The following is a 51,567-nucleotide window of genomic DNA, read 5'->3' as shown; positions in this document are numbered from 1 at the left end:
AGAGGAATAGTGCAGGGATGGGCTTCAGAGTCAGGCACATTCACAAGAACAGTGGGGCAGGTACTGGAGCTCGTTCGAGACGATGACATATATGAACAGTCTCTGAAACAGAGTCCCTGAAGAAGAAATGTGTTACAAAGCAGACAAAGTTATTGGCGCACATCTAGAAGAGCCTCCGACATATCTGCGGGAACAGGGAGGAACCACTGGAGGAGAGTGTAGACACTTAAACTGGACCGAGTCACACGGACAGCGCTGAAGTATCGCGGCCGAGACGCCGAGCAGAACCTTCACCGGGACAGAGTCAGACAGAGTCACTCGAACAGAGTCGAGTCACGTGAACGGCCGCGTCACTCGATCAGGGCCGAGGCAGACGCACAGGAGGCCATTCCAGCTTCGGGGACAGAGTTCAATCACCATGACGACATATCACATCTGTTTATAGGGACATGGAACATGGAACAGACATGGAACTTCGAGCACCACTCACCGCGGCTGAAATCTTCCATGTTATCTTAGATGTCGCGTCCCCCATATTCCTGAACTTTACTGTAGAGCTCACGCAAGTTGTGTAAAATGTGTTGTATAAACAAAAGAATCGACGCGGGTGTTTGGTGCGCCATGATTAAAGAGATCCCATGACATCCAGAAGAATTCTTGTATGTATGCCGTAGGAAGCTGTTAGACGCTAGCACCTTCTTGCCAGGTACGAGTAAGCGATTACTGCCAAGTGTTTCAAAATAATCTCACCTTCCCTTAGCTCATCTAAGTAAGTGCCAAATCCCCATGTTAGCAGGTTAAGTGAGTTCTCGCTCCGGAAGCAACGCTCCATGTCTGACCCGTCAGAGACGATCGGCTGACAACTGACTTAGGTGGAGGGGTGGGGGGGGGGCTGCCGACGAGGAATGGCCGTGCTCTGGCATTGCATGGCACACAAATCCTCTTCTACCAGTTGGCAGACAGTACGTGTCCGCACACTTTCCGTTGAGCTGCAATTCCTCGGTTGGGTCGTGGGATCAGGGTCTATACGGCGAAATATGCGTTATCTGGCTGAAGATGTCGTCGTCGTCCCTCAAATATTTGATCAAAAATTATGGAACATCGTCATATCCTATCTCCAAGCTAAAGCTAGAAAATGAGAGAAATTGGTAAGATTTAGAGGCTTACACCTATTCGAAAACGGTGCAGACCAGGTTAGCCAGGAAGGCCCTGGCCAACTCCAAGAAAGGGCAGTTCCAAGTCAGAAGAGAGACGAGCGCACTTCTCCTCGGGTCGGATAAGGAACATGACCGGGTAGGTGATTGTTGCGTGGCTTGAATTTTCGTAGAATTTTTGTTCATGTTTATCACACAGCGCATATGTGTTGTGAACTCTATGTGCTTATCACCAAAGCAGTGTCATGACTGATGGGTACACACCAAATGTGTGCTACCCATCGCTAATTGTTGTGAAATAGTCTGGCAGAGAAGTGCAGCAATTCGAACGACTCAATAAATTGTATATTTAGCAAAAAAGGTGAAAACATCGCACGAATAAACATTCATCACGTTTTAGCCCGCGGTTTGAACTCATTAATATAACAGTCGATTAGATAGGCCCCTCGTGGGCTGCGGATCTGGTGCAAGTCGGAAGACTGGGTGTGGTCGGATCTACGTGTGGAAGTGGTGTCTGAAATATTTTCGATACGGGAATTAAACCCTGATCCCTCGATCCCGGACTAGTGCTGACCTACTCAGCTGGTCAGGGTGGCTCCACCGACGTTACATGCTTATTCTCACAATTATTTCCGCTGAAATATGTTGATGAAATACACTGTCTCCGGCGAGCACACTTATATAAGCTTCTTGCCACCACGGAATTAATTCGGTTTTATGAAACGAGTAAATCAAAGGTACATCCATTGTACGTTGCAAAAATAACTATTGCATCCGTAGCCTACGCGTGGTGCAACGTAACCCCCATATCTACTGCAACAAGTTGCTCTATATAAAGGTGCCAACGATTGTCGGTGGCAAAGTCACATGACCAGAGTAACCACGCAGCACGCGTTTGGAATCGGCACGTTGTTCTTTAGCATCTGCACAGCTCGGCCAATCAGCAACGTGCGAGAGGGGGCGCCGCCCGAGGTCAGTGTGAAGCCGGCCACTGATTGGCTGGGGATGCGGAGCACGCCGGCGGTGGTGAGTGCCGGTAGGTTGACGGGCCGGCGAGGGCGGGGCGAAGGGGGCTGACGCCGGGCACGTGCTGCCCGTGGACACGGAGAGGGTCGGCCGGTCATTGACGAGCAGCAGTGCTGGAAAACGGTCAGACGAGGTCAGACGACGAATTTATCTTGACTACAGGCCATGGTCGTTCAATTTACGCACAAAATTCCACTGCATACCAGTATAGTTTGGCTTAGCAAAACTGGGGACGAAAAGACGAGACAACGAGAAGCTAGTTGCAAGAGAAACATTTTAAAAGATTAAAGTTACAAAGCTTTTCCGTAGAACTTATGCGAGCAGCAAAAGACATCACCACTGAGCCCACAAACGTGAGTCGTGAACTAAAAACATTTGGCGTGACCTGGACCCTTATCTTTTCTAACAGATCGAGATATTTTGGCTTCAAAGCATGGCCAAACCAAAGGGGATAGAGCAAACAGCTGTTCCTCCCCCCCACCCCCCCCCCCCCCCCCCCCCTCCTCCAACTCCTGGCACCATTGAACATTTGCACAACGGGTGTTCATGGAAGACTCCCTTCCCACCGTCAGGAATATAACACTTTTCACTTTTGATTTCTCAACATACGTGTTCGGTAATGTTTGCAGTACATAAATTAACCAAACTGTAGTTACAGCAAATGGCACGAGGCCTTAAAACACTCCATTTTATCACGCAAATTCAAGGAAAGGTCACACCGTAGCTTGGATTTCCGCCAAAGCGTTTATCACTGCGATACTTCTGAAAGGAAACTTTCGTTGGGAAACATTGTCGACCTGGATGCTGGATGCAACGTTGTGTTCACAAAACATATGTACCTATATATATATATATATATATATATATATATATATATATATATATATATAATGTGGTCGAGAAACCCACATGTTCACGTTTCGACCCATGCATTTTTCACGAAGTGCACCTTTTGCTGCCTGCGGCCTCTATCACAGGCGTTAATTTCTAATGACGTCACGCATATCCCATGTTAACTTACTTATTTAGGCAGAGTGAGTTATGACCACCATGCTTTAGGTATGCAAATGGCCTAACTGTCGGTGCTCTATAATTAGTTTTTGAAAATTTCGAAAAAAAACCAGATCGACGTGAAATCTCGGCGCACTGTCGCGGAAATCACGATGAAGACCTCACCTGAATGCCTCGTATGCGCCAAGATTGTCCATTTCAGAAATGAAACCTTGGGCTACAGAGTCAGGACTTCAGGACAAATCTAACGTTGTGCCGAAACGTTGGCCGCGCAATCTTGATTAATAATGAATTCAATTGAATTCATTATGATATGTTTCTGGTGCTGCAGTTTCACGCCCAGTCTCATTTATACCTCACAGTCCTCAGAGCGCATCATAGTATGCTTTTTGTTTTTAAATCCGCCCTTAAGGAGTCATTACCTAATAGGACAGAACACCCATGTAGAGCTTGGAAAATCTAACGAATATATTTTTGATGCTGGTGGCAAAAAATTTGGTCTTTTGAAGGAATGCTAGATACTTGCAATGGATACTAAATCACACCGTCCCCTCAAGCCCATAATACATAACAGGCAGTTCACAGCATGCGGAGCAGACATTGTGCAACGTTATGAAGCATATCAATGGACACAGCTGCAACAGTGAGAACGGTGCAACTTTAAGATGACAATAGGGATGACACAGCTAAAGCTGAGTATGTTAATAGGATAGACCTACTGAGATGCATGCCTGACCGGTGATGCCATCTTAAGCCTGAGGCGGTGAGTCATCATAGTCTGTGTTTCTATAAACAACATTGTCTCTATTTAGGAAATTCGTCAGTCGAGTCACAGTAACTTCCGGACCGGACTTGGCTTACACATGACAGTTGCTTTTTACAGCACGACTCGACGTTTTCATTCGTTGCGTTTGCACCTACTCCTTACCTAAAATCTACCTATCATTTTTGCTTTTGGAGGAGCGATAATGACGCAAAATAAGCAATGCACGTCATTTCATCTATGCACGCATGCCAATGACACATAACTGACACCTCACAGCATGCGAAGCAGGCAAACACAGTCGGAGCAGTGGGAACTGTACAGCGAGGTGTGGCCACCAACCTGCGGATGCTGGCGGCGATCAGCAGCGGCGAGACTCCTCTCGCCCGGCTCTCATCCCGGCCGTCTTACAGTGGAATACTGCTCCTTCATCGTCAGCGCAGAACCAGGCAAATATATATATATATATATATATATATATATATACATACCTCTACATGTATCCATGGACCCAAGGATGCCTACGAATATATCTGCATCACTTGTCCCAGAGGAGAGACCATCACTTGAATCACTCCAGTCTCAGCCACGCACTTTTTAAGAGGTGGTGGAGCGGCAAACAGAGGCTCGCGTTGGTGATGTATAATACAGTAGCAACCAGAAGCCTCATGGTATACGATAAACCGGGGCCAAAGCATAAGCCAAACAGATGCCCCGTTTTCTTCCCCTGTCCAATGTATACCATGAGACTTGATTGTTGTCCTTCAAATCTTTTGGAGATCCATCTTCGGAATTTGGTTCGTTCCATCTATTGTTTGGACCATTGTTGTGAGTTTGTAATATGACTAAAATGTCTGCGTGCTTTGAGTTCAGAGTACTTATGCTGGCAATAATAGAACTTAATTATGCCAGGATGTGCTGGTTAAGCGACGTAATTAAGCAAACATTGGTCTTATCATCAATGGTCATGTCACTGGCATATTGTCGATGCTGTAAATCACTGGCATATTGTCGATGCTGTTAATCACTGACATATTGACAACACTGAGTATTGGCCATATAACCAATGATTACTTGACAAACACCGTTTAACGAGTACTTCCTGGTGTATCGAAGGTCGATCTGCCAGGTATGTAACTCTGAACTCACAATGTCGAAAAACCACGAGCTCAAGGCCCTTCTGTTTTACATCGTCTATGAATTCCGTGGGATTAGGGAGGATCTAGCCATGGTCAGAGTAGGGCGTAACATTCTTCAGGCGGCCTGGCGCACCACAAAAACGGCGAACGCAGGCACAAGGACGAGAGCGGGGTCGGAGGCGGACGAGGACAGATACGAGGAAATGGACCCGGACTGCGGCAGGAGCGTGTGCAGAGGCATGCCGGGGAGGACGCAGTGACAAAGCCGTCGGGAGCTGGGAAGAAGTCGAAAGATCTTGTACAGGCCTCTATGCCAAGCAGCGCCCGAAATCTTTTGGAATGTGTTGGTAGAGCAATCTTGCACAACGGCGAAGAGGGGCAACCCAGCCTTGAATTTCATGAAAAAAACAAAAGGCTTTATCAGGCCTCTTAGATCAGTCTTAGATCAGCCTCAGAGATCAGTCTCAAGTCTGACTTAATCGTTCACAAGGGAACAGATCAGTTGTTTGAATGAAACATATTTGGACAGTGTGTGCGGGGCGTACTGACCCCATCACAGACTGCCAGTCCATCCCCACTGGCAGATCTTCCCCGGATTCTCCAGTCCCAACGGACCATGCTTGGAGCTTCCGCACGCTTTAAAGCGCACCACGCGCCACCACTCGCCCTGGTAACGGTGTGCGGAGAAGAGCCTCCCCGCTCCTGCGCTCATGGTGCGAGTCAGGAGAACCTGATCCTGGTCACTCCACGTGGTCAGTGGGCAAGCACGCATTGTGCCGGACCGTCGACATTGCGACGAAAACCAGGTGATACAGATCAAAACAGAAATGGACAGCTGTCCATCAGGCACAGGCGAACAGAACAAAACAGAAATGGACAGCGGTCCATTAAACACAGGTGAACAAAACACATCAGAAATGGACAGCTGTCCATCAGACACAGGTGAACAAAATAGAACAGGAATGGACATCTGTACATCAGGCATGGTGTTCATCGTTAACACAACGGCTGGGTCACGGTTGGTCAACTGTGACTACAGTGCGGGCCAAGGTCTGACGCGAAGGGGTGGAGGGTGGGGTGGTAGGCGTGCACCTGCCCACGGCGCGTGCTGTAGTGGCGGGCTGCACCTCCCCAGAGCGTGCGCTGTATGGGCAGGCCGCACCACCCCACGGCGCGTGCTGTACTGGCGGGCTGCACCTCCCCACGGCGTGTGCTGTAGTGGCGGGCTGCACCTCCCCACAGCGTGCGCTGTAGGGGCAGGCTGCACCTCCCCACGGCGTGTGCTGTAGTGGCGGGCTGCACCTCCCCACAGCGCGTGCTGTAGGGGCGGGCTGCACCACCCCACGGCGTGTGCTGTAGTGGCGGGCTGCACCTCCCCACAGCGTGCGCTGTAGGGGCAGGCTGTACCACCCCACGGCGTGTGCTGTAGTGGCGGGCTGCACCTCCCCACGGCGCGTGCTGTAGGGGCGGGCTGCACCTCCCCACAACGTGCGCTTGTATGGGCAGGCTGCACCTCCCCACGGCGTGTGCTGTAGGGGCAGGCTGCACCTCCCCACGGCGTGTGCTGTGGGAGCGAACGTGCACCACACAAAACGGTACGGTGCATTCAGCGCACCTTGAGCGCAGAATACACAACAGACATCGCAACAGACATCAAAATGTCAGCTATATTCAGAGCACGCAACAGACCCTGTGCCATGCAACACGGAGCGTGGTAAGCGATGCCAAGACCTGGCCATGGCACACGCAATCCTGCTGCAATGACATAGGAAGGTGATGCAGACTTGTGCAAACAGCAAGTTGGTTTCTTCCCAATGAATTGTGAGGGCGGCTCTTCAAAGTGTTCAGCTCCATTCTCTGCCGCGGATAGTGTGGCGACATGCAAAGGTAAGTGGGACGCAAAGCCGGACCTGATTTACAATGCCAAATGTACGCCTAGAGTCGCTTAAGTATGTGCCCGACAGGCATGATATCCCGCGATTTGCAAAATGGTGAATTGCTTTGAACAGTGCGGAGCTAAACTGGGCATTGCATGATAATTGCATAAGACTGAGCAGCTGGGTCACATAATCATACCCTGTAAACATTATGGAAGCACGCACCAAAACGCGCATAAGCCACCTCCTGGCACAACGCTGTCTGACGCGCCCAAGACTGGTGTAAACGCACCAACGGGTTCGTAACTCCATTACGTAAAGGTTATGATATGCTTGCGGGGGACGTATATTCTGCGATGTTACGTGACACCAGCCTCATTTGTTGGCGTGCGAGGAGATGGCAAGGCGATCCAATGCTGGTGGTCAAACTCTAAGGCTATATGCACGCCCCTTCCTCCCAAACCAGCAAGCTGGCCACATCATGGCCGCCTCGCCTTAGGTTCTCGCCCCGAAACATTCAGCCTGTGCACCTTTCGCCACTAGTGGCTCTGCCATGCTTCAGAGTGTAGGCAAACATTTTTACTCAGAGGAACTTTTTGAAAAAGATTCTCAAAAATCATGCACATTTAGACCATATTCTTTCAAGTATCTCGTGCATTCCTCTTGACTCATTGGGGGAAGCCTCCTAGGCCTTTCCCTCGACTTTGTTCCTGACTCTCTAGGCCTTTCCCTTGGCTTGGTCCCCGACCTCCTAGGCCTTTCCCTTGGCTTTGTCCCTGACTCCCCACGAAGCATCGAGAACCGTGTCCCGTATTTTCCGTGACACGACCAGTTTCAACAGGTTTGCAGTTTGGAGGTGTATGCTGTCATTCACAACGCGCGATGCCAACATAACTTCACCTGATCTGAACTGGGTTGTGGTCGGATACACAAAGCTCCCCAAAGATAAATGCGGGCAATTCGGTGGCAAGGTCACTGGATGGGGTACAAAGACTCTGATAATGATTGTACCTGTCAGTATGCGTGTGCGTATGCGTGTGCGTGTGCATATACGTGTACGCATGCGTGTGTGTGTGTGTTGTGTGTGTGTGTGTGTGTGTGTGTGTGTGTGTGTGTGTGTGTGTGTGTGCGTGTGTGTGTGTGTGTGTGCGTGTGTGTGTGTGTGTGTGTGTGTGTGTGTGTGTGTGTGTGTGTGTGTGTGTGTGTGTGTGTGTGTGTGTGTGTGTGTGTGTGTGTGTGTGTGTGTGTGTGTGTGTGTGTGTGTGTGTGTGTGTGTGGTGTGTGTGTGTGTGTGTGTGTGTGTGTGTGTGTGTGTGTGTGTGTGTGTGTGTGTGTGTGTGTGTGTGTGTGTGTGTGTGTGGTGTGTGTGTGTGTGTGTGTGTGTGTGTGTGTGTGTGTGTGTGTGTGTGTGTGTGTGTGTGTGTGTGTGTGTGTGTGTGTGTGTGTGTGTGTGTGTGTGTGTGTGTGTGTGTGTGTGTGTGTGTGTGTGTGTGTGTGTGTGTGTGTGTACGTAAGAGCAGGAGGTGTAAGAAGAGCTGGGCCCCGCGTTCCACGTCAGTCGTTGCCTGGATGCTGGGCGCTGACCTGCGCTGCCGAACGCTGTCCCGGTGACGGTCAGGGTGCCGGCGGCGCCCGTCTGGCTGAAGGTCAGCAGCAGGTTGCCCTGGCTGTTGTCCAGGTTAGCAGTGTTGCACGTGGCCACAGTCTGCAACACACACATAGACGTGGTTATCTCAGCGTGGTGTGACGCCGCTGATTTACGTAAGCTTGTGCTGGCAATGGATACAACTCCTGCAGACCAGTTGTCAAGCAAAAAGGGCCGTGTCCATGGTTTTACCATAAAGCATCCACTTGCAGGAGTCAGACCTATCGAATAAGCTCTTTTTATTGAGATGCGTGGAAAGCTGTGGCAGATTTGTTATGTCTATGACGTGCTCGTATTTCCCCTTTTTACTTTTTTCACCAGGTGCTAGCTTATTACGTGACCATAATTAAGAGAAACAGCTTGCCTGAACATGTTCCCCATTGGAAGCCAGGCCTGGTTCGGAGCAATTTCAATTATGGCAGTGCTCTCGTTGGCAGTGGTTTGCCAACGGACTAGCGCTGGAGCTGGAATAGTCTGGCTGCTTGGGAGTTGTGTAAGCTGAAAAGCTTTATTGGAAATAAATCATCTTTAGATCTTTTCAGAAAGAGCAAAATAAAGACACGTGAAGATCGAGTATCTTAAGCTTCTTTCAAATACGAAAGCTTTGATCAAACAGGAGATAACTGGTGCCTTGAACAGTGCACGGCGGTCAATACAACAGCCCAGCATTTCGACTCCCGCCAAACAGGTACCGATGTTGCTTGGTGCTTGATAGTACAAGGGGAGGGGGGGGGGGAGGGCATATCATCATCCCTACAAATATTATCTCATGATCTAACATGTCATATCCATGGCACCTCACTGAAAGAGGAAGTCTGAAATTGTGAATAATGCGACCACACTTAGCAAGTAATAGCACTGCTGGTGTTCGCGCATGTGTTTGATCCGATTACGAATGGGTGCTCCTGTCGAGTTATGATTTCTAGTTTCTAAGAGGTCAGTGCCACAGAGTGGGATGTCGTGCACACGGTGGAAACGCGAAAACCATCTGTTGTAGGGCGTAAAGTACTCTCTTTCCTTTGCATCTGTTGCAGCGAAACAATCACTGTCACACCCGACAACATAATGCACGCAGGCAACTGCTTCGGGTACCAGTGTGATATTTCCTCAAAGGAATATCTCGTGCAGAATGACTACATGGGTAGAGGTAGTATTTTCGGTTCACTGTACGCGGCGGCACATCGCGCCTTGGCAGAGGTGCGTGAGTCGGCGGGAAGATCCCCGCACGCTCAGCCGGCTCTCAATCCCGGCCCTCGGGGACGTCATCACCGGACGCACGGACGAGGGCAGTCCGAAGAGACGTCAGGAGCTCAGGTCAGGTCAGGTCTCATGGGGCCAGGCTGTCTAAACAGATATCAAGAGCCTAGGTGAGATCAGGTCACATGGGGTCGGACTGTGCAAGGATACATCAGGATCTCAGGTCAGGTCAGGTCAGGCCACATGGTGTCATGACCCGTCAGATAGGCCAGCAATGTCAGACGGGTTGAGACCAGGCCAGGCTACGTTCAGGCCAGATCAGATCAGGTTGGCCAAGATTAGATCGGATGAGATTTGGCAGGTTATGAGCATTATAGCGTTCAAACGATGCTTTTTTGAAAAATCAACGACCGCGCACCACCTGAAGCGCCTTGGAATGCCAAGTCCACGAGACACACTTATCAAGACTAAAAACTGCCAAGAGCTACCAAGATTTGAAATTTGAAGACCACCTTAAGACCTTGAAGTTTTTAAACCTAACATTTTTCTCGTGCCGCTGTCCACACACCAACACAATTTCAAAACTCATCAATCCAAAGGATGGTTCTTGTATCAGGTACCTTAATGTTCTTTCATGCGCCGACAGGGTCTGACAAGCTTTCGATGGGTAGTCTGTGCTCGGGAACTAACACATCCTTGCGTCTTCTGTTCGCTAATTTTAGTCACAGGTGACTACACCATTGTCATTGCGGTGTCATTTCCAAGTGGTTTTTGGGACAGGAAGAGAGGCGGAAATCATGCCAGAGTTTGCTGTGACTATTGTTATATTTTCATGCCGTACCAATATTATGCCGGCGCTCACTGGCTACTTATCGATAAATGACAGACTGAATATCGACTTCGGCATTCTGCGATTCGTTTGCTGGTTTCTGATCCAATGAAATGTGTCAATCACAACTAATTTGTCACTACCATTAGTGGCTTATCATCTCTCCCCTACTCCATTGCTTCGCGATGGTCCTAAATAGTCGAAGGAGCGCTCAGCCGGCTCACTCCGTAGTGGTGCTCATTAATTCAAGACTTGCGGATATTTGTTATGCCAGGCAATGATGCACATTATGGTAACAATAAGAAAGACAAACGAACAGAACCTGACAAGCTGCTGCACCGGGCTTCAACTTCGCAAGTCTCGTCATTATTCTCGACACAACCTCAGGTTGTTCGCCTCGACTAGCTCGAGCCCTCGCACCGTCCTTCGAGTCCACCGGAACACAGCCAGGAGATAGCACATCTCCAAAGACCGGAGACAATATGCAGGGGCGTGGTGCACCAGCCGACCGTCCGAAGTGCGTCATGACATCGACAAGGTCGTCGTCTTATCTTATGAAGTTCAAAACCACCAACCTCCACTTCAGCGGGGGAAGCTACCAAAAACGCGACTTACAGCTTGGTGGCATGCGCTACAAAGGTTTTGACAACGGACGGAGATCATAGTTACTGATAGATGCCTGAAGAATGGTGTCTGCATGTTGGTCCCTTCCTATACGGCTTAAAAAATGTTAGGTTTCAAATCAGTTTACTAGTTATGTCAGATGCCAATGATATCAGATAGCTACCAGATACCTGATCAAAATTTTATGCTCTTTCATTGTGAAAAGTGACCTTTTTCTCTATCAGTATATGTGCAAAGAGATGAATATATATATATATATATATATATATATATATATATATATAGTCATATATGTATACGTATATACATAGACAGATACATAACTAAGTATATAGGTGTGTGTGCACTTAATTCGTTCCTCCAGACTCCTCTCGTGAAGCATGGTGATGTTCGATACATATTCGCATCTGATTCGAGGCATTTCAACGAAAAGCTTAGCTTCTCCCACAAAAGGTCAGTTTAATTATTAACGACATGAAAAGTGAGCGACTGCTCTCTACAGACCATTTGTTGCGTAACATGTAAGCAGAACATGATAAAGGGGCGCGTTGTACAACATGTTGAGCAAAACTACGTGGTCTCTAGCTAGCCCAAGATTATTTCCATCTGATTATTAAATCAGCTAATCAACTGTCATTCGGTCTCATCTTTTCAGCATAGTTATACTTAGTGCTAAGTGTTAAAAAAGCCGCTCCTCATATGACGGAATAAGGGCAAAAAGCTCCTTTCTCCCCGCTCTGCGGTGAACAGTTCATTTCGCGCTTGCGTGTGTGTTTATTCGGCTGTTCTATTAACGACACATTTTCACGTGAAGCCATACTTATGCGAAGAAGGGAAATGCGAGACAAATAACGAATTGATGGTGTAGCTGAAAAAGAACCAATGATGCGCAGGATGCTACCGTTGTTTGATCTATCGATTTTATGTTACGCCTACGTATTGTTGTCGTAGTGCTTGGTGCACATTGGAAGTCAGCGAAATCAGAAGTTAACCAATTCATTGATCTCGCGATCAATATTTCAAGAACAATGCTTGCCTTTCCGTGCCGACTTTTAAGCCTTGAAGAAGCTGCAAAAGATCTCATTTGCCGTTTGTGTCCTATGAGCAAGGGCTTATCGGTATCCTTCACAGTCCGCTCATCACTTGTCCCGCTTGCGGATGATGTGAACGCCGCTCTCTGGTGGTGATTGACCTCACATTGGCGCCGGTCGAGCGGCCTCCTCCCTGCTACGTACCAGGGACGACACCGTGGTGGTGGTGGCGGCGGTAGTGGTGGTCGTTGTAGTGGTGGTGGTGCTCCTGCTGGCCTCAATAGCTCGCACCGTCATCTGGTAGTTGGAGAGCGTGATCAAGCCCAGGCTGAGCAGCACAAGCAGAGACAGACCCAGAGCCACAAGGTGGGGGTAGGCCATCTTAGCGGCGGGGCCACCACGAGGTCAGCAGCGGGTCACCACTCTCTCAGCACGTCGGTCTGAGTCCGCCTGGCTCCGTGGAAGGCTGTCAGCAGGTCACCTCAGGTCACTGGCGTAAGTTAGCTCAGGTCACTTGCGTAAGTTAGCTCAGTCAGGTCACTGGCGTAAGTTAGCTCAGGCCGCTGGCGTAAGTTAGCCCAGGTCACTGGCGTAAGTTAGCTCAGGTCGCTGACGTAAGTCAGCTCAGGTCACTGGCGTAAGTTAGCTCAGGTCACTGGCGTAAGTTAGCTCAGGTCACTGGCGTAAGTTAGCTCAGGTCACTGGCATAAGTTAGCTCAGGTCACTGGAGCAGGTCCCCCAGCTCAGCCACTAGGCCTCCGAGCAGCGCTGGTGGTGCCGGCCGCCGAGTCCGAGCCCTGTTGGGTGGCGTCACCCGACGCTCCGACCTGTCGGACCTCGCGCGAAGGCTCCCGCCCCTGGCGGTGTACGCAGCGGTCCCTCGTGGGGTGTCGGGTACCCCTGCGGCTGCCAACGGCGGCTGGGCGGCGGGCCTCTCTCTGGAACCGAGAGCCGGTGACACAGCGCGCTGGCCAGCTCCTGTCCAGAGAGAAGGCACTCGCGCTGACCTGCACAGACAGCGGACGCTGGAGGCCAGTGGGAGAGGCCTGCGCCACCCCGGTGCCAGCTCACAACTGCGGCCAGTGCACGCCTCCCTCGCAGCGCACAGGCGCGCGCGCCGCCCACGTCGCTCGCGCTTCGCATCGCAAAAAGCGCGGGAAGTGGGCAACGCAGGCGCGAATTCGGCTGACGCAGAAATCAGTTTTAATTTCCTCCTGTTGTTCTGTAAGCAAACAACCATTCTCCTTTCACAGCCCTTGGCCCAGATGCGTCTGCCTGAATAATTGTTTTCCTTTCCATGGACTTGCCTTCTTTCCTTTTTCTATCTTTATGCCTCCTCAGTTTTCTTCGGAAGCTTGTTTTTCGTCCAGAATAGGGCTCTCTTACATAATTTTACGACCCGTTATATGGATGTCTTGTTTCCAGAAAACATGCCTCACAGAATCAGACTGGTTGGGTTTTTGGCGCCTTTGCAGGTGGATGCAGTACGCCAGCCTTTGACATTTTTGCTCAACATATATCGTGCCTCCAGACATATATATCACGCATATATCCATGGCTAATGCTAGTGGTTTAACAAGGGAAAACAGCAGCGATACTGTCCAATGCGCAGTGAGAGTTTCGGTTCACCGCACTGCAGCACTTAAGTAACGGTCGTGCAGCAATCTCGCATGTCTCATAAAACATCCATTCTTTTATAGATGATATCATTGATTTCGAATAGTAAGTTCAATCTAAAGCTGCCGAAAAGAATATTTTGATGCCTTACATGCGCCAAACGCCAACTGCACCGAGATGAAGCCAAAACTATCTGATGACATTAAATCGTTATGGGGCCTCGTAACTGGCAACACAACTATGAAACGTGCAGCAGGAGATGATGAAATCATCTACGTGCGGGGCAAAACTAATTTTACGGATGTCCATTCATTTAAAACCGCTAGACGACGTGCCTGTCATGCGGTACATCCCCCGAGTTCTCCAAAGCTAACGTCTAAAAACTATACAGTTTTTGCTTTGCGCCCACCAAGAGCAGTTGTGTTTCCAGTTAATCATAAAATAAGCTGGCGCTTTTCCTTCCGGCCATTTTAGTCTGACGGTGTCGCAGACGGTATTCTCATGCCACGCAACGCCATGTCACGGCTGGGTTGCGCCAGTATTTTCTGGCTCTGGGCGCGCAGATCCGGGAAGTACCTGTAAATGTTAAGCGATGACATTAAACCTCACATTATGAGAGCCTTTCTTCTCTTTCTCACGCACTTTCTCCCATCTTTTCTTATTACCTTACCTTACCTTGTCACTGTACAGCAATGGGCTTTGCGTCACATATTTCGTCCACAGCTAGCTCCAGCTCTCTGCGGAACGCGAAGGGGTTCACCGAACAGAGAATGCTTCTATCGGTGTTTTTCATTAGCATTATGATGACTATCATTATCACAAAAGGGACCAGCGGTGGGTGGAGAGAAATGAGGTACCGGTTCCTCGGTGAAGGAAGAGATACTTGGAAGGCATGCAACCAGAGAAGAGAGGAGAATGTGCTCAGGTGGATTGAAGGCGAAGTGGGGTGTCTGGAGGGTGGATCGTGCAGCTGAAGGGAGGGAAGTGTGTGTAAGAGTGGCAAAATGCCGGGCAGGTTTGGCTTAAGGCCGGGCAAGTGTGGCAGAAGGTCAGACAAGTGTGGCCCTTTCCGGTCGGCCGTGAAAGCTTAAGATTGGATCTGTCAGGGCTCAAGACGATACCTCCCTGACGGTAGGACGTCCCTTTCCGGCCCCGACATGGCCCCTGCCACTACGCCTTCTCCGGTACTACCGTAAGCGAAGTATTTCCGCTTTTCCGAGAGCCCCATCTATGCCGCCTGAAATCATGAAAGGAGGTGATGTAGGTGTCACCCCAACGGAAAAGATGGGGGATACAGTTTACATTCATTGCTGTTCCCCACAGATTCGTCGCCACTACTTCCTCAGTCCACGCCACGCGCATGCCACCCCTCACGTGGATGGCTAAGTCGTTGGGCCAGCCCCGTTCAGTTGTGCGTTGGCCCGCATTGCGTTGCGTTGCGTTGGTGCGTTCACATGTGGCCCGAGCGTTGCTGTTCGGTCCAACCGACGAGCCACATGGGGCCACAGCAGGGCCGCAGCAATACGCTGACTGGGAGGATGATGTCTAATTTAGTTCACTTTACTCTCTCGTTGAAACATGAGATTCTATTCGTTGCGAACTTGCTGGTTTAGTTGGACTTGGGTTCTATGGGCCAAGAAAGAATGAAAAGAAAATTCGTCGTTATTTTTCCTGCGGCGAAAAAGTTGTGTATTGTGCTTGGTTTAAAACATCGTGAGCTGCCAGTACGCAGACGCAAAACGCCACTTCTACAAATTTAGTAGAAGAAATTAAACCTAGGCGAATTTGGCGTGCCGCTATCGCTAAGCGCGCCACGATTTTTCGCGTGAGAAAATCGTGAATGTGTTGTAACGTAACTGGAGGTTGGCCTGTTGTGTGTATGAGTGTGTGTGTGTCATTACGGAAAGGGGCGTTACCGACCCTGTCTCTGTGGCGTGAGGACGGTTTGTGGATTCAGAGTGTGATACAGTTTCTGGTCGGTTCTTACCATTTTCATGATCATGTTTTCAGGGGTAATATATTTCCACCCAAGCACGTTGCAACCTCATTAGTGCCGATGGGTTCTCAAAAGATTGAAGGCTGCAAATGCACTTTTAGATTGCTTGTTTGCATTCAACATCTATTGCCGGATGTTCCAGTCAGGGCTTACATCGGCTTATTTGCTCCATCCAATGTCTTACATCATGTGCCAGACTGCTTTACCCTGTTTGTGATGATTCCATTTACATTGTGAAATGTTTGCTGACAGCTACAAAAATGACACAGCAAGATAAATTAGTTTGAGTGTTGATTTCAATAGTCACTGAATAGCCTTATTTTTAAATGCTCAAAGCGGGTAGTTCTTGCAACATGGTACAGTCAAGAAGAGATGTCCGCATTCTGTTGCTTGGTGAACCTGGTGTTGGGAAGACATCCTTGATCTTGTCTCTAGTAAGTACTTTTGCTGGTTATCATGCTAGTATGGTTTGGTGTCCTTTGGTTTCATAACATTCTCAGCTGGTTGAAATCTGACTTCCCATGGGTTCCTCAAACCATTATGTGAAGAGTTGCAGAAAAGGTTTGGTTGGTTGTTTTGCCTGCTCAGTAGCATTATTATTGTTGCCAGTTTGCAGTGGTTATTTGTACATCTTGGTACAACTTATGTGGCTGGTGTAAGTAATTGATTTAAGGGAAATTTGGATTTAAAGAAACTTAGAAAAAGCCATTTGGTGCTGCCTGTAAAGTTGGCCTTTCGGCAAACACAGTTGATCGTATTTACTCTTCACTGAGACCAGGTAATGCATCTAAGTTGTGATAATGGTGTTAATGAAAAGGATTTCGCATTGCTATTGCATGCTTTCTATTTTGTCCAGGTGAGTGAAGAATTCCCAGAAGAAGTGCCAGCAAAATCTGAAGAAATTACTATACCTGCTGATGTCACTCCTGAGAAAGTGCCAACACATATTGTGGACTACTCCTGTAAGTTTGCTGGTGAATTTCTTGTTTTTCTGGATAGTATCATCACTTAACTTTGTTTGTTTGCTAAGCTGCGTTGTCATCATTTGTATATGTTGCAGTTTATTTCACCACCTTTACCGGTTTTAGGAATAAGTTTTGCAACACATAAGACCTTGGGAGAGTTGCATGGCCCTCCCGGTGTAGGTGTACTTTCCTACCCAATGTTGGAAAAAATCATTGCACACCATTTGTCATGTTTAAGGCGGCACATATCGTAAATAATCTCAAAACAGGTAGAATCATGCTCCTACCTTCAAATTTCAATAACTAAGATGGCGAGCTCCCGAGCGCCGCGCGCACAGCACCGCCTGGGCTCCCCAGCACCGTTTCTGCATTGCCGTTACGTAAATACAATATTTCTGCTTGCCAAGAACTATACAAAATGTACGGGACCAAGGTAAACCATTCGTCGTGTTTAAGGCAGATCATGTCGTAAACAATTTCAAAGCAGGTAGAATCATGCTCCTACCCTCGAATTTTAATAAATACGGTAGCGAGCTCCCGAGCGCCACACGTACTGCACCGCACCGCCTCGGCTCCCAAGCGCCGTTTCTGCGTTGTTGCGAACCAAACCTGACCTAACCTAACCTAACCTAACCTAACCTAACCTAACTGAGAATAGACCAGAACCTAAGCTAAGCTAAGCTAAGCTAAGCTAACCTGACCTGACCTGACCTGACCTGACCTGACCTGACCTGACCTGACCTGACCCAACCCACCAAACTGAATATAACATAACATAACTAACATAACATAGCATAACATAACCTAACCTAATGTAACCTAACCTAACCTAACCTAACCAACCTAACCTAACCTAACCTAACCAACCTAACCTAACCAAACCTAACCTAACCTAACCTAACCTAACCTAACCTAGCCTAACCTAACCTAACCTAACCTAACCTAACCTATCCCAATCTCCCCACCCTATATCCCCTGCAACCCAGCATCCCATTGGCATCCATGTTCCATGCCATATATATAGGTGCTGTATAGTGAGCTTTTATTTAGCCGCCCGTCCCGTAGGCGTCGAGGATCAAATTTCATGGATTCTTGTTACCTTGGCCCGGTACATTTTTATGGTTCTTGATGCTGCTTGATGCGCAGTAATGTGACCGCGCGCAGTAATAGCGCCGGTGTCGCGGCTGCTGTGCGTGTGCGGCACTCGGGAGCTCGCCATCGTAATTATAAAAAAAAAAATTGAAGGTAAGAGCATGAATCTACCTGTTTTGTGATTATTTACTATATGTCCTGCCTTAAACATGACAAATGGTGTACAATTATTTTTTCTAATGTTAGGTAGTAAAGTACACCCTGACCTTGTACACAACAAAGTAAATGCTGAAAATTTGACCTGACCACATTAATTTAGGCACTATGGGCCAAGTTGTTTTTGAAGTCATTTGTTGAGGCATTTGGCATTTGGCATCTTAGCATGCTAGAATAGTAAGTGCTAAAATCTTAAAAAGTGTTGATACATGAAGGTCTAGAACATGTCTTCTTAGCATGATGCATCACTAAATTTGATCATGAAAACTGACATTCTGATATTGGCACCCTCATATTGCAAAATTACTCTGCTCTTTAGCCATATGAAGGTATGGCTTTAGCACTGCAGGAGAAAATCATGGTGATATGTGGTATTGGATTACAGAAAAAACAATGCTCAGATGATATATGATATAGATCAGACAAAGTTTTGGCAGCAGTGACCCACCCCATGACCAGCTCTGACTGGTAGCATGTGCTGACTGTCCTGTGTGTGGCAGCACTGGAGCAGACAGAGGAGCAGCTGCTGGCGGAGCTGCTGCGGGCGCATGTCATCTGTGTCATCTACGCCGTCGACGATGAGGACACCCTTGACAAGGTGTGACAAGCACCACATGGTGCTGTTCGCGACCGGCAAATGAGGGCAGTTTTCCATGAGTGGAAAAGCTGAGCTGCCAGCCAACGGGTAGCCCACTGCATGGCTGTGCAACCGATGTGTTCAAGGGAGGTCGATGCTACCTGAGAGTTATGGTCATACCCGCAAGGGCCGGACAACCGTGTGCCGGTAGCTGGCGGACATTGCCGTGACGACCGCGTCCCAGGCAGCGGCGGGCTGGACCGCCGCTGGTGCGCCAGACGTCTGCCCGACCTGAGCTGACGTCCGCGTCCCAGGCAGCGGCGGACTGGACCGCCGCTGGTGCGCCAGACGTCTGCCCGACCTGAGCTGACGTCCGCGTCCCAGGCAGCGGCAGACTGGACCGCCGCTGGTGCGCCAGACGTCTGCCCGACCTGAGCTGACGTTGTCCTCAGGTGACAGACTTCTGGCTGCCGCTGGTGCGCCAGACATCTGCCCGACCTGAGCTGATGTTGTTGTCCTCAGGTGACAGACTACTGGCTGCCGCTGGTGCGCCAGACATCTGCCCGACCTGAGCTGATGTTGTTGTCCTCAGGTGACAGACTACTGGCTGCCGCTGGTGCGCCAGACACTCGGGGAGGGCCACTCCACGCCAGTGATCCTGGTCGGAAACAAGGTAGGTGCTGCTGCGCTGCGCACGCGTAATGTGCGTGCTGGCGTTGGCCTCCACAATGTGGCGTTTCGCCTGTCCACTGGGGTGTCTAAGAGCTTTTCGCTTTTGGTGAAATTGTCGGGTCCCTGAAGTGCGGAACATAATTATTTCCCTTTCAATTCGTTCCTTTCAGCATCTCCCAGCGTTTAATGCCAGGATTTCATATGGCAGAGCCCAGTATTGCAGCTTGACTTGAACTTGACAGTATTGCACTATGACTTGACAGCTTGAAAGTTTGAAAATTTAGACAAAAACCCTGCCGATGACCCGGTCTTGCGTACATGACCGTCACATGTGCCTCGCGTCACCTGCTTCTTGAAATGTAAGCATCTAAAGCTACGATTGCGCATGACAGATGGCTAAAGGCTGTAAGCGATGATGGCGCGAAATAAGAGGGGGGGGGGGGGGGAATGTTAAACATTTCTATTCGAATAGTGACATCTGTTTCCGTATGCTTGACGTGCTCTGACGTCATTTGTTGGAAGTGGTTGCGCTCATCTGGCTGTTAAGCTGTTGTTCACCGATAGAAAACTGAACATTTTGATGGAGTTGGTTTCTGGAATCCGAGTTCAAGTTAACCACTGCTTGTGATGTAAATATCCCACCATCCGATCGAGAAGTTTTCGATTCAACGGATAGTTTTTGTATCGAAAGTTTAAACCACTACAGTGCCTGCCACGGTCCGCCCGCCCTCTGACCCCGCTTGACCTAGTGTGGCCGCGAGCCACCCCAGCCAGGGGCAAACAGCGGGCGCCGAAGCGGCCCGAATCCGCCCACCCCGCCACCGGTAGGCTGGGAGGCCGGCGCTCTGGCCGATTCAGCTACGGGTACGGATCTGGGTGTGACTGCATCTTCGTCAAACTCCGGACGCAGTGGCGCTGACTGTAAACCACCTTCCAGAGTCGGACCGGCCACCTCCGTGTGCGCAGCGCGTCATCTCTGACCCCCTCCCTCCGCCCGTGCCGCAGGTGGACCTGGTGGAGTACAGCACGCTGGAGGCGGTCATCCCCATCATGAATGAGTTCGCGGAGATCGAGACCTGTGTGGAGGTGAGGCGCTGCCCTCTGTCGGCGACCCCTGACAGCTGGTGACGGCTGGGTTGCCCTCCATCGGTCACCCCTGACAGCTAGTAACAGCTGAGGTGCCCTCTGTCGGTGACCCTTGACAGCTGGTGACGACTGGGGTGCCCTCCATCGGTCATCCCTGATAGCTAGTGACAGCTTGGTTGCCATCTGTTGGTGACCCCTGACAGCTGGTGACGGCTGGACTGCCCTCTGTCGGTGACCCCTGACAGCTGGTGACGACTGAGCTGCCCTCTGTCGGTGAGCCCTGACAGCGTGTAATGGCTGGGATGCCCTCCATCGGTCACCCCTGACAGCTAGTGACAGCTGGGTTGCCCTCTGTCAGTGACCCCTGATATCTGGTGACGACTGGGGTGCCCTCTGTCGGTGACCCCTGACAGCTGGTGACGGCTAGACTGCCCTCTGTCGATGACCCCTGCCAGCTGGTGACGGCTGGACTGCCCTCTGTCGGTGACCCCTGACAGCTGGTGACGACTGGCGTGCCCTCTGTCGGTGACCCCTGACAGCTGGTGACAGCTGGACTGCCCTCTGTCGGTGACCCCTGACGGCTGGTGACGGCTGGACTGCCCTCTGTCGGTGACCCCTGACAGCTGGTGACGCTGGACTGCCCTCTGTTGGTGACCCCTGACAGCTGGTGTCGGCTGCGGTGGCTGAGCTACGCCGGGTGCCGGGCGCAGCTGCCGGTCGGGTTGTGTTGCCGGCTGACTGCTGAGAGGTAATATCTCAGAGGTCGTGAGTGCGGGAGTTGTTGCCGTGCTCACCGGGATGGAGCATCCATTTCATCATCCCGGATTGGCTTGACTAAAGGTACGAGTACGTCTTTCGAGTACCATTTGAGATGTCACCATTTCAAGTACGTCGGTTGTCACCGTCGTAGATTTCATGAGTGGACAAACGGATCTTTCTCGAAGGAACACGATTCGGTTGTGAACTTTCGCTGCAATTGAATCATACGGCACGCCACACATTCTCCCATACTTTCCGACCATTCACCACTTCCGACGCTAAGCAGTGGACACGCTGTGGACACGCAGTGGAAATTTTGTGTTCTGGAAGGACTGAAGGACAACTTCACGCTTGAAGTGAAGAGGACGAGAGTTTTCCTGATGATCCGCTGTGGCACCAGCGATGGGTCCGAAATGTGTTTCCACTGGCTGCTGACACCAACTGTCGGGATATAACGTCTGTCGTTCTGTGTTGCCGTACGGTGTTGTGCGCATGCGATGCCATCGGGTGGCCCCGCCTGCGTGTGTGGTGCGTGACGCGTCGCCACGCATGTGGTGATGCGTGGCGCGTCATGGAAACACGTAGTGGTAATTGTAAAGGGGTATAACTGCGCCTCACCCCTTCGGGAGGGTCGTGGACACCAGGCCCCCCTCCCAGTTGCCGGTCCGCGCTAACTTGAGGCCGGCTGGCTTTCAGTGCTCGGCGCGCACCCTGAAGAACATCTCTGAGATGTTCTACTACGCCCAGAAGGCCATTCTACACCCCACCGCGCCGCTGTTCAACACGGCGGAACGTAACGTGAGTCCGCGCCCCGCGGCGGCGTCACGGGACGTCACACTTCGGCGGGTGATGGCGAGGGGTCGGGCCCAGAGCGGCCTGGTGTAGTCAGCATGGTGTTTGGGCTGGTTTCGTGAGACGAAGATTTGAAATGGTACGGTATGAGCATCCGCACGGTCAATTACTCGGCATCACCGATGTGCCCCGCTGAAGAATGACGTATATAAATAGCCTGGGAAACTAACCGTTATGTGTTTCCTATGGTGGTGTTTCCTGACACCCCAGCGCGTGGGTTTAAAGTTTCCTTTTAGCATACTAGGCCCAGCAATCGTTATGCATATCGATTTCTTAATATTGGTGTTAACTCGCATCCTGAGGTGGGGTAGCTGCTCTGGAGCTTGCCTGTGCGGCTAATGCGAAGTTATCGATAGACCGGCAGTGCCGCCGGTCACCAGCTCCACACGGGCATCTGCCGGATGAGAGGGAAGAGACAGCCACGATATTCATACGAAAGCTGGGACTGGACGGGCTAACCCCGCCCCTCCAGAACGATGTTCCGTGCCCAGTCCCGGCCCGCGCCGCCCGCCGCGCGGGCCGGGTGCGCCCCTGTGTCCCTGTGCCGGTCTGTGTGGCACCCTCTGACCGCTGCTCCCTGGCCGGCAGCTGACGGAGGGCTGCAAGGCGGCCCTGGGACGCATCTTCAAGGTGAGCACCGCCGCGCCAGGCGCTGGGGCCGAATGGAGCCGGAGTCCGGGCGTGGTCGGTGGGTCGGTCCCAGCCGCTGGGACCGGCTGGGACCGGGGTCTCCGGACGCGGTCGGTCCTCCGCGCCAGACACGGGCTGGGGGACCGATTGGTACTGGGTTCCGGGCGCGGTCGGTCCGCCGCGCCAGACACGGGCTGGGGGACCGATTGGTACTGGGTTCCGGGCGTGGTCGGTCCGCCGCGCCAGACACTGGGGCTGGGGGACCGATTGGTACTGGGTTCCGGGCGTGGTCGGTCCGCTGCGCCAGACACTGGGGCTGGGGGACCGATTGGTACTGGGTTCCGGGCGTGGTCGGTCCTCCGCGCCAGACACGGGCTGGGGGACCGATTGGTACTGGGTTCCTGGCGTGGTCGGTCCGCCGCGCCAGACACTGGGGTGGGGGACCGATGGCCTGGGTCCGGCGTGGGTCGGGTTCCTCCTCGCCAGACAACGGGCTTGGGGGACCGACTTGGTACTGGGTTCCGGGCGTGGTCGGTCCTCCGCGCCAGACCACTGGCTGGGGGACCGATTGGTACTGGGTTCCGGGCGTGGTCGGTCCGCCGCGCCAGAACTGGGGCTGGGGGACCGATTGGTACTGGGTTCCGGGAGTGGTCGGTCCGCCGCGCCAGACACGGGCTGGGGGACCGATTGGTACTGGGTTCCGGGCGTGGTCGGTCCTCCGCGCCAGACACGGGCTGGGGGACCGATTGGTACTGGGTTCCGGGCGTGGTCGGTCCTCCGCGCCAGACACTGGGGCTGGGGGACCGATTGGTACTGGGTTCCGGGCGCGGTCGGTCCGCCCGCTCACGCGTGCGGTCGCATCGTCCGCCTGCTGGCGTGTTCAGAGAAATGACAAGGACTGAAGGTGCCACTCGCTGGAGTGGATGGCTCGTCGTTTCCCCAGTCTGGGTTCCCGTTGTTGCAGGTTTTCCACCGTGGCGCCTACCTAGTGTGAACGCTGGGAAACTGTCGCGTAACGGATGAGGCGACTGCGGTCAGTGTGCACAAAGGGCCTGCTCTCACATAGCCTGGCGATACTTTGTGCCGTCCCGACCCGCCCCGACCTGACCTGGCCTGACCCGATCTGACCTGACCTGACCTGACCTGACCACAGATCTGCGACATGGACAACGACGGCCTGCTGAGCGACGAGGAGCTGAACACGTTCCAGCGGCGCTGCTTCAACGCGCCGCTGCAGGCGCAGGGCCTGGAGGACGTCAAGGCAATCGTTGTCAGCAACGTGCGCGACGGCGTGGTGGACGACTCGCTCACGCTGGACGGTAGGTCAGGGAGAGGAGAGAGTGGGGAAGGAGAAGAGAAGGGATGAGAGTATGAGTGGTGAGGGTGGGGTAGGGTTGAGTGTGAGGGAAGGGTAGAATGGGGAGTTAAGCGCGGGGAGGGTGGGGGTGGGCAAACTTGGGCTTGAAAGGTGAGAGTGGAGGGGACATGACAGTTGGAAAGGGATGAAGCACGTCTCTACCATTTTTGGCGGTGGGCCCATACAGAGACATTTAGAATCTTGAAGTTCTTACAAAAAAAAAAAAACGGCGCCGTGACAAGCGGCGACGCATGGTTGGGTGAAGAGACTGAGTGGCAACACTAGCAGTCGATTGAATGGCAGAGACGGCGCAGGCGTGGGGGACTGGCTGGCAACGCTAGCGGTTAGTGGAATGGCTGAGGCGACGCAGGCGTGGGGGACTGACTGGCAACGCTAGCGGTTGGTGGAATGGCAGAGACGGCGCAGGCGTGGGGGACTGACTGGCAACGCTAGCGGTTGGTGGAGCGGCAGAGGCGGCGCGGGCGTGGGGGACTGACTGGCAACGCTAGCGGTTGGTGGAGCGGCAGAGGCGGCGCAGGCGTGGGGACTGACTGGCAACGCTAGCGGTTGGTGGAGCGGCAGAGGGCGGCGCAGGCGTGGGGGACTGACTGGCAACGCTAGCGGTTGGTGGGGCGGCAGAGGCGGCGCAGGCGTGGGGGACTGACTGGCAATGCTAGCGGTTGGTGGAGCGGCAGAGGCGGCGCAGGCGTGGGGGACTGACTGGCAACGCTAGCGGTTGGTGGAGCGGCAGAGGCGGGCGCAGGCGTGGGGGACTGACTGGCAACGCTAGCGGTTGGTGGAGCGGCAGAGACAGCACCTGCCAGCGCAGACGTCACTGACAGCGACGACGGCAGTACCGGCCAGGAGGCGACAGGAATGCCGTCAGTGGCTCCTGCAACCCTCGTTAGGGGCGCCAAATGACCGCTGCAGTCGGCGCGCCCAAAAGCCCCAATAAACAACCATCAACAGCCGTGTTATGCCTTGAGCCCAGAGCCGATGACACGTCTATGCCACGCTGGGCACGTGACCATGAAGGACCCGCTGCAGCTGCGTTATACAGCAGCAGTACACTGACGTGACTGTGGGCAGTTCGGCGTCTGGGTACGCCTCGCGTGACGGGGCGGCTGGCGGGGCGACGGCGGGGCTCGTCGGGCCGGGCGCGGCCGGCCGCCAGTTCCGGCTGGGCTGAGCGCGGGAACGCGGATGACAGCAGACAACAGACGACACTGCAGGGGAGCATCACCGGCAGCAGACGACAGACGGCACTGCAGGGGAGCATCACCGGCAGCAGACAACAGACGACACTGCAGGGGAGCATCACCGGCAGCAGACAACAGACGACACTGCAGGGGAGCATCACCGGCAGCAGACGACAGACGACATTGCAGGGGAGCATCACCGGCAGCAGACAACAGACGGCACTGCAGGGGAGCATCACCGGCAGCAGACGACAGACGACACTGCAGGGGAGCATCACCGGCAGCAGACAACAGACGACACTGCAGGGGAGCATCACCGGCAGCAGACGACAGACGACACTGCAGGGGAGCATCACCGGCAGCAGACAACAGACGACACTGCAGGGGAGCATCACCGGCAGCAGACAGCAGACGACACTGCAGGGGAGCATCACCGGCAGCAGACAACAGACGACATTGCAGGGGAGCATCACCGGCAGCAGACAACAGACGGCACTGCAGGGGAGCATCACCGGCAGCAGACGACAGACGACACTGCAGGGGAGCATCTCCGGCAGCAGACAACAGACGACACTGCAGGGGAGCATCACCGGCAGCAGACGACAGACGACACTGCAGGGGAGCATCACCGGCAGCAGACGACAGACGACACTGCAGGGGAGCATCACCGGCAGCAGACAACAGACGACATTGCAGGGGAGCATCACCGGCAGCAGACAACAGACGGCACTGCAGGGAGCATCCCCGGCAGCAGACGACAGACGACACTGCAGGGGAGCATCTCCGGCAGCAGACAACAGACGACACTGCAGGGGAGCATCACCGGCAGCAGACGACAGACGACACTGCAGGGGAGCATCACCGGCAGCAGACGACAGACGACACTGCAGGGGAGCATCACCGGCAGCAGACGACAGACGACACTGCAGGGGAGCATCACCGGCAGCAGACGACAGACGACACTGCAGGGGAGCATCACGGGCAGCAGACGACAGACGACAGCGCCCTAGACACCGGCGACAGCAGACGGTGCAGTTATTGATAGACTTCCGTGAAATGAACGCGCGGCAAGGTGAACGTACCCGGACAGATGCTACAAAGGGTGAGAGTAGGGAATTGACAGCAGTGAGGTTGAGAGGAATGAGGGTGTGGTAGACGGTGGTGGCGTATGAGAGGCAGGGGAAGGAAGCCAGGGTGCAGGAGTGGCCAGGACGGGGAGGAGATACGCGGCGCTGGAGGGAGGGGGTCGATCGTAGTAAAACCTCGTGGGGCGTAAATATCCCCAAAGTGGTGGGGAATTGTAGCTGGTTAACAGGTGCTAATTAAAATGTGTGGTGGGTTGTGCTTGGGTGAGTTTGGTTGATGGCTGTTCATGACGCGACGCTAGTGGATTCGTACGGTCTTTTTGTAAGGATGACGTTCATCATTTGTGTTTGTCGATGTGGCGGGGAGTGGCCGCTTGAAAGAAGACTACGGTCAGTAGCAGCAGAGGACAGTATGGGCGACCACTGATGAGATAGGAGGGAGCCCTTTGGGCGCTAGGTGGTCTGATTCTGCGGAACTGCGGAACGGAACTGCGGAGCGGCGCGCGGCGGCCTCCAGCGGCCGCCCCTCGGGTTCGTGCCGCTCACGTGCGCGCTCCGCCCGTCCGGCAGGGTTCCTCTTCCTGCACTGTCTGTTCATCCAGCGCGGCCGGCATGAGACCACCTGGACCGTGCTGAGGAAGTTCGGCTACGGTGACGATCTGACGCTCACCAAGGAGTACCTCTTCCCACCGTGAGTGGCAGACTGCCTGGAGGCGGCGGCCGACGCCTGTCCACCGTCCGCAGGTTACCCGGTACCGCGTGTTCGTGACGTCCCTTCTGCCCGGTCAGGCGGGAGCTCGGTGTCGTGCAGACCCGATGTTTCGCTCCGTTCAGCATACGCGACGAGTAGGGATGTCCGACCCTGAACGTGGGACGCCGGGACTATGTACCGAACGCGCCGCTCCGACAAGCCAGCATTCCGACATTCCGACACTTCCAACACGCCAACATTCCGACATACCGACATTTCGACATGCTAACGTTCCGACATGCTCGCACTCCGACATGTCAACATTCCGACATGCCAACTTTCCGACATTCTGACACTACTGGCATCCGTCGCCCACCTTTGCTGTTCCAGACACCAGACACAGACACCAGACACTCCACACACAGATCTTCGTCAGTTCCATACCCGTCCCATCCCCTTAAGACAGGCTGTTCTATCGTGGCGCTCCCCATCCATTAACCCTGACCTCCTCATCTGACGTGTCTGTCATCACCACTATCTCCGTTCCGTCGCTGCGCCATCTCCATCTACCAGCCGACATTGGTTCCCCATTGGCCTGAAGGGTCGCCTCATTGATGCCGGGTTCGGGGCGTCTCCCGCGTGCACTCGTGACAGATCACGCTACTCCTCGAGCTTCCTCGTCCCTCATGACCAGCTGAGTTCGTGTGGTCGAGCTTCACGGCCGTCCCCAATCGTGACCTCGTCATGCTGCGGGGCGTTTCGACCGGCCCCAGGGCTCGCCACCGGGCACGCGATGTAACGCGCCGGCGCTCTTCCAGCCTGCGGATCCCGCCGGGCTGCTCGACGGAGCTCACGCACAAGGGCTACCAGTTCCTGCAGGTCAGTCGTGCTGCAGGTCTCTCCAAGAGCTGCGTGTGCAGGGCGCCGGCCGACTGGTACGCTGTCCCGGAATTCAGTGCCGCCTCACCACCATTGGCGACTCCGGAGCCTGTCATGTGGCGCCGGCCGAGCGCGCGACACGGGAGTGCCGCGCCGCGCTGGCGGACCTGGGAGTGGTGTGCACGTGACGTCTGGCCGATGTCTAGTGTGATGCGCTGATGTGTCTGGGCCCATGTCGACCGCAGACGCTGTTTGAGAAGTACGACGTGGACAAGGACGGCTGCCTGGACCCGGAGGAGCTGATTCAGCTCTTCTCCACCTGCCCCTACATACCCTGGGGCAAGCAGGTACGACCGCCGCCACCCGGAGCCCCTACATACCCTGGGGCAAGCAGGTACGACCGCCGCCACCCGGAGCCCCTACATACCCTGGGGCAAGCAGGTACGACCGCCGCCACCCGGAGCCCCTACATACCCTGGGGGCAAGCAGGTACGACCGCCGCCACCCGGAGCCCCTACATACCCCGGGGGCAAGCAGGTACGACCGCCGCTGCCCGGAGCCCCTACATACCCCGGGGGCAAGCAGGTACGACCGCCGCTGCCCGGAGCCCCTACATACCCTGGAGCAGGGAGGTACGACCGCCGCTGCCCGGAGCCCCTACATACCCCGGGGACAAGCAGGTACGACCGACGTCGCCCGCACGGGCAGGGGCAGACGCGCGTCACGTGCAGAGGCGCACCGCAGCCTACAGAGCCGCCTGGCCTCGCGGCCTGACTCCGCAGCATAGAGTCCATTGGATCACACGGGCATTTCGGCACATTCGCCTAACCTGAGCATTTGACTGCCATGTGCCCTGCTCGGCGCTTGACGGATGTAGGCCCGCCCTGCACGTGCACGGCCTTGCGCTCGGTCCATCGGTGGCCGAGGTAAGCGCACATGCGTTCATTCCTCTCCTTACGGTCGTCTGTGACGCGTTGCTCTCCGTCGTCCCCGGCGGGGAGGGCGGCGACGCTAACCGGTCTGCGGTGGCGGGTGCGGCGGTCGCGCCCGAATGGTGGCGGTCCGGCGTGTGCCCCGTCCCCGGTGGCGGCGGCCCGGAGGTGCTCTCGACCTGCGCTGTGCCTCAGGATCCACGGCTTGTCGGCTGCGCCCCATTCCCACGCTTTTAGACCTGTTAGCAGTCTGCTGCTATCTGCACACGTTCTCACAACAGGTGCGGCAGCCGTCACTACAGTCGGCTGTGTTCTCCTCGCTGGCTGCCTGACGTCAGGCGGCACGACTGCGGCATGTGCTGCCATCTCTCGGCGCCGCTCGCAGGTCTGGCCGACCGCCGCCGCCGCCGCTGACCGCCGTCCGTCGCCGCCAGGTGTACAACACGGTGCCGACCGACCAGCGAGGCTACCTCACGCTGCAGGGGTACCTCTCGCAGTGGACGCTGTGGACGCTGCTGGGCGCCGGCCGCACGCTCGAGTTCCTCGGCCACCTCGGCTACAGCTACGTCATGGAGGACCTGCAGTCGGCCGCCATCCACGGTAGGGCCGAGCCGGCGCCGTCGCGCCCTGACCCAGCGGCCATCGCACTCTGGCCCGGGGTCACTGCGCCCTGACCTGGGACCGTCGCGCCCTGACCCAGCGGCCATCGCACTCTGGCCCGGGGTCACTGCGCCCTGACCTGAGGCCGCCGCGCTCTGACTCGGGGTCACTGCGCTCTGACTCGGGGTCACTGCGCTCTGACCCGGGACCGCCGCGCTCTGACCTGGGTTCACTGCGCTCTGACCCGGGTCCGTCGCGCTCCGACCCGTGGCCGCCACGTTCTGACTCGGGGTCGCCGTGTTCTGGCCTGGGGCCGCCGCGCTCTGACCCGGGACCGCCGTGCTCTGACTCGGGGTCGCCGCGCTCTGACCGTGGTCGCCGCGCTCTGACCCGGGGTCACTGTTTCAGTCTAAGAGTCGCCAACCTTAACGAAGGGTCACTCTGCTTTGATAGGAAGTTGCGTTACCGTGACCTGGGGTGCGGTGTCGATGTGGGACGATGTCACTGTGCAGTGACCTTGTTCACCACTCCCTGGTCAAGGGTCATCGCTCTGACTCAAGGTCACGGAGCTCTGACCTAGTATCAGGGTAGAAAATGTCGGGTATTCGAAATTGCACCATTGCTAGTGTTTTGCATTTTAACATACCTGAAGTGTAACGGGCTGGAGTAGCCTCGTGTAGTATCGTCTATCCTTGCACGTGGGTCGCGCACGCTCTGTTCAACATCGCACTTAGTCCCGTTGTTCTCCAGCCCCCCCCCCCCCCCCATTTTCGCCAACTTCACTCAGCCTCATAGGTGTCACTTTGCACCCGTGAGTCCTTGCGTGAAGTTCCCTTACAGTCGCTTCATGTCACTGCCAGCTGCGGGACGACGTGCTAGTTCCTAACGCGCTCACTAGATGTCACTGTGCGGCAGTGACCCGGGAGAAGCGGTTGGATCTGCAGAAGAAGCAGACCTCTCGCACGGCCTACCAGTGTCACGTGATTGGCCCCAAGGGTGCCGGCAAGACCACCTTCTGCCAGGGGCTGCTGAATCGGAACGTCGAGGTCGGCCGCGGGGGACGGGTTCGGTGGGGGAGGGGCCGGCGAGAGCTCCCTGTTAATGTCATCCAGAAACGCCTGTAGCATCATCTATCCCTATATAGGAGAAGTGTTGGTAAATGGTCTTTTGGCGCGCGGCCGCCCTAAATTTGGCGCATCACTATGGTAGTGTTGTGCATAAAAGCTGCCGAAAAGATTTAGGAGCTACTCACTGGCTGCTGATGTGTTTTGCGAACACATTACCGCGGCATTGGAAGCGTTCAGTTCTCAGTGTCGGACTGTGCACTGTTGTGCCCTCTCCACACGCGCCGTCAGGCGAGACCACCCCCGCCAACTAAGCGGTCACTGGCCGCCGCCAGACGGTGGAGACGCTGCTGGAGTCGGACCTCTCGAAGCAGACCGTCAGCCCGGTGCAGGTGTACGGCCAGGAGCGGTACCTGCTACTGCGCGACATCGACGTGCACACCATCACCGACACCCTGCTGCCGTCCGAGGCCCAGTGCGACGTCGTCTGCCTCGTCTACGACGCCTCCGACCCGCACAGCTTCGAGTACATCGGCGGCATCTACCTGGTGAGGGAGGGGCCTCGGGCTGGGTCCTGGGCGCGCGAGATGCTGCGTGTGGCGTTCGGCGGCGTGAGAGGTGGTTGGGCATGCGCTGTGCCGTGGCGAGCGGCGACGAGATACCGGCGGCGTCTGTCGTACCTCGTGGTAATTAGTTGCCATTTCATCAAACTGCACCGCTTCCTGTGCCAAGACGCCGGCGCCGTGTCTAGTGGTGGCACCACACACTCGACAATTGCGGCCGTCCGCAGAAGTACTTCGCCGAGACGCCGGTGCCGTGTCTAGTGATGGGCACCACTCACTCGCCACTCGCTGCTGTCCGCAGAAGTACTTCGCCGAGACGCCGGTGCCGTGTCTAGTGGTAGGCACCACTCACTCGACAATTGCTGCTGTCCGCAGTAATACTTTGTCGAGACGCCAACACCGTGCCTGTAGTGACGGGCACCACTCACTCGCCACTCGCTGCGGTCCGCAGAAGTACTTCGCCGAGACGCCGGTGCCGTGTCTAGTGGTGGGCAACAAGTCTGACCGCGGCGAGGTGCGCCAGCAGTACATCACCCAGCCGGGCGAGTTCTGCCGGCGCCACCGGCTGCCGCCGCCTCAGAGCGTCACGTGCACCGGCGCCGTGCGGCGGGACGTCTACCTCAAGCTGGCCACCATGGCCGCCTACCCGTGAGTAGGCGCGCCGACCTGCCCCCGCGCCGTCCCCAGCCGGCTGGTCAAACGCCGGCCTCTCGCTGTGCTCGCACACGGCAAAAGGCGCACTATGCACTGAAAAGACTAGGGGATGCGTTTTCGACACTGGTGTCGAAGCATTGCCCGCATGATTTGTGAGAATGTTGACTTACGGGTGGTGGCTGGTGGTTGCGGCATGCCTGTCGCTGCTGGTTTGCGTGGAGCACGAGCGGGAAGAGCAACAGTAATCTCGGGGGCGGTGTGGGGTCGCTAGAGCGGTGCTGGTTCAGCCGCCTCTCAGGGCCTGCGGGAGTGTGAGTGACATGAGGGGCAGCGTGGCGTCGCTAAAGCGGCGGTAGGGTGAGCCCCCCTCTGGATGACGAGGGTGTGTGATCTCTCCGGGTGAGAGCCTGTGGCGTGTGAACCACCCACACCTCTGTCCCGCAGCGTGCCTGTGGCCAAGTGTGGCGTGCGTCCCTGGCGCGGTACGGATGATTGCGTTGCGTGATGGCGGGTGGTGAAGCTCTGCCCAGCTGTAAGCGTGGCTCGGATGCCGCCGGCCTGGGGCCTGCCTCTCCTGCTGTCCCCTCGGCAGCCGTATGCGTGATGGCGGGTGGTGAAGCTCCGCCCTGCTGTGAGCGTGGCTCGGATGCCGCCGGCCTGGGGCCTGCCTCTCCTGCTGTCCCCTCGGCAGCCGTATGCGTGATGGCGGGTGGTGAAGCTCCGCCCTGCTGTGAGCGTGGCTCGGATGCCGCCGGCCTGGGGCCTGCCTCTCCTGCTGTCCCCTCGGCAGCCGTATGCGTGATGGCGGGTGGTGAAGCTCCGCCCCGCTGTGAGCGTGGCTCGGATGCCGCCGGCCTGGGGCCTGCCTCTCCTGCTGCCCCCTCGGCAGCTGTATGTGCCACCTGCCCTCAGCTGGGCGGCAGCTTCACTGGCTGGCCGCGTCGGCGCCAGTGTCGCGCGGGCTGCAGCTCTCGTCTGCTTTCGTCTGCTGTGGGGCGGGTGTCGTCCGCCCGTCCGGTCCGCCGCCGCGTCCGTCGCTGTATCTACCTCCTACGGAGAGGGGCGCGCGTGCCCGCGCGGGAGACCCAGTGACGTAACGCTCGGAGCATAGGCGGCGCAAGCGGAGATCGGTCGCCTCCTCTGCTGTGGTGGTCCAGGTCCTGCCGATCTGTTCCTGGACCCGGCCTTCTTTTCAATGACAATGATGACACTGTAGCCATGGTGACAGTAACGTATCTTACGTTCGCTGGAAAGTGCAAGAAAACATGCAAATAATTAATTGTAAGCATTGTTCACGGCACCCTGAAATTCAGTTCTTTTCATTGTCTGTGGTGTCATGATCGTAGAAAAAGGCGAAAAAGTCAACTTGTGGATCTAGTTATTGACTTCAAGAGCTACACCCCTTCCATGTCGCTGTCCGGCCGTGCCGGTGGTCCGTTGTCGCCTGCCTCGCCACCTCTGGCCGAAAGGCGGCGCCTCCGCCAGTCTGAGCCCAGGCATGAGCGTCACCTGGGGCCGGCCGGGGCGCCGTTTGTTGGGCCTGGCGCGTGGGGGTGGCGTGGGGTGCACTGCTTCGGCCGGGGCGCCGTGTCTTGGGTCTGGCGGGGGGGGGGGGGGGGGGGGGGGAAGGGGGGAGGGAGAGGCGTGCGCTGCTTCGGCCGGGGCGCCATTTGTTGGGCCTGGCGCGTGGGGGTGGTGTGGCCTGCACCGCTTCGGCCGGGGCGCCGTTTGTTGGGCCTGGCGCGTGGGTATGTGTGGCGTGTACTGCTTCGGCCGGGGCGCCGTTTGTTGGGCCTGGCGCGTGGGTATGTGTGGCGTGTACTGCTTCGGCCGGGGCGCCATTTGTTGGGCCTGGCGCGTGGGGGTGGTGTGGCCTGCACCGCTTCGGCCGGGGCGCCGTTTGTTGGGCCTGGCGCGTGGGTATGTGTGGCGTGTACTGCTTCGGCCGGGGCGCCGTGTGTTGGGTCTGGCGGGGGGGAGGGGGAGGCGTGTACTGCTTCGGCCGGGGCGCCATTTGTTGGGCCTGTCGCGTGGGCCTGTGTGGCGTATGCGGTGTCGCTGTGCCATCCGTCCAGCTCGGACCGCGGCAGTCAGACCGCGGCTGTCCCGGAGCCGGACCTGGCCTGGGGTGTTCCGCTGCAGAGCCTGGCGCTGGGTCACCCCCGCCGCCACCGCCGCCGCCGCTGCAGCCCAGCCTGACCCGCCTGCCCCCACAATGGTGCTGGTGTCCGCGCTGTGGTGCTGTACCGTCGCCTGAGCTGTGCGGCGGGGCGCGTCCGACCCTGCGCCGGGCCAGCCGAGCGTCCGGCGGCCGGGTACTAACCTCCTCTGGTCCTCTCCCTCGCCTCCTGGACACCGCAGTCGGTTCTTGCCCGCGTGGATGCTCTTCTCGCGGAGCGGAAGGTCAGTTGTCGGGCGTTCTGGCCACTTCTGCACTTACGTCATACTGTTCCGTTCGCATGTTTCTCTCTCTTCTTTCTCTGCTGCTTATTTTACCTGCCGTGGTCGCTCGTTGCCCTGTTCGGCAGTTGCTTGGCATCTTTTCTCCCGCTTATTATATGCCGCTTTACTTCACGTCTCTCGGTGTCCTGGCTCCCTCCTGTTTTTCCTTTTCCATTAATGCTTGCCTACATGCCCACCTGCATGTGGCGCAGCCCTTGGCACAATTGCGCTCTGCTGTTCGACCGTTGGATTCCTTTGCTCCTTGGATCCCCAGCCCGCCACCTACCGTCGGTTCTGTGATTCATATGTGACCGCTGTTTTTTCTTCTTTTCCTGGGCCAAATCAATGCCATCCGCCTGGCGGGACTATGCTGGATAACTGGTTTGTAACTCGTTTAGTCGGTGATACCAAATACGTACCTGTCGGTGGCAGCAGCACTTTGTCAGGCAGATTCCCGGTGCTCGCAGGAGCGCCCCTGTGTTCGGTGCTCACGGGCGTGCTCCTGTGCTCGGTGCTCACGGGAGCGCCCCCGTGTTCGGTGCTCACGGGAGCGCTCCTGCGTTCGGTGCTCACGGGAGCGCTCCTGTGTTCGGTGCTCACGGAAGCGCTCCTGTGTTCGGTGTTCACGGGGCGCTCCTGTGCTCGGTGCTCGCTGAAGCCCTCCTGTGCTCGGTGCTCGCGGGAGTGCTCCTGTGTTCGGTGCTCACGGGAGCGCTCCTGTTTTCGGTGTTCACGGGGGCGCTCCTGTGCTCGGTGCTCGCTGAAGCCCTCCTGTGCTCGGTGCTCGCGGGAGTGCTCCTGTGTTCGGTGCTCACGTGAGCGCTCCTGTGTTCGGTGTTCACGGGGGCGCTGCTGTGTTCGGTGTTCACGGGCGCGCTCCTGTGTTCGGCACTCACGGGCGCGTTCCTGTGCTCGGTGCTCACGGGAGCGCTCCTGTGTTCGGTGTTCACGGGGGCGCTCCTGTGTTCGGTGCTCGCGGGAGCGCTCCTGTGTTCGACTGGGACCGGACCCCTCGTTTCTCTGTATTGTTTCGCTCTGCTTGCAACGGCTGCGAATTAATTGAGTTGGCTGGTTCGCCTCTTCGCAATATTTATAGTGCCTGACTGCCTTTAAGGAATGATTGCTGTCTAGGTCCAATAAGATGGCTTATGGAATATTTCCGTGGTACTGCATGATTGACTTTCAGTAAAAAATTATAAGTATTCACTGGTACAGCCCAATCGAGGTCAACGATTGTGGCTTTAATCGTACCATGCGCCTTTCTTGGTAAGCATGTTCAATTCAATACAGTATCAGATGATACGTCATTTGCCAGGTAGTATTGGTATGTGATCACGTGACATGCACGTGTCTGGATGCGCGCAGTCCGGTGCAGGTGGCCAGTCATATGCACAGAAAGTCGCAGCATTGCTGCATTAAGTAACATATTGCGAGACATCGCCTTTGAATCAAACTTCCAATGAATATCATCTCGTATCTGATCTCGTACGGGAGTGGGTGTTGTGCTGTGGGGGCGGTATTTAGCTTCCATCATGCTCGTGACGTGGCACAAAGCCTTGAACCGATCTACCGCGCTGCCGCCGCCCGACGGCTGACCCCCGCCGCTCCCCTTGCAGGCACCTGCGCAGCCTGGGGCTGCTTCCTCGCGACAACGGCGGCTGGCTGAAGCTCGGCGTCGGATTGGCCGCCGTGGCGTGCGCCGGCTTCGTGTTGGTCCGCTACGCGCGCCACCTGCACCAATGACGGGCGGCTACTGCTAGTGGCGTCCGTGTAGCGTAGGGCGGCCGTGCGCGGCCGAGTCGAGCCCGTGAGGCGCCGAGTGTCTGGTGGTGTGTGAGCAGCCTGGCCTGGGCCGGCTGCGGGCCGGCCAGCCGGCACAGAGCCGCCGGGCGGGCGAGGGTCCCGGCCGGACCGGCGACGCGCAGACGGTCGGCCGCCGCAGGAGGGCCCGCTGGCGCGCAGCTGCCCCCTGCAGGGTGTAAGGGTCGCTTGGGGAGCGGGGAATGGCAGAATTGTCCGGCATGCAGCTAGGGGGACGTTGCGAGACCTCCGCCCTCTAGCTCGCGATGAACTGCCGCGAGAAGGTGCCCTGGTACGTCACTCCGAACAATTACAGTGAGGAGCACTACCGCAGAGTTGTGGTTGGAGCACGCAGGACGGAGACCGCAGAGAGCAGAGTCCCGCCATGACTCCGCCGTCACGCGGCAGAGTCCCGCCATGACTCCGCCGTCACGCGGCAGAGTCCCGCCATGACGAATCTCGAGAAAAAAACGCGGGAAGAAATGGCGGGGGTTGTATCACGCACGCGGCATGCTATCGCTTCGAGCTTGTTCCACGACTCCCGAGACCAGACCAGACCAGGCTAGACCAAACCAGACCAGACCAAACCGTGTTTAGGTATGCTGTGCGGTAATACAGACACGCACCCTCTCCTCTCCCCGCCGCGCGTGTCGTTGCGATGTCATAGTGACGTCACTTGTAGATCCGCGGGATGCGGCTGTCGCTCCGGTCGTGGCGGCGGCTCAGTGTGGTGTCGAGTGACGTCATCGGACGCGCTCCGTGCTGCCACCGCAGCCCGGTGCAGTGGCGTCGTGGTTCACGTTCCGTGACGTCTAGGTCCGCACCGCGCGGCCAGTGGCGTGCGGTTATGAGCGCCGCGTAGCTCCGGTCTCGCGCCACGCTGGGAGTGGGTCGGTGCGGGACGAACACGCCTCCTTTGTGGTAGCTGGCTGTCAGAGAGAGCTAGCCGGTCCATAGGAAGACCTGGGGAGGAGGCATGCGGAACGAACGCCCCTGCAGTTCGGAAGGAGGGGGGAGGGGGAGGGGGTCGCGGGCTTGTAGTTTGTGGCAAGGCGCGAGACAAGTGATCGAGACAGAATGTGTGTGGTCACGGCTTGAACTCAGACGGGGGGAGCTGGACGCGGGCGGCGGTCCGGCAGACACTACCGTAGCGACTTGTGCGCGTCACTGTGACCCTCCTTGACGTCACTGGGATCTGTTGCGCGGCAAGACTGGGCTGTTTTCCGGTACTGGATTATGTGTGTGGGGCTGCCGAAGTGCGGGACGTGGCGCAGGACTGACGGCCGTGATGTACACCACATGTTCCGCGACGGCGTTACCGGAAGCGGTGGCCTCACTTCAACATGTCCCATGTTCGAACGTATGTCGGCGACGTCTCAAAAGTCTGCCTGGGTGCTGTGACTGCGTCGGCAGCCGTGGTCTTGGCGATATTTTCTGGCCGGGGGTACTCCCTGACGTCACTGGTGAGTATGGTGACCTCACGGGAGTGCTTTGTATGTCGCCTGCGGCCTCATGCAAAAATAGTCGTATCCGAACCCCCCCCCCCCCTGACTCGTGTTGTAGGGTGGCGTGTCGCGCACGGGACGTAAATGCGTGCCCACGCGGCCCCAGCGCCGGCTGACCTCTGCCTGCGCCCTGCAGCCCTACCGTACTCGGGATGAGGTCATAGCGAGAGAATGTGAAAACGGCTTCCCGCCCCGGCATTAGCTGTACATTTGCTCTCTGGCTTGTACTTAGGTGTGGCTGACGTGATTTCGAAGACGTGGACTTTCGCTTAGCGGACGCCAGCGGGCTCTAGTGTTATTTTGTCCACCTGAGCTAGGAATATAAAGTACAAATGCTACTCGGCTTGTCTGGCCTCGCAGGTGCGAGAGACATGGGCAAGGCAAGTGTGGTTGCATGGGACACTTGTCAACACTTCTTGCTCTGTGATGCTCGGGAAGGCATGCAACCTGCCGTGCCATCGTCGCCTTTTTCGCTGCGTCAGTGCGTGGACCGATCCAGCCGTTGTGTGATGAGGTGCGGTAGGAGGCAAACAAGTTGAACCAGTTCCCAAGCATGCAGCACATATTTTACGGAAGTTTGACTAGGGGGGGACAGAGGTTGGCGGCGACCGGGGGAGGGCTGGGAGGGGGGGGGGGGGGGGGGAGAGGGTCTGTCGTCACGTAACATCAAGAGGAAAGAATATAACCTACTACATGGCCTTGAACCTGACATATGTGTGTAGCGCAGCGTTATGCCAAACAGACGTCCTTTTACGTTTCTCTCAGTGGCACGTGTAGTTTCGGTTGCTGCGCCCCGGGCTTGCTTGACGCGATAATCCAGCTGAACACGGAGCAAACGACAAAAACCATCACGTTGAAGAGGTCCAACGCTGCAACTCAAAGGCGGGTCAGTCAGCACCTCGAAACGCAGCACACTCGCCTTGCAAACGAGCGATTTTGAGCCACCAAGGGTCGTTACTGAGGGGGTGCTGAGCTTCTACTATTTGTGCTGAATACAAAAAAGTACGAAATGAGGCTGTAGATAAAAAAGAGCAGCGGAAGACACTGCAAAATTCGCGTCCCCTGTTGCCGTGCCGTTACCGGTGCATGACCGTTAGGCAATGATGGGAGAGGGACATGGGAAGTGCTGTAACGTAATGGCAGTCCAGCGTCAGTGTGATCATGTCATCATTAGCAGTCTAGCGTCAGCGTGATCATGTCATCAATAACAGTCCAACGGCAGCGTGATCATGTCATCAATAACAAGTCAGCGTCAGCGTGATCATGTCATCAATAACAGTCAGGGTTCAGCGTAGTCATGTCATCAACAAGTCAGCATCAACGTGATAATGTTATCAATAACGGGTCAGCATCAGCATGACCGTTTATCTTCAAAATGATTAATTCTCGGACGTAAACAAGGTGCTGATAGAGCACACTAGAAAACGCTCCATTTTGAAATTAGATATACAGCTCCTCTTGAATGGCATCGATCAAAATGGCATCGATGTTGCTGTCTTCAGGAGAGCCCGAGATACTTATCACTTAGCAAGCTACAGTTCTTTACCACATACCATCCGAGTAGGCTGCCGCCGTCGACCTCAGTGACAGAGTGGACAACTTAGTGGACATCATTGTGGGTTGTAAACGTCTTCACGAAAGGCTGTGAAACACTTTGCGTACTCACGATCACTTTGTTTCTATTTATTCGATTCGTGTAAGGGAGTGCAGAGACGCGAGTAATGACAGGCTATTGGTTGAAGTCACGCCAGCCATCTCGCGCGACGGCCAGCACAGGGGCACGACCACGCGACAGGCGGTGCCGTTATCGGCCGAGAAGCTCCAATGTCAAGTAATCCACCAGTGATTTCGTCTGTGTCCGCAATAGTGAGTTACATTCAAAACTAGATAAACAACGATCAAATGCGTTTTCTCCCTGAAGAGAGAAGGCATATATCAGACCGCCTGACCCAGTATAGTCTCTCCCGACCTCGTGAAGAGGCCGGCCTCCGAGTCGCCGTGGTCAACCGCCGCCATGGCCAGCTAGCAGCTGGTCGAGCAGGTGCGTCAGCAGGATCAGGTGCATGACCATCACCATACGGTGCGGCTTGCCAGACGCCTCCGCCTCCAGCGCGCCTGTGGCAAGCCCGAGAGTAGGCTAACGGCGGCGGACACGGCAGCGCCCCGTTAGACCAGCGACCGGCGCGGGCGTCGCGGGAGACAGGCTTCAGCAACATCCGGCCTGACCAAAACATCGCCTGCTAACGGTTGCGGACACGACAGTCCCGTTAGACCAGCGACCGGCGCGGGCGTCGTGGGGAGACAGGCTTCAACAACTTCAACAACATCGGGTCTGACCAAAACATCGTCTGCTACAGAGTATGAGTCGCCAGCCCGCCGGACACGACAACGTGACATATGGCCATTTTCTACCATTTGCATAACGCCGTAACACGATCAGAAGAATGTCATTATGCAAACATCACCGAGTGGGACAAACTTGCCGTTGAACGTATGTAAATTAAGACCACAACTTTTCAGCATGAATATTTTGAAGGTTTTAAAATGAAAATGCAGAATTTTGCGGCATGAAGAGCACATGCAACAGCGTAGAGAAAGGCACATAAGTCGTTCAGCCAATGACACAGCCACGCTTATGTTTTACTCATGAACGATATTTTCACCAAGTTCTAATTCCTTTATACACTTGACAGGCATGTGATAGCGCCAACAGCGAGCTACGCTGCAAATTGTCACAACAGACACTTGACGGCTTGTTCTCAGCGGAGGCACGAACAGTTGGCAAAAACATTCGCGAGGGCCATGCATCTCGTTTTAAAAGTCACGTGACTGTCGAAGGCAGCCACAAATGAGCCCCACTATCGCGACCCAGCCTGAGCAAGCGCCGTCCGGTCGTCATCGCGGTCCCATGCCAGTCCGCATCCCGCGGCGAGCACACCGGTCTCTGACGCCGCCCTCGAGCCGATCTCCGCGAGGTGAAGCACCATCACCACGCTGTCGGACTTCATCTCGGGCAGAAGTAGGCTGCGGCAGACCGCGGCCAGTGCAGCGTCGCGACACGTCTGGGCCTGGTTGATGGCCAATGCCGCCGACAGAGTCTCTGTTTCTAGCTCGAACAGCGACACCTGGTGCGCTTACACCTAACCACGGTCAAGGGCTTGGGTTAGACGGAACATTCTGGGACAGCCAGGGACACTGGCCAGACCGTTCCAGCTGGCGGGGGTGAAAACATGCCTTTTCTGTCACCGACGACATTTGGAACAGTTAAGTTGTCACCTGAAACGAAATATATCTGACAACGTTGCAGAATTCCGTAGAATGCGCTAAGCCACACAACCTCAGATAAATGAACTGCAATGTGTCATGGACATTATGAAAATTAAAATCGAATGTGTTCGTCTCGGGAGCTCCATTTTTCCGTCCATGCCAAGTCCCTCTGTCTAGGTCGTAAGCACCAATGCACGAGTGGTCGGCGCAGCGGGCCGCTAGAGGCCGACGAGCACCTCGGTCCAATTCAAGCCTAAAATGCTGTGTGTACGGAAACGGTGTCCACCTGAGGAAAGTTTGGGAACGCCTCTGCACGTAAAATTTCACGTCACACGATTTCACCTCGTCACACAGCCGTGCCGCACACGGCTCGTTTGGCGGTTGTGGCGTGGGCGTGGCCCTGCATGGCGGGGTTGCAGGACGGGCTGTGGGTGACGGTTCTCTAGTAGCGCGGCGGGGCGCCATTGGGAGTGCCTGTCCCCAGGCAGTGGCAGCGCTATCTGGCGGTGACCCCGGAGCTGGAGCCGAGGCCTGGCGGCCGGGCGGCCGCGAGTGCCAGCCGGCCGGCCAGCAATGTCACATTCTCACGTCAGGTGCTCCATCTTCTCCAGTTGGGTTATGCGCGTATGTGAAGTGGTAAACAGCCAGACCCAAGCCGAACACAATTTGGGTTATCGAGATCGACCTTTTGGGCACCGTGCACCCTGGTCCCAGCGGGTAATGAGCGGTATCTGTGATTAATTGGGCTCACTTTGAGGCGCTACTATCATCTCAGGTGGAATCATTAAACCTAGTTCTAATAACTGTATTAGTGCTAGTGCGAGATGAAAAGGCATTCAGGCCAAAAGTGCAGGACCACGCCAGCGACACCGAAATCTGCAGGAAGGACGTGTCAACTTCTTCCGCGTAAGGACGAAGATTAAATGCAGCCTTTCATCGAAATACCGCCTGAATCTACGCACAAGCCCACATGCTTTGCCAACAGTTTAATTTTGTCCGCACTAGGCACCTACCTCCCAGAACCGGAACCAACTCGATCGGCCACACACCCACCAGCCGCAAATTATAACCGGATGCACGGGGGCTCTCTCATTTGCTCACCATCTAAGAGCATTTATGATATAAGATAAGAACAATATGCAATGATAAGAACATTCACTGCTAATGCCGCTCAATTTCTAATGCATCGTCGGTGCCCTAAATCAATAAAACATTGTGCAATGTCAGGAGTGTCAATTGTTGTGAATTATTGGTGCGCGGGGGGGACGACGAACCAGAGGCCTGACAATCTGCCCCCCCCCCCTCACCCATTTTTTCACGGGATCTGGCCTTCTTCATTTCGATGAAAGGCAAGTTGTGATTTCAATTTTTTTGTTTGTTTGTGAAAAGTCCTTAATTTAAGCAAGCAGTGTTCAGGCTCCTCCGCCCAACGCGGGGGGGGGGGGACCTCCGGAAGCGTTTGCTGAATCGTTGCGGTCTCGGTGTGTACCGGGTTGGGAAACCGCGCGGCCCCGTATGCAAGCCCGACGGAACGGTGGCTCCAAAACGCGCCACTGTGTGGGCGCCCACGCGCTAGCACCGCAGTATCTCCCGACGGACCTTAACGCGCGAGCGTGCGCGCCGGCACGGCCGGCCTGCTGTCCGTGACCTGCTGCCGGCCTACTGTCCGCGACCTGCCGCGTCGGGCGGCACTACTCCCTGGCGGCTCGCCGCGGCCGGCCACAGGGGGACGTCAGCTGCAGTAGCGCCGGCCCGCACGCGCGCGGAGCAGGCGTCAGTGACTTCAGGGGCACTTGCTCACGGCTTAGTGAAGTGCTCGGAATGAGCGCCGGACTGAAGACCCGCGCGACCACATACTAATGTCGGGACGGAAATGGCACGCGTGCTGTGGACGTCAGCCCAGACACGCCGGCTTCGGAGGTGAGAGACGAATATTTTGAACTGGTAAATTACATGCTGATATGTAGTTGATAGAGCAGAGGCGGATAAAGTTGACCCATAACTTAATTCCGCTTAAGTTGATCCGTTGAGTGAGTGCGCCAAGTCAGGGCTAATTATTGAAGGCTTAAATCACTTTCTGGTACCTGATTCTCTGGCTTCTGAACCTTTTCCAAAGCTGGAATTAGGTTAATTGTATCGTTTACCTTCCAACCATCGCGTTCCATTGCTATAATAAGCTATGAGTGTGCGCGCATTTCACAATCATGCCATTGTCCCGGAGGCTTGCAATCTATTGGTGGCGATTCCATATTTAAATTTCATGGTGGGTGGATTGCAATTTGAACTATACTCAACATTTAAATAGAGTGAAATGTGTTAGAATATATTGGAATAATTCCGTCGGAGCTTCGGAACTTTAATGCCAGAGAGCTCCCACTTTCAAACCGATTTTATCAGTGCCTCCAGTCAGCTGTGCGAAACGCTGCATTCAGATGATTCGGATGGCAAAAGAGGATTAATAATGAACACAGTTCATGGCGGTTCACATCTGATCACGAGGTCTAGAATCTACAAGCTTTGGGAGTAGTGATAATGGGAAAAACGAATGCACGTAATTACGAAAGTGGTTTTACTTAATGGTATAACACGAAGAGAGAATCGGTTACCTGAAACTGGGGGAAGCAATCCCTTCCACCCTTCATACGTGTCAGCATAAAGTTTGTCAACGTTGACCATCGTTTCCCCATAACTCATATCTCTGGGGCCCAAACCTTCGACTCCCCCAAACGCTAAGAAGCCCAACCCACCACTTGTGCGGAGGTTAATGGTCCAATTCCCAGCGAACATCTGCTAAAAAAGTCATCGACCTTACCGTAAGTTTAACGTACGGTAGTGCCTTAAATTTTTGTCGTCATCCGCGCTATTATTTCAGACTCACGTGGTTCGAATCTCAATGGGATTCAATAAGGTATTAGAACCCCCCACCATGACGAGGTTTGATCCTCTCACTGCTGTGTGATATTGGGGACTGGACACGAAAACCATCTCTGTGGCAGTCTCTAATGCCATTTTCACTACAAATGCTTCACTATTTTGTTGAATAAAGTGGCGACGTTGACAGTGTGCGATTGGACATGCGCACTGGCTACACGCGGCAAGGTGTACGAACAAATACGAACAATTGCTTCGAATAATCCAGTAGGTGTGAACTTTTGAAGTTACTCCGAACAAATTTCCGAACATTTCAACATGGATTTCGGCACTCAAATAATGTTATACGGACACGCTTGGGAACGGGGTTGTGCTGTCCTTAAAACAACATACATGACGTCATGTTGCACTAGGCACTTGACGTAACATCGCGAAAGGCAGGGATGGCTCCGGCTCCCCGATGGTGCGTCTGAAGTCGATCCCTTTGAAATTGTGCAATTGCGTAAGTTGTTCAGAGCATTAGTGAGGAACATTAGTCACACAGATAAGGCAGTAGTATTAGCCTTTTTCCTCGGAAAAACTAGGAGAATGGAAATATAGTTAGATTGATATTTCGGCAACATGCCTTTCTCGAAACAATAGCGGAAGTGAATTCACCTCTGCTATTGTTTTGACGTGAATTAGCATAATTGAATTCATTTCTGCTATTGTTTCGAGAAGCCATGTTGCCGAAATATCAACGTAACTATATCTCCATTCTCCTGGTTTTTCCGAGGCATAAGGCTAATACTACTGTCTTCAGTTGTGCAATTGGTGCTGTCAGCGGCGGGGACGGCATCATAAGGACGGTACTATAAGCTGTGTGGCCATTTTTGCGACAGACGTTGACCTTATGTGAACAACGATGATGCTAACAACAAGAGCTGCGCCAAGCCGCACCGACACCGCGTCAATGTCTGTGCAGCTTGTTGACACCGCGTCGGTGGTGTCAGTGGTCCATTCGACTGATCATACACGACGATGTGCCGACTGACGAACTCCGGTCGTTCGTAAGATCGCCGTTAGGTGATTTATTAACTCAATCGACATCATACATATTCTCATCATATGACTCATATCATGCATTATATAATACATCAACATAATTTTCTCAATTGTGCTGCGCGTTCCTTGGGCGTATTACAGCAGGCAAGGTTCGTTATTGCTAACGTCCCACCGCGACTAATATTCACAATTGGCAACGTGTTCATACGCAGAGTATTGTCCAACGTCTTTATTTATGACTGCGCTACTTGGCGCTCAGCCGGTGTCGTGCTATGACAAGTCATAGTGTGTCATGGTGTGTCATGGTGTGTCATGCTATGACGAGCTATGGTATGTCATGGCGTGTCAAGGTGTGGCACTTCGCCGCCACATACCGACGCTGCGCGCCTTTAGACACTCACGGTAGATATTTTCACTTAAAAAGTATTTGGCAGCAGGTTAAGTTTCAGTTAAATTTCAAATGGCCAAATAAAAGGATAAAAGGAAGTGAAACACATGGTTTGTCGTCAGGGCAATCAGAGAAGCTGCCGAGTGTACCACTAGTGTGGCGATTAACCTGCGCGTCTGGGAAACCAAAGGTCCGGGGTTCGATTTCCCGCGGCGCCTGCCTTTCCCGCCAGAGTGAGAGGCAGGCGACGCCATATGGCCTCATCACCTGAGTACGTCGTAAAGCCCCATTGACAGACAAACACACAAAGCAACCGCCAGTGTTTGCTCCGAACCAGTTTTGTTTCAGTAGTGTTTACTGGTTCGTCATTTCACACTTGCGGTACTTGCGGTCATTTGGTTCCATGTGGCTAAATATACAAACGTATAATGATGAAATGATATGGCGAACTGTCGACACAAAACTGCTTTCCAGAATAAAGCAGACTGGCCAGGCTGTGCGGGTCGATTGACAAACGACTGTCCCCGCTCCCTGTTTATCAGATTGTTGTGCATTTTAGCATCGGGTGCTCGTGAAATGTGGCGGGACCAGGCTAGGTACCAGTGAAACACGCGCTAGCGTGGAGGGAGCCAGTGTGCCCTTGATGTTCCGTACTGCCGGTGCGCCCCGGACGCGCGTGACTGATTGACATGTTCATATCCTTTGCTGGATATGGCCGGCCTCGCCACCAGCACGCACCGCTCTGACGCTGTTTCGTTCCAGGCTGCTTCTGACTCTAATTGCTGTGGGTTCAGTGCCGTGGATAGTTCTGCAAGGTAAACTCGTGAGCCACACCTGGACTCCGGACAGCGTGCACGAGCCCGAGTCCAAGGCAGCCCGAGTCCTGGTGTTTTGAGGCCCAGCGCTGGTCCAAAAGCCGCCCCTGCCACAATCCTAGCTTAAAACCACACATCCGCACGGCGCATGAGTTCTAGTTTGAGGCTGAGTTCTTGCCGAACAAGGCCGGCTAGGATACCTCTAAAATCAAGCCCACGTCAGAGTCAGAGCCCGTGTTTAAGCTTGCATATCTTATGCATGAACCCGGCATCTCCATGCAGCATCCCACAAGTCAAGGTTTGGCCCCATATCAGATTGTTAGGAATACTTGCGGCTCACGTTCCCTTGAGGGGAATCGAGTGCAGCCACCACTCGCGGCCCCGTTCATGGAGTCCAAATCCGACTCACAGGGTCTTCCAAATGTGCTGCTGATGTCAATAATAATTCCACACCTTATGGCTTATGTATACATGTTCATGGATGCGTGCGCTCGTCCCAGATCAACAGACATATAATCAAAGAGGAATCAGGTACATGACCCTGCGGATCTACTTTTTCACCTTAGTTATATCTAAACACATTCAGCTTTAAAATGCTGATAGTAACGACCACATGTTCTCATGTTCTCGTCATTTTACTCGGTCCGTGTATAGTGGCACACAATGCCATCCAGTTTGATTCCGAATCCGCCTGCAGTTCCGGTCGACGGTTTCTTCGTATTTACAATTCATTGCTCGGAAGCCAAGACGTGTTGTGGTTGGAAAATAGCACCTGTAAGGCTTGTTTGGGTCAATCCGCTGTTTTGTGGTGTCTGTTAGCACCATTGCAATCGACAACTTGGAGGGAAACATGCATGATACTTTCTACACCGCTCACTGAGCATTGACCGGGGAGTAGCCGGCCTGAAGATGGTCAATAGAATGCTGGATTCCATGGCTGAATTCATAACAAGGTGAAGGCAAATGCGTCCTCTTATCGCCTTCTGTGTCATGTTGCCCCATTCCTGGCAATTACCATCTAGAGCATGTTTTGAAAAATAGTGTCCGACGTCGTGTGTTTTGTCCGATTTTTTTTTACACATTTGTCCGATTTTTTGTCCGACTATTTTTCAAAACACGTCCGACGTGTTTTGAAAAATAGTGAAAAATTCTTTATAGCATGTTTTGAAAAGTAGTGTCCGACGTCATGGGCGGTCGTGTCATGCCAATGAGCCGCATAGATATGACCTCCTGAAAACACGAGGGCTGAAGAGAAGGCTGGCTGTGAGACTGCGGCTAACATGCTTACGATGTGGCCGAGTGAGACTAAGGCTAACAAGCTGTGATGTGGACGAGCGAGCCCGTAACCAAGATGCTACGATGTGGCCGAGTGAGACTAAGGCTAAGATGCCGCGATGTGGACGAGTGAGCCTGTAGCTAAGATGCTACGATGTGGCCGAGTGAGACAAAGGCCAAGATGCCACGATGTGGTGGAGTGAGACTGCGGCTACGATGCTACGAAGTGGCCGAGCGAGATTGAGGCCACGATGCTGATTATGTGGCCGGTTGAAACTACGGCTGATATGCCTGTGACGTGGCCGAGTGATACTGCGGCTACGATGCTGATTATGTGGCCGAGGCCGAATGAAAAACGTGCGATGACCTTGCCAGTGGGTGACTGGACAGCATGGACCGCCCGCTCCGGCACCTCTGGACAGCATGGACCGCCCGCTCCGGCACCTCTGGACAGCATGGACCGTCCGCTCCGGCACCTCTGGACAGCATGGACCGTCCGCTCCGACACCTTTCTTTTAAATAACGCCCCTCAGAAACCACATGCAGAAGCAGAGGTGGAAATCCTCAAGAGAATAATGTCGATCGTGTCTGAGTTAGGACTCCCGAAGCTGCGTGTTGCTAGCGCCGGCGAACCCTGCTGTATTCGCGCCCACCTGGAGCGTGGCAATGGAGGGCATGGAGACGTGCGCACGTGGACGCGAGGCTACCGTGGGGACGTTGACACCTCGGCCACGCCCATTTTCACGGAACTTAACGGGACGGAGCATTTTTACAGCAAGTAGCCATGTTTTATGACTGTCGTTAGCATGTGGCTAACGAAACTGCATACACAGGTAGGCGGGGTTATAGCCTCAGCAACTAAGTCGCAAATACCCAGCGCCAGATCACGCTTCAAACCGGAGTGCAGAGGCTATCTTGTACCAGATGACGCTGGCCCAGGTACCGCAAGCTGAACGCAGTCACGGGCGTCAGCAGTTCGCTCAGTAACGTGCCGTGAGAATCACACATTAGGGATGCCGTTGATGGTATGCTTCTTCCGCGCACCGATAGAGCAGCACCGTTCGTTGACCCTGGCCAGCGAGTGGGTGTGTTGGTGACTGGTGCTCCCGCGTATGATTCACACGTGCTAAAATTGATGCGTTATTTGTGGCAGATTCTGCCTTTATCATGGCAGGCATGAGTTACGGTGCACCGTGACATGCGACTTACAATGGTGAATCAATGCAAACGGTACCCTCCTCATCCATCCTGCTCTCAAGTGTATAATACCGATGCCCTTAACATAGCGCAGGGCTCCGCGTTACTTCGCGTTTATAACAGGTACACGTCCAACGCCCGCTTGCCGGGCTGGGGCCACCGACGCGCCCACAGCTTAGCAGCGGGCCTTTTGACACAGTGCGACGCAAGCACAGCACCGGAGGCTTTCCTGCGCTGTCATCACTTACACTCTTGCAGCCAGCAAAAGTGCGCAGTCATGTCCCGTGCTGCGCGCGAGAACGAACCGGACATCAGCCGCCCCGTGCCCTCAGCTAAGTGTGCCGAGCGGCGCACGGCTGGCTTTTTACCGGTGTGTTTTTATGGGTCAGGCGCCGTTCAGGGCTTGGATGAGGCAGCGCGGCCGCAGCTGGCTGGCACAGTGACCTGCAATGGTCCGGCGGGCGACGCGTAGCCCATATGTGATGATCCGAGCGGCGCGGGGGGACTGGACGGTACTCCCGTCCGGCGGACCCTCACGGCGCGGGGGGACTGGACGGCACTCCCGCCCGGCGGGAGTAATTGGTCTTAGACGCCACGTACTGTGCGCAACCTATTCGTCTATATTTCACACCCCGTGTCATGCGGCAATATTCAAGCGTTGTGCGCCACCGAACGCCAACGATATGAAAGGGAAGCCGTCACTAAAATATAGGACGGCTTCTGGACATGGTAGTACATCGCATAATGAGAGGACTGCCACTCGCCTTAGTTTGATTTGTAGGCCCTAAGCGCTTTCTTCGCGCATTTTTCATGGTCTTCTCTGCTTTTCCGATCCAATGCCTTTTGCCAGTCCATCTTTAAACGAGCTGACAGCACCTGCCTAAAGTCAACGAACGGCGCTCGAAGAGAGCGTGAGCGTCGCTGGCCGTTGCCTGTTGCCTTTACTCACATTATTTATCCCCAGGGTGCCACCTGAATTTTATCGACCGATTCAACTTTTTTATTGAATACAAGCCAGTTTAACGTGAGGGAGATTCTGACGTTGATACCGGGCTTGATAAGTTAGTTAATTATTGGGTTTTAAGCACGCGTCAACCGTCTTGCTAATTTGCGCCGGCCTGATGCGTCAAAATATTTTTTACTTAATATTGATTTAAGTCGATATTTCCTCGCATGTTCTATGACCACGCAGTAGCGTGAAGCACTCGCGAGTCTGCCTTGGTCACATTCTGGGCGCCACGAACAGCGAGGCTCGGTTGTCGTAGCCATGAGTCACGGTGCGAAATCTGACCGACTATGGTACGCAATCGTGAACGGGCTTAATGGAGTGACCGGCGTGCAGCGCCGGCCCCTTTAGAGAACGGCATTACTGATCGCTGCGTGAGTGTATGAGAACAGTGCGTACGTGCGTGCGTGCGTGCGTGCGTGCGTGCGTGTGTGTGCATGTGTGCATGCGTGCGTACGTGCGTACGTGTGTGTGTGTGTGTGTGTGTGTGTGTGTGTGTGTGTGTGTGTGTGTGTGTGTGTGTGTGTGTGTGTGTGTGTGTGTGTGTGTGTGTGTGTGTGTGTGTGTGTGTGTGTGTGTGTGTGTGTGTGTGTGTGTGTGTGGTGTGTGTGTGTGCGTGCGTACGTGCGTACGTAGGTGCGTGCGTGCGTGCGTGCGGTGCGTGCGTGCGTGTGTGTGTGTGTGGCAAGCTGCCGTGCAGTAAATCTGAGGTGTTGAAAACAAACGTATTGGGAATAAAATGCCAGTGATGGAAGGAGACCACATAATATGATACACAAGCACATCAAAAAAAGCCACCGGCCGACAGCTTGCGCGTTGTCGGCCTCTTATCGGCCCGGAGTTCAGACTGAGCGCACTGGGGTGAAAATGTGGACCATTTTGCAGCTGGATGCACGGAATGTTTTTCAGCAATACTGACCCATGTGACATGCTCAGCGCCCCCGACCCTCATGCTTACCAGAGCTTGGAAAGATAGATTTCCAAATAGCAAACTGGGCCTTCCAATGGTTTATGGTTATGCTTTCATGCCTGATCTGACCATACCCTGAACACAACACAGTCCCCAACCAGTCATATACACTTTGGAAGCTGAAATACCTTACAGACCTTCCGCCCTTCCTGCAGACGTACCAGCGCATCATTTTCGACTCATTCGCTTTTAGCCTTCATGTGTTATTATCGTTGGTATCTTTTCGCCACTGCATTCCGGTTTCTCTTTGCCCCTGCGCCTATAAAGTTAGTTCTGGTTTGCTGGTTGCTTTCGTCATGTTTCAGTCATCTTTACCCTCAACCATCTGTTCAACAACCAGTTGGAAAATTCCTCACCACTTTAAGCTCACGAAGAGAATCCACTCTCACGACGGCGAATCGAAAGAGTGCATAGCGATAATAGATGTTCTCATAAGTGTCAGTGTAGATGGATTCGGACGCGTCTGATACATGGTGATAACGATTTTTCGACGATGCAAGGCTCAATACAGCTTTTTATGCCACAGGGTGGGTTGAGTTCAGCATGTGGCCACGGGTCTCCGTCGCGTTTCTCTCCATACGTCTCGGCGCCAACACGTCAGCGGCGTCACCAGCAGTCAACCAGCTCGGTAGCGTCACCAGCAGTCATGGTGATGTCGCTGGGCGACAGGCGCGCCAGCGCTGCGACCGGATCTTCTCACTGCTTCATCGGCGCTACGACTGGGCTGGCGGAGAGTCCGCCGACCCGGGCAACAGCTGCGCAGCTCCATCTATACCTGATTGGCAAGCCTCGCAGTGCCTCCGCGAGGCGGCGGCGACAGAGGACGCCCCAATCGCGTGGTGTTCGTGGGCGACTCTCGCAACCGCATCCTATACCAGCACCTGAAGCGGCGACTGCAACTGGAGGACGTGCGATGCCGGCCGCGGGACGCCGCCGCCGCCCCCAGTGACACCCAGCGGCCCCTGTGTCCCGAATCTGGGAGCGGTGCGCCCTTCCCGGACGTGTGTCTGGAGACATTCAATCCGAACGGGAACCGCAGTCACCCAGACAAGCTGCACTGCAGCCTGCAGGCGCGCGGCCCGCTGCTGAGTGCCGAGTTCTGGTGGCGTAACCACATCGACGAGACGTTTGTGTCGCGGCTGGAGGCGCTGTGGGCGAGTGCGCGTCGCCGCAGGGCTGCCGCCGACCTTGTGGTGTGGACGGCG

The 51,567-nt window shown here is 54.8% G+C and overlaps 1 protein-coding gene across 1 annotated transcript; it reads left to right on the top strand.

Moving 5' to 3' along the window:
* Window positions 1-15,764: 15,764 nt before the first annotated feature.
* On the top strand, window positions 15,765-37,128 carry LOC119090911 (mitochondrial Rho GTPase 1-A). The gene is made up of 18 exons (XM_037213636.1): window positions 15,765-15,847; window positions 16,162-16,343; window positions 16,766-16,871; window positions 18,683-18,780; window positions 19,352-19,432; window positions 20,437-20,517; window positions 21,973-22,074; window positions 22,717-22,758; window positions 23,912-24,077; window positions 26,970-27,090; window positions 27,909-27,969; window positions 28,215-28,316; window positions 29,336-29,501; window positions 30,417-30,547; window positions 30,901-31,113; window positions 31,580-31,776; window positions 34,144-34,185; window positions 35,841-37,128. Exons 2-18 carry the CDS (start codon window positions 16,236-16,238, stop codon window positions 35,965-35,967), a joined length of 1,944 nt encoding a protein of 647 aa, XP_037069531.1. The 5' UTR covers window positions 15,765-15,847; window positions 16,162-16,235; the 3' UTR covers window positions 35,968-37,128.
* The last annotated feature ends 14,439 nt before the right edge of the window (window positions 37,129-51,567 follow it).

The sequence above is a fragment of the Pollicipes pollicipes genome, unplaced genomic scaffold (assembly GCF_011947565.3).
Source record: "Pollicipes pollicipes isolate AB1234 unplaced genomic scaffold, Ppol_2.1 Scaffold_3216;HRSCAF=3773_pilon_pilon_pilon, whole genome shotgun sequence".
In the NCBI taxonomy this organism is placed as follows: domain Eukaryota; kingdom Metazoa; phylum Arthropoda; class Thecostraca; order Pollicipedomorpha; family Pollicipedidae; genus Pollicipes; species Pollicipes pollicipes.
This window is presented reverse-complemented; position numbering and strand designations above follow the sequence as displayed.

Excerpts from the sequence above, each read along its gene's own strand:
- LOC119090911 (XM_037213636.1), top strand. The coding sequence starts at position 16,236 with ATGCTCAAAGCGGGTAGTTCTTGCAACATGGTACAGTCAAGAAGAGAT. Across the intron at positions 22,759-23,911 it reads CCCTGGGACGCATCTTCAAG|ATCTGCGACATGGACAACGA; the intron begins GTGAGCACCGCC and ends ACCTGACCACAG. Across the intron at positions 31,114-31,579 it reads ACATCGGCGGCATCTACCTG|AAGTACTTCGCCGAGACGCC; the intron begins GTGAGGGAGGGG and ends TGCGGTCCGCAG.